The 60,948-nt window shown below is 46.9% G+C and overlaps 2 protein-coding genes across 3 annotated transcripts; one reads left to right on the top strand and one right to left on the bottom strand.

The window, feature by feature from the left end:
* The first annotated feature begins 588 nt into the window (after window positions 1-588).
* LOC133352290 (nephrocan-like) lies at window positions 589-20,633 on the top strand. Of its 2 annotated transcripts, none has more exons than XM_061567856.1 (4): window positions 589-724; window positions 9,247-9,558; window positions 13,010-13,920; window positions 18,235-20,633. In XM_061567856.1, exons 2-4 carry the CDS (start codon window positions 9,292-9,294, stop codon window positions 18,695-18,697), a joined length of 1,641 nt encoding a protein of 546 aa, XP_061423840.1. In that variant the 5' UTR covers window positions 589-724; window positions 9,247-9,291; the 3' UTR covers window positions 18,698-20,633. The 2 variants fall into 2 exon arrangements, with proteins under 2 accessions (XP_061423840.1, XP_061423847.1); XM_061567863.1 differs by having other exon boundaries at window positions 601-724; window positions 9,244-9,558.
* A 751-nt stretch (window positions 20,634-21,384) lies between these two features.
* MRAP2 (melanocortin 2 receptor accessory protein 2) lies at window positions 21,385-46,106 on the bottom strand. The gene is made up of 4 exons (XM_061567877.1): window positions 45,939-46,106; window positions 45,073-45,248; window positions 27,772-27,865; window positions 21,385-25,525 (listed from the first exon to the last, which is right to left on the bottom strand). The coding sequence occupies exons 2-4, from the start codon at window positions 45,233-45,235 to the stop codon at window positions 25,135-25,137; spliced, it is 648 nt and encodes a 215-aa protein (XP_061423861.1). The 5' UTR covers window positions 45,236-45,248; window positions 45,939-46,106; the 3' UTR covers window positions 21,385-25,134.
* Between the last annotated feature and the right edge of the window lie 14,842 nt (window positions 46,107-60,948).

Here is a 60,948-nt window from a genome sequence, read left to right as displayed (position 1 = left end):
TGGCTTATCCGTACAATATTTCTGCACAACCTGCAGGTAAAACCGTACACACATGTGCCCCCCCTCCCCCACGAAGCGGAATTACTGCAGGCTAACGTGCACGCAGACTGCGGCCACACACCAAGGTGCACCAATTCTAGATTTGAAGCTTTCGTGACTGCAAGGATTCATACTCTTAGTTTTTTCGGTAAAGTCACGTAGGTAAAAAATGAAATAAAAATTAATAAAAATAAATCAATAAAATCACGACGTTTCGGAGGCAACACATCTCTTGATACAGATATTTTGCTGTGACAGTTTCACCTGAAGACGGAAGCTTGTGTTGCTTCCGAAACGTCGTGATTTTATTGTTTTATTTTTTATTAATTTTTATTTCATTTTTTACCTACGTGACTTTACCGAAAGAACTAAGGTGCACCAACCCGAACTCCCACCACACACGCACACGCGCACATACACAGTTGGCAAACACCCGTAACATACACGCACACACACCCACAGCAAACACGTGCACACATCACCTCGCATCACACACACACGCACACACGAACACACCTCCAGACCTTGGCAAATAATTGCGCAGTGGCACTTACATATAAGGGCAAATATCTGGAAGCGCTCTTTTGTGTTATAATTGAGCGGGCGGCTGCATATAAACTTCCCATCGTGGCCAAAGTCTTGGATTTAGTGGAGGGAAACTCGTCGTCTGCGGGTTCTTTGCAAGGTATGTTGTGTGTGTGTGCGTGCGTGGGGAGCGGTGGCGGAGCGGTTAGCGCACTGCCCTGCAAACCCAGCGATCCGAGTTCGATTCCCGCTCACGGCCAACACCGGTGGCGGTTATCTGAACCGGTCCCGGGCCTCCCCTAGGTCGACTCAGCCTCAAATTAGTAGCTTGTGCGTTGTGTGTAGAACTTCGCCACTGGGGAGATAAAGGCGACCGGGCGTGGTGCTGGCCACCCACCCCCTCGTGGTGCCGTGCCGGCTTTCATAGGTGCTACTCGCTAACAGCACTTGCCCCAACAGTCTGTTATATTCTATACGGGGGATCTTTGTTTTGTGTTTACTACAAACGGAGCGGTGGTTTGCCAACCACAAGATGTGATAGTCATGACATTTTCGTAAATGTCAATACAGTGCGTCACAGGAGAGTCTGACCTTAACTCTAACGCTGTTCTTTTTTTCCCCGTTAACGAAGCTTCAAATTTGTGTCAGATATCACGAGATGCGCTGCCGAGGTTGATGTCTACAAAATGAACACGTGCTTCTCTGAGTTGTGTCCACATGTTAATCTGTCAAGATAATCTGTCACGATTATTATTCTGTGCTGGGTACAAATTTTTTTTCACGTTATGACTTAAAATGTTGGCAGCTTAAGTACACTGCCGAAATAAATAGCATTTGTTTTAACACTGCAAAGTTCATTCAACAAAAATAATAGACTTCCGATTCGTCGTGTGAAGAAGGTGAACTCAGAGTTTTGTTCACGAGACCACGAGGGCGGTCCGGGGTCCGATGTTTTCCAACACCACTGGTTTCAGAAGAATACTCTGCAAACTTTGCTTTTTCCTCGGAATATATAATTTCAGAACAACCATACGTGGGATAGTCTCGTTATTTTAGATTTTGTTTACTTGATACGGCGACACAAAACCTCATGCATTTTTTTAGTTTTCAAAGTTACCGCGCGTCAAATTGAATTCCAATAATTGAGAGTTTGTGTGCAAACTGGGCTAATCTCTTATGGACGTGCAGCTCTTGAAATTGGGTTGACTCTCGAAGCATTAGGGGATTAACAATAATCATCGACTTCATTTAAAATCCAGTTGAGGGAATCACACTTAAGCAATTGTAACGTTTGGAAAGGAGATCTTGGATACGAAGCAAACCCGAACAAATCCCGAAACAGTGCTATGAACTGGCCGTTTGAGCCTCCCACGTTGATATGAATCTTGCACGAAATGTGCTTAGTTTAATATCATACTCATGATATTCTACTAATTCACTGCGGATGTCGTCTGGAGGTCGATTTCGTGCAGGATCTGTCATGGTGATTCCCAGGCACCCGATGTGTTAATCAATGCGTATATACACGACGAGTGGTTATAATTACAAATATTAATGACAAAAGTAAAGCTATGGTTTGCCCTGCATTGTGATAGATCACAGTCCCCACGTGCCACTGTATATCTGGTGACATCTGACACTTATTAATATAGATATTTACAAAAAATGTTATTGTCGATAAAAAAAGAACGCACAGTTGTGGGTCATGGGAGATTTTTGACCATACTTCACCATTCTGAACAATGCGGGTTGATAAAGAGAGTGCACAGGATCGGTTTAAATATCATTCGCCCAGGCTGATTGTCAGTGGTGGGCAGGAATCAAACTGCAGCTTGGCAGATTCGTAGCGCATTAGGTATGCAAACCGTGGCACTGCTGTTTGCCCCCTACAAAAAGTAGCTAACACCAGATTATATTGTATTCACATTGTGTGCGCGCGTGTGTTTATATATGTATCATACATATTCAATTACTGCCGCTTCAGGCAAAACGAAACATGGAAATTCAATAGAAGATGCAAACATCAATCTTCTGAAATGGAGCGGAATATATTCATGTTTAACATCAGCGAGAGCTGTGGGCAAAAATAATCATCGCAATTACATTTACGTGTTAATGAAATGTAATTGAAGATTTATACGTCCACTAACAGGGTAGATAACGACCTATCGGCCAAACGAGATTATTTCCTTTTCGTGACTTTAAACAACCTCTGCGGTATGTAATTTCATTGACATGTTCTTCAGTGTATATATCACTACAGCAGGGCATTGAAGGTTCATTTAAAACTAGCTTATGTTTTTTTTATCATCCACAAACTGCATCTATTCTCAACATCAACCATGAACACATTATACTGTTACTATTCAGACACGTATTTTTCACTATGTGGTTGCAAATGTTATTTTTTCCAAAAGTATAATTACGTGACAATTCTTTAACATATAAAATACATCATTACAAAGCTCGTGTTGCGTTTAACGTCTTTCTATTCATTCAAATCACGACGTCTCAGATTTCCTTTGCAAAAGTGGCAATGTTGTTTAATGCGTTTCAAACCAGGTGATTTGACCGCCTGGTTAAATAAAATACACTGATTCGGGGGGGTGTGCATGCACCTCCAGGCAAGCAGCTGAGTTCGCCAACGTTACACAATACACATTCAACGATTCACAATAAAGGGATTTTTTAAATAGACTTTTGTATCATAGTATAAAAAGGGGCTTTACAGTTCACCATGTGGTTGGAACCGTTGGACCAAACGTTGGCTGAACGTTCCATGTTTACTGGGTTACTGTGAATGGATGATGTTTGCCACATGCATACGGTATGTACTGTATGTCAAAAAAACACACAGTTAAGAGAGAAAGCGTGTTTATCCCAGTAAAAATAATAGTGTAGTACGTCATCCTATTGGCGTTCTGTTGATGCAAGAAAACTCTCCGACACGCGTTGCGTGTCTGGGTGTCATCAGCAGTCATGTACGTGAAAGTAAATGGCACCGTGAGCAAATGTTGAAGACAGAGCGCTTCTCTTCAAATGTTGGGGCCTGTTCAGCACCGAAGATCAACATACACGCAAAACAGAAAAGCAACTGTACAAAAACTCACTATACGTTGACGCGAAAAACAAATAGTAACAATAGTTTACAGACTCACACAGAGACAAACAGAGAGAGACACACACAGTGAGTTTCTCTCTCTGCTTGTGTGTCTGTCTGTGTGTCTCCCTGTCTGTGTTTTGTCTCTCTCTCAAATTTAGCAATCTTTGGAAGAACGTAATCAACCAGGTAGGGTGTTGACTGTTGTGTTGGCCGACTCTCTGTGTTGTATTGCATTCTATTTCTAAGTTTACTATGTTTGTTTTCTCATTCATTTGTAACCTGATGATGGTTGCTTGTGTTGCAATCGAAACGTCGTATGCGATTATTATTTAATTTAATTTCTTTCTACGTGACTTTACCGAAAGAACCAAAGAGTAATCCCTGCAGTCACGAAAGCTTCGAACCTGTCCGATGAAGGCTTCCTCACGCGATCTAGATCGTGGTTGTCGTTTCACCATACGTTCACCATTTTGGTCAGAATTGGTTGGTGAAAGGGGTGATCAGGGCCATTTCAGGCGAACCGGGTTCGATTCCCGCTCACGGCCAACACCCAGTGACGGGCCTCCCCTAGGTCGACTCAGCCTCAAATGAGTACCTGTTGTAGTGTGTAAACATCGCCACCGGGGAGACAAAGGCGGTCGGGCGTGGTGCTGGCCACCCATCCCCTCCGTGTACCGTTCCGGCCTTCATCGGTGTTCGATAACAGCACTTGCCCCTAAAGTCAGTTGAGCCTATACGGGGGACCTTTGTCTGTGTGTGTGTGTGTCCGGGCATTGCCTGGTCGCGCTTCACGGATGAAAGGGTCAACGCTTTTGACGTCTCGGGCCCTGCACGAAATGGTCTTAATGGCAGGGTGAGGCGCGGCGTGGCCCCCATGCCGTGCTCATTAGGGACTGATTAGGAGGGAGGCACCCGGGGTCACTGCGTACTAATGCACGGACGCAACCTGCTCATGGACACACGACCTCATCGGGACGTACGTATGTATGTTGAACTTTTTTCCCACCGTACATAGCCAACCGTGCTAATCGGAGGTGCGGGGGAGGAGGAAAACACTGAACGCAAAAAGCACTTCTAAAGAAATGAGTTTCTTGAATTTCGATTTCAAAGTGCATAGCTCCCAGTGGATTTCTAATATCGAAAGGAAGAGCGTTCCAGACGGCCACCACGGTGAGGATGAGCGGAGTTCGCGTGATGGTTTATGCTCCTTGACGAAATCTTTATCTCCAACTGCCACGCCAAGCATACAAATATATCTATTGATTTCAAATACAATTTGAAGCATCTTTATCACTCCACTACTAGTTGAGGTCCTCACCATGCCGTGTTGGTTGTGGGTATTGTTGAACCACCATTGTGAATTTGGGGCGGTGAAGGAGAGGGCACACCACGGCTGGTTTAGATATGACACGAGGTCTTGGCTGCCGTTCTTTGCGCGAGAAGCTCTAAATTAACCATGTCACTGGCCACTGATGTTTATCGTATCTGGAAAGAGGCTTGGGTCACCCGATTCACCCCATATATATATACACACATATTTTGTGAAGGTTGGACAGCTAGCATACGCTGGATTTGCAAGGCTATAGAATTGCAATTGTTGTGCACGTGTGTTATCGGTTTCAGTGTCAGTATCCGAGCGTGATAAAAACTAACAAACATATCTTTTTTTTGCATTAGGGAAATGTGTGCAAGAAGGCAAATGGCATTTTTAAAAATATTAAACGTCAGAATTTAACGTCAGAAAACCACGCGCTGTCAGCAGAAATGTAGTGATTCCCCAAGTGAGCAATTAAAATATATTCTTATGCCACTATATATACGTAAAAGTTGTGCGTAAGAATCAACTATTTAGAATGTATGTAAATGATATGCTGATGTTACTCTCAGGCTAATGGAGCGAGACAGAACAAACGAGACTTAGCATACGAGATGAACAATGCAAGAGAGACGCAAAAAAAATATTTGAATAAAACCATGACCGTGAATTGTGACCAGGAATCGTGACAGCTTAATTATGGCAGAGGTGAATAGAGTACTAGTTAAATGGTCGTCTGTCACAGGATAGTGATGCAAAGCTCACATATGCATAAACAAAGGCTTACGTGTTCACACAGTTGCAGTTCCACAGCTATTGTTAGTGTCATCCAGGTTAGTCCCTTCAGAGGCTCATGTCATGAGCATTTAGCAAGAGGCTTTATGTATTTTCGTCTTCTTGAGTGTTCTGCCTAAAGACAGGTTCTTGGACCGAGTCTTCTGAATACAATTAATTGTTTTTACTCTATGGGAACCTCATTTGCCAGTAAAATATGATAATTGGTTTTTTACCCTTCTATTTGGCAACAAAACTGACACCTTTTTACAAGGAGTCATGTTTGCATAGACCGCAATACCTGCAGTCATAATACAAACAAAAGAACATAACTCTGAGTTATGTTTTTTTGTTTGCATTGACTTCAGGTATTGCGGTCTATGCAAACATGATTCCTTGTAAAAAGGTGTCCGTTTTGTTGCCAGATAGAAGGGTAAAAACCAATTATCATTATTGTTTTTAATTAAGTATTTTTTTTGGGTGCAAAGCAAGATCGGCCTGGGTTCGATTCCCAACTCGGGTGTGTTGAGCGTGCATGTTCTCCCCCTGTACTGCATGGGTTTCCAATGTGTTCTCTGGTTTCCTCTAAAAGTTCAAACACGTACAATGTAACCGGTATTGGCCAAACACCCCAATGCTGATGAAATTACCAGTAAATTACTCAATTGGGCTTACACATAGCAACATTTCCCTCTAAAACTTGGCAGGACCCTCCTGAAAAAAAACACAGTCTTGAGGCTTTCCTGCGTAATGATGTTCGGTGCCGTTAAGTTGACCATGAAGTGAAAGTTGCATTTTTTTCGTTTACGTTTCACTCGCGTGAGTTGTCAAAGTTCACTTGTCAACACTGCTCCAATTCTGCAATATTTTCTGTCCCAACCGTTGCTGACGTGTTGAAAATTAAGTGAAGCTTCAGCAATTAAAAAAAAAAGATTGTGAAGTCAGATGAAAGAAACAAACCTTTAGGATAGCGTCGTGTAAACCAACATTGTTGAGCTGATTGCAGAAATCAGTCCTGTGAATACAGTACTCTATGGAGCAGTGATTACAGGACGTTTTCAGACAGTGGGTAATCATGTAGGGTAGTGCTCTACCGTGAAAGCAGTTTGTTGAGAGATTCACATATAAATACTAGCCATTGTCTGTTTGGTAAGTTTGGATGTTGACCTTCTTGTCCAACATGCGTAGCAACCGCGAAAATCGGAGGTGCGGGGTTCAGGGGTATTTCACAGATATATTTAAATTGGACATCTCAGATATGCGATAACTTTTTTTGTAACACTTTTTATTTTATTTACCACCCTTTATCAATTCACTTCTGAATGGAGGCCTCGCCGTGTCTCTCGGTTACGGCGGCTGTTTGAATTTACATCAACACACTTGGTCATTGCGGGCTGGTGAAGTGGGGTAGTAGGTCCGTGTGGGTCCGGTTTCAGACATCACTTTTCCACTGGGCCTGGAATCAAGCTCAAGTCTCTGGGTTCAGGGTGCGGTGGTGGAAACCACTGCACCACAGTTCCCACCGGAAGAAACACGTGACAGGAGTCCACATTTGATCCTTATGGCGGTATCCCGGGGTACCAAATAATACTAAATGGCCGAGACAATTACATGTTTTATTCCTGGGACACTTTTTTCTCCCAGGGGTATACTTAACTCCACAACTGGGGTACCAATCAATCCAACATCAGTGCTAGTCCGCGATGTCGAAACGCAGCGAGTACGATTGCGCTGAGACCCTGAGCGCTCATACGCACTGTAGCGGTGCATCGTGTACAGCTCGTCGAGATGAGTCGATTGCCGCATCGCCGACCATCAACAGACTAAAAATGACTGCATCACGGACATCATGCGAGAGCCGGGGTAATATGGTACCCCGGGGAACCGCCATAAGGTGAATTTAATAACATTCACTGCCAGATAAACAAGATCGCATCCATTGATTCCTGTGAGACTGCCACACATTTTCGGTGGTATGTGATGCCTTAATAAGAGGATCGTATACAAACAATATTGCTGATTTTTATTTAAATCAGATATACGTATTGCTGTTTTTTTAGGACTCTCTTCAGATAGCCAATTTTGAAAGATCAGCACAAGCACTGGAATTTATAAGTGTAGGGAGAGGGTTGTTCAGCATACGACAAACAGCAACCGCAGGCCATGATGGCCTTACTATACTGAATAGGGAGAAAACCAGTATTGTTGTCTTAGCTCAGCCTAAAAGGCCAATCGCTCAACATACACGGTGCTGTCACCTTGGTGTGCAATGCACACTGAGACCTTTTTGTGTGTTACAGTCTCCATATCCACTTTCTGCTACCAACAGTAGTGCATGTTGTACTGTGCTATGATCCTACACGTGCCCCGGCTTCACCAACCCACGCTACCTGGCGTTGTGAGGTTTGGTGAAATGACTCCCACAACTTTCACGGCACGGGCAGGTCCTCACCCAGCAGCGTGTTGACAAAATGGCTCTCTCAACATTTGCACTCATATTCTTGGTTCTTTCGGTAAAGTCACGTAGAAGGGAAATAATAAAATAATAAAAATGAAACATAATAAAATAATTCTCACGACGTTTCGGCCACAACGCAAGCAGCCGTCCTCAGGTGAAGAACTGTCTTTACCGAAAAAACCAAGAAGATGAATCCCTGCAGTCACGAAAGATTTAAATCGAAATATAACTGGGTTTGGTCAATAATGGAGATAATCTCAACACGGTAACTCACGTAGAAGGGAAATAATAAAATAATAAAAAATAAAACAATAAAATACAACATAATGAAATACAAAAACACAATTGTATTTTATTATGTTTTATTTTTATTATTTTATTATTTCCCTTCTACGTGACTTTACCGAAAGAACCAAGAAGATGAATCTGCGCAGTCACGAAAGCTTGAAATCGAAATTTGCACTCATAAGTACGGGCCGTTACGTTTTCGGGGTTGTTGCTGTACAGCTGTCTGATGTGTTTTTTTGGGTCGGCGCATTGCCCGACGTTTCGCTCTGCGTGCCGGAAGGCTTCACCAGAAACGGCATCGCTCTCGTGCCGTTGACGTGAGCCGTGGCTGTGAATGAACCTTTGATCGCCTGGCTCACATTCAAGAGTTGCGAAGAGCTGGCGTGGACATTGATGACATCAACAAGCGAACGATATTGTCTCCTTCATATGGATATCTCTCCAAAAAAACTATTTTTTTAAACAACCCATCGGCCCAACAGCATTCAGGGAGTGCACAATTTCAGCAGCATTGAGTCAGTACAAGCAAACTCTGGCTCATTAGCAGTCAGGCTTGGTCGAATCAATCTGGTTAAAGTGTCAGATGTTACAGGCAAAATATGGGTCCTAGTTCGACTGGACATCTGTGAAAAAGAGCTCTATGTCTCATCGGATTCCTCCAGGATGAATCAATATCCATGTATGACACGGGCGATTTTTCCACGATAGGGCTGAACAAACTGGGTCACCTGTGCGTGCGAGGAGCGAGTGAACCGCAGGTGGACTGAGCGAACGCGGACTGCTCGCGACATGCGAGCAACGTGCACGCACCCAGAGCATCGCGCTCTGCTCCCGCTGCTGCCACCGCTGCTGCTGCCACCGCTGCTGCTGCTGGTGGTGGTGGCGGTGGCTCCGTGTGGGGCGAGCGCAGTGGAGGGATGCGCTCGAGGCTGCGCGTGCGAGGCGGGCGAGGCGGGCGCCAGCGCTCGGTGCTTCCGACTGAGCAGCGTCCCGAGCGAGCTACCCGCGGGCGTGCGGCGACTCGAGTTGCAGCACAACAGCATCCGTCGCTTGCAGGCAAGGAGCAGGGTGGACGGGTGGAGGGGGGGGGGTCTCTCCGATGGTGTTTTCCAGCAGTGCCTTGGAGGTGCCATTAATACCAAAGGCTCCAGCATCACCGACATCACCGTTAACCACTAACAAGAACAGCGTTAGTAGCAGCAGATGCTGCTGCGTTTGCACACGCAACAATGCCAGCACTATCATTAACGCGGCCGGTTCTAGCAGCACCATCATCATCATTGACACGGTTAACCACTAACTCTATAACAGGAGCATCGTTCACACACCCACCTGTGCCATCAACGTTATTAATACCACTGGCCACTTGCATTAACACCATCGTCATCATTAAAAATACCTCCAGCACCATTATTCACATCATCATAATGAAAACCTCTATCATGAATGTGCCCCAGCAGAACCAGTAGCAGCATTATCACCCATTTCACCAACCCGCTCTGACCAGTGTGGTGAAGTATGTTCAAACAGCCACTACGACCAAAAGTCCATAAATGACGTCACGCACCTAGGGGGGGGGGGGGGTCAGACATTTGTGACGATGTGTGACGAGGGGGGGGGGGGAGTTTGAGAAATGTGACGTCACATCAAAATGCGCAACTTTAAATAAATATAGACACAACACGTTCTACTTAATTAAATAGACTTTTTAATAAATGTTTTCTCCTACAACATCAGAAGCTATTATAGCTTTCACCTACCTTAGCTTTATTATGTTGGGAAGGGGTCAAGGAGGGTAACCCCGCACACGAGCATCCTTCGTTAGCGGATGATTGGTTCGCTAATGAAGACACAGAACCACAGGATGCAAGCACCTGAGTACCGCTGACAATGTGAGCGGAGACGCTGTCAAGACACATTCGTGCAGCGGCTGATTGATTTGTCCTTTGACTTGTTTGGCTCGGGACCGCCGGCAAACAATCGCCCACCCCCCCCCGCTCACCCCCATCATTGCGCAAGCGATTGGTGGGGCCGCCCAGGTGCAGGATGTTTACTGTGGAGCATTCCCTTCTACGGTCAGGGTGGGGGTGTGCAGAGCGGGGTGGGTCATGCGAGGTCACAGGGACCCCAGCCCCGCCCCCCTTCTTCACCCACCTCTGACACGACGAGCCAGCGACGTTCATTCTTTCGTCCGTGCCACTGAATTGTGACCGATTGGGTCTCGTTGGTCCCGCGTTCATTTGCAACACGTTTGAACGACGATGCGTGCTCGCGTTAACGACAGCTCATCATCGACTGGACCGTGTCTTCCCCCCCCCACCCAATCCTTTTGCGCGTGCATCGATCGCCTTGTGTTTATACGTTTGTTGAACACGTGGCGTCGCCTCCTTGTTAATCCGGCCGTTGACAACGGCCCGCTCGAAAATTGCCCCAGTTCAGGCCCCTAAGGGTTCCCAAGCAGACGGTTTCTGCAAAGGCGCCTGCATTGTGAGCAAAGTTGGTTTCATCTCGTGTCACCTCGTCTTAGTGTTTTAATCAAGAGTGCTGCATGTTGCTGGCCGCGTAGTGTTTTGGGGACCTTTGGGTTGATTGCATGCCAGCGTGTTTCTGTTTTTAATCTGTAACGGTGTGGAATGATTGCTGGGTAAGGATAAGGATTCTCACTTAAATGTCACAGTATTTCTAAAGCTCTATACCAGTGGTTCTTAACCTTATTGGAGGTACCGAACCCCACCAGTTTCATATGCGCATTCACCGAACCCTTATTAATTGGAAAAATAAATATGATTTTTTCAAATTCAAAACATAGGTGTATATGTTTTACTGGTGCACAATCATATGAGTCAGGTGTGTGTCTTAACCTCCGCCGAACCCCTGAGACTGACTCACCGAACCCCTGGGGTTCGATCGAACCCAGGTTAAGAACCACTGCTCTATACACATATAACCCACCCTCTTCGCCCACAAATTTCAAAAATGTATAAATTCACTAGGACAAAGGGAAAAGAGAGAGGTAAAAAATATAAAACGGAAAAAAAATATCTCACGGCCATTGCAGAAAGATAAACGATGACCCACACGGAAACGCCGCGACAATCACCAAAAAGCCATGCCCCAGCAAGTCTCTAAACAAAATGAGAAAGTCCGGCATGACAGAACAACAAGTATAACCCGTAAAAACAAAGTTTTTCACTATAAATCCTTTATATGCGTGGCGGCTAGAGTCCTCTCGTCCTCTGGCTTGAGATGGCTGCCACCTATGGGTCAGATGATTGCATTGCACCATTAAGCAATTGGTAATTAAATATAATATTTTTGTCCTAAAAAGTGTAAAATTTTGGGGAAAAAATTTCACGAACATTAATTGTCACGTACAACGAGTCTGTGTGCAAAATGTCAGCTCGATTGGATCACGGGAAGTGGGTTAAAAAACGACCGAAAGATTTGCACGGCCGTAAGCAAGCAAGCAAGCAAGTGAACTTAATATAAAGGATTTTAAAATAGCTGATCCAGTCCCTCATCCAGGCACCTCACGAAATCACCACCATCAACCTTCACCAAGCACCAATGCAGCACAGAAGTAATGCAGTTTAACACGTAGTATGCTTTCGCGAACCAATATCATCCATAATAGAGGTTTTTGGGTTAGATCACGTACATATATGAATGTGTCGTTAAAACCCGCCACCACCCGACACAGCCAACTAGTAAGGGCTGTCACGTAAACACAACATGCCAATTCGTCACTAGTACAACACTAGTGTATATTGTAGTGTATAGTGTAGTGTATAGTGTAGTTTACTAGTACAGCAACACCGGTGTGTTGGAAAGCCAAGCCCAAACATTTACAATGTGAGTACGACGTTTCGCCAGTAATTACAACTAGCTTCATTAGGCGACAGCCAGATGAAGTAATGTAGTCACGACAGGCAACCGGCCGCGAAAGACCCCACGCTGAAAGACTAACGGGGGCACATCTGTGGGTCAAGAAGCCAGGCGTGGGGGCCAGGAGACAGTGTGGAGACCAGGTCAGAGACAGGGCAAAACAAAAACCTCTCTAATATGCCGTGTCCTTTCTCGAACACGTCCGCTATCATATTTTCACCCGCGAAATTTCCTATTCCGGAACGTATCCCTCGCGAATAACGAGAAATGGTAGTATATCCCCTGTGAGGGCGTGTGTGTACGAGTATGTTGACCCCAGTGCCTCTCTACAAATCGGCTCTAATGAGCACGGCATGGGGGCCTTGCCGTTCCTTGCCTGCCCATTATGGCCATGTTGTGAGAGCTTGCTCGCAGGATCGCGAGAGATGGCAGCGGCTTCATCGGCCATGGCTCATGACGACGACGATGATGGGGAATTATTTATGTTATTGCTGTAAAAACAGCAGTATTCTTTGCCCGTCTTTCTCCCGTTAATCTCCCCCGCCTTTCTCCCCTGTCCATCTGCCCTGTTCCATCTCCCCCGTCTTTCTCCCCTTGCCGTTCATCTCCCCTGCGCACACAGCCGTCCGACTTCCGCTCGTTTCCCACACTCGAGTCGCTCTTCCTGTCGTCGTGCGGCATCGAGCTCGTGGAGGACGGCGCCTTCCTGCCGCTGCGCTCGCTGCGCACGCTCGACCTCGCCGGCAACCGCTTGCAGGCCGTGCCGCGCCGACTCCCGCCGGGCCTCGACACGCTGCGCCTGCACGACAACCGCATCGACGGGGTGCGGCCGCCCGATCTCGCGGGCCTGCGCTCCCTGCGAGTGCTCGAGCTGCACGGAAACCGCATCGGCGCGCTCGACCCGGCCGCGTTCGCGACGCTCGCGAGCCTCGCCTCGCTGCGCCTCGACGGCAACGCCATCGAGGCGCTCGGCTCGACGGCGCTGCCCTTGCCCCGGCTCGTCGCGCTCAAGCTCGACGGGAACCGGCTGGCGTCGCTGCCGGCGACGTTCTTCGGCGCGGCGCGGAGCCTCCGCTCCGTCGGCCTCGCGCACAACCGGCTGCGCAGGTTCCCCGCCGGCTTGCCGGCGAGCGCCGAGACGCTGGCGCTGGAGGGCAACCAGATCCGGGCGATCCGGCGCGCCGACGTCGCGCACCTCGTCCGCCTCCGGGAGCTGAACGTCGGCGAGAACCGGTTGTCGTCCATCGAGGACGGATCGTTCTCGGAGCTGCGCGCCCTCGTGTCGCTGGAGCTGCCGAGGAACCAGCTGCGAGCGCTGCCCGCGGGGCTGCCCCCGCAGCTGCAGAAGCTTGATTTCCGCTACAACGCGGCGACGAGCGTGTCGCGCGCCGACCTGTCGGCGCTGTCCGAGTTGCGGCACCTGCTGCTGGAGAACAACAACATCAGCGCGGTGGAGACGGACGCGCTCTACGGCTGCGGCAAGCTGTCGGACGTCGCCCTGGAGCAGAACCAGCTGACCTCCATTCCCGTCAGGTGACCCCAGCCTCGGCTGCCGACACCTCTCCCAGCGGATTGCGTATCCATGCGGTGCATCATCATCGTCATCGCCATCGTTATCATCAATTTATCATCATCAATCTACTGTGATCATCAGTCATCATTGTCAATATTAATTTTCAATCTATCATCATCATCTTGAGAACATGCATTTACAGCTGTGGGCTGCAGTGAAATATGCTGCTGACATCAGCACTACTGCTGCTACCACTGGGAATTGATTTTGGGTGCAGTAATGACCAAATCACCGAGAAATGCACCCGATCTCATCAGATCTCAGAAGCTAAGCAGAGTTGAGACTGGATTGTGCTTGGATGAGTGACCACCATGTTCAGCATAGGGCAGGTGAAAGCTAAATCCAATATTGTATTTACTTTTATCCTCCAACGCCTACGATTCCTGCCTTCATCAACCCACACTGACCAACGTGATAAAGTATGATCAAAGATTTCCTGCCATCCACCCAGTGGGCAGGCGCTCATCCAACGGTGGATGGACAAATTGAAGCTATAATGGGCGTCCTAATGGGCACATCATACCCACGTATGGGATTAAGGGCCGATGCTGTTGGGGTAAGGGATGTAGTGAGGCGACAGGTTAATTGCAGTGCTATAATCTGTGGCAGTATTTTGCATTGCATGGCCAGTTGTGAAAATAAACCCACAGCAAAAAGAGTGAGACCAAAAATGCTTGTTTAGAAGGGACTATTCTTTAAATATTCCTTGCTGAAGGTTAAATATAATAATAATGAAAAATCACCTGGTTGCATGTGATCATTTATGAAGCAACAATTCTCTGAAATACATTTTCTCAATTTCTTATTTAGCCAAGTGAAATCCCACAAACATGAATTATTTCCTGTGACAAAAAAATATTGGGGGCAAAAAAATAGGCTATTTGTGTAATTGAGCTGAAAGTGATGTTTACATTTAGAACGTGAGATTTGGTACTGCGACAGCGTTCCCTGCTTTTTCGAATGCCATCTCCCGGATTTCTAACTGTAAACCAAATAGAAAAGTGGCCTTGGAGCGAAATAGTATGCCCCATGTGTTGTCATACAAGTTATGATTGGGGCCAGGGTCAAGATTTGGGGTCAGTCATGTGTAAAGTGGCCAATAATTGGATGGCTTGAGAAAGCATGTTACGACCATTTAGCTCGCAGGCTATTAGTCACGAGGCTAGTATGCGCAGAAGGTTAATAGGCTGTAAAAAAAGGTCAAGGTGCAGCACTGAAATTGCTTGATCACGCCGCTGTTGGTGGAAGAGCTTCCACAAAGGGCAACTTGGCTTACTCTACCATGGTGGCCCCGATGTCCTGGAAGAGATGGGAGTATTCACATTTGTTTGTACGTACGTTGAACTTCATTCGCACCGTATGTAGCCAAACGTGCTAATTGGAGGTGCGGTGGAAGGACAACACTTTTACCCCATCACACGCTGCCTGCCGATTGGCTGTGGTGTACTCAATGATACTGCTGAGCAGATAAAGGCAGGCGGCAGTGGGGGAGGTGGGCGGTTGTGGCATTTAATAAACTCGGAACCTTTGTTTTGTGGCAGTGACCTCTGGACATCAAATTATTAGGTTTTTTCGGTAAAGTCACGTAGGTCAAAAATTAAAATTAATAAAAGTAAAATAAAAATCAAATAAAAATCACGACGTTTCGGATGCAACACAAGCTTCCGTCTTCAGATGGAACCGTCACAGCACGATAGCTGTATCACTTGTATCACTTGATACAGCTATCGTGCTGTGACGGTTCCACCTGAAGACGGAAGCTTGTGTTGCCTCCGAAACGTCATGATTTATTTTTTATTTTTATTTTATTTTACTTTTATTAATTTAAATTTTTTACCTACGTGACTTTACCGAAAAAACCTAAGAATATGAATTCTTGCAGTCACGAACGCTTCCAATCTAGAATCTAGACATCAAGTCCAGCGGGCTAGACCATCGTGCCACGGCAGCGTTGGCATTGCTGAAAAAACTCTGGTGCCATCAATTTGCCTGCTGCGGGAAATCGATCTCCCTGGGATAGCGCAGCAACAGTAGCACGTGAATCAAATTGCGATGTGCATAGATGTTTCAATAATGCATGGCCGCTGTTATGGCTCCTGTGATCAAATTGACTCACTTCACCACCGTATGTGACGTATCCAATTACTATATGGCTTAACACAAATCAATTTGGCCCAAAGCTACAACGCCTAAAAAAGCTGTTTGTACCATTAGATTACAAGTGCGTTTTGCCAGCACTTCTAAGCCCATCAAGTCAACGAGGAATAAAAATGTACGCGTACGCGCGGTGGATTCTGTAATGCGTGCGTCAGTCCTGGTGTTTTCATTTATTTTAAATGAACAAAAGTAATGAAGTCCACGTGCAATTATCACATTGGGTGCGTAGGCGTGTGCAGGGTGTGCACCATCATCGCATTTGGCCAAGAAGACTTCCATCATTAGTTTTTTTTTTCGCCAAGGTTTTCGGTATAGCCCTTAAAAACAACTTGCCCGTTTTTTTTCCAAAAGCAAATCCCTAAATATCAAATCAACACGACGCTAAATATTTCATTCGCAAAGGATTATCTTTACGCGAGTTATCAGGAGCCCCTGTTGGAGATGGATCGAGCTAAGCGCTAAGGCATAAGCACTTTAAAAACTCGCCAAAGAGCTTTAATAGCTACCCCTTTTGCAGAAAAGAGAGTTGGGCAATGCATCATAACTAGTTGTGAAAATTCCACATTCTCATGACGGGAGGAGTCTGTAAACACGTGACAACCGCCGTTTTTGTAGTGGATGTTGTTGTAACGTTCTTACCCACCCCGACTGGACATCTGTGAAAAAGAGCTTTATAGCTTATCTGATTCCTCCCGCAGTATAAATAAATAATTCTAATTTCCGATTCTGACTTCCCGCAAAGTGGTGCCTAGTTTAACCACCTTTGAGGTATGATGAGCCGGGTACACCCCTAACCCCCCTTCTGCATGCGTACCACACATTCTAACCATTGCACCGCCCAGTAGCGAGTGAAAACGTAAAATAAATTTGCAACTGAAAATTCTAACAGTGTCTTTCTAGCACATGCATTCCGAGGATGCAAACCACACAGCCTGTATGACCCCCCCCCCCGCCCCAAGCCGTAGTCTTTATTCATGAGACGCAAAGACTTATAGAGTGGACGTCGCTGCACGGCCACAGTATACTGTGCACGGGTGACATTACAGTCGCATCTTCGGAGTGCCGCAAGTGGTGCGCCCGATCATAACTTCAAAGTCTCTTTTGTTGTTGTCACGAACAAAGCTCTCGGCTCACGTCAGCACTCTGGGGTTACGTGGTGGGCAGCAGAGGATAGCGCGGAAAAATCCACTGTTGTCCCGTACTTCTATGCTCCCACGTCTGTGTTGCCCGCCTTCAACCGTCACAGGCCAGCGTAGTGGTCAAATCACCCCCCGAGACCTGCACAGCACAGGGAGGGATTGACAAAAGGGGCTGTATAATTACATATAAACTCATGACAGCCCACAACACACATCCACCAAGTTACCTCTTTTTCCACTGCACAACCAAGCTGTGCTGGAGCCGGACTGAGGCAGCCCGGTGTGGCTCAGGAGGCACCAGATTATTTTTGTTTCCAAAGCAGAACCAGAGGTGTGCTGCTGACATCACATTGCAATGTCAAAACAATGATTAATCGCACGCCCGAGCCTTGCTTGGGCCTCGATCCAAATTCAGGACATCTGTGAAAGAGAGCTGCATAGCTCATCGGATTCCTGCAGTGGAAATACATATTCCGATTCTTAGATTCAGGTGTCTTGCGAGTTCATTGTTTCTCGGTTCAGTTCTGGTGAACCACTTGTGTCGTGAGGGCTGCATGCCGGCTCAGCTCATCCGTGCCAGTGGCATTGCCTGTCAACCCCTTATCGGTGCCTACCTTCTACCTTATTACAGACCAATTCAGACATTATTGGTCACCCTGTGCCCTTATAAATCTCAACGTTCATCCTACAAAGTCCCATCACAAGGGAGAAACACAAACAAATAGACACCGTTTTTTGTTCTTTCCTGTATTGAAACAGTTGTATGCCGTATGGACCTTACAACTCAATTTCCCTGTACACTAATACGGAGTAAACCGCATGGGTTGACAGGTAAGCAGTGACAAAGTGGGGTGCGGGGGGGGGGGTATAAGCGCTACGTTATTTCTTGCGCCAACGCGCTTATAAACCCCACTCCACCCCGACCGAATTGGTGACCGTCTCCTCTCGGGCGCGCCGGACTTCACCCAACCCCCGCAGGCTGCCCGAGTCGGTGACCCGCCTTGACCTGAAGGGCAACTCCATCGCGAGCGTGCGCGCCTCCGAGCTGGCGCCGCTGCACCGCCTGCGCGTGCTCAACCTACGCGACAACCGCCTCTCGACGCTGCCCGCCGCCGCGCTCACGCCGGCGCTCAACCTGCGGCGCGTCTACCTCGACGGCAACCCGTGGCGCTGCGACTGCGCTCTCGCCGAGACGCGTCGCGCCCTCGTGCGCCGCCGCCGCGCCGAGGTGCGCGCCGGCGTCTGCCGGTCCCCGCCGGCGCAGGCTGGACGCAGCTGGCTCGACAGGGCGGCGGTGGCAGCGGCGGCGGAGGTGGGGGCACCCGGTGGGGCACCTGGTTGCGACGGCGGCGAAGAGGGCGGCGATGCGGAGGACGAGCAGTCGGCGGGGGCGCAAGACGGCGAGTACTACTACGACTACGACAACACGGACGAGTACTGAGGGGAGGCGCGGACACTCCGGGGGGTGGGGAGGGAGTTCGCTACCTCGTCCTGTTTCGCGAGATCGTTCATCTATATGAGGTGGCCATCTTGGGGAAAAGTCATCTTCTAGGTTCTTTCGGTAAAGTCACGTAGAATGGAAATAATAAAACAACAAAAATAAAACATAATTAAACAATTCTCACGACGTTTCGGCCACAACGCAAGCAGCCGTCCTCAGGTGAAGAACAGGTCTGTCGAGAAGACAGAGTCTGAATGACACACCCCAGGCTTGGAGCGTCTATTTAAGCTGTGACTTTACCGAAAGAACCAAGAAGATGAATCCCTGCAGTCACGAAAGCTTTAAATCGAAATTGGGGAAAAGTGTTAAGTCTTCCCGGGGCATTAAACATTTAACAATCGCGGTTTTTGTTGTATTCGTTGTGTGACAATACAACACTCAAGATAATCAGTTTCTGGTAATGTGAGACGTTCTTCTACCAATGATATGTCCCAGTTTTTTTTGACCTAAGAGGTGGCAAACCTCGCGTCCAACACTCCTGTGCGTTACGGCGATTATAGTCAGGGCATAATTCTAGCCATGGTCTTGTCCGAGGCGATGGCCTGGAAAATACTTCTGTGCCCAGGCAGAGCACATTCATCACAGCTCTGGCTGTGGCTACCCTACGGTCCGGTTTCTATGCCTATTCCAGTCAGTAGACCGGCGACCCGGAATGCACAGTGAGAAATGAAGCCCTGATAATTGTTTTTTTACCTTTCTATCTGGCAACAAAACTGACACCTTTTTTTACAAGGAGTCATAGACCACAATACCTGCAGCCATAATGCAAACAAAAAACATAACTCTGATAATATATGCACTGTCCTTGAAGTTGATTGGTCCACACCCGAGACAGCTTTCCTTAGAGCCTAGTCTCACATGGGTTGGACCAGGTGACGCCAAAAGGCACACAACTCAAAGACAATGCACCATCAGAGTATGAGAGATCGGGGAAGCATTTACACCATTGGAACCTCATTTGCCAGTAAAAAATATGATTGGTTTTTTACCCTTCTATCTGGCAACAAAACTGACACCTTATTATCAGAGTTATGTTTTTTGTTTGCATTATGGCTGCAGATATTGTGGTCTATGTAAACATGACTCATTGTAAAAAAAGGTGTCAGTTTTGTTGCCAGATAGAAGGGTATAAAAACCAATTATCATATTTTTTACTGGCAAATGAGGTTCCAATGGTGTAAATTAAGTCCCTGTTTATAGCGGTGGGCGCCTGAATATTGGGCAGTGTTCATTTTTTGGCCGACTTTATTGTGGGATCCAGAGGTTTTTTTGTATTAAAACACAAGGGGGCATACGAAGCTTTGCTAGCATCTGAGGGCCATTGTTGCCAAAGTTAGGAATAGTGAAACGTATGTGGATTGTTTTACAAATTAACACGGTGGGCACGCCGAATGTCAATGTTTAATCAAGCGGGGTGCCGGTAATTTTAGCTCAATTGGTTGCTGGGTTGATAATGTGCCTGCTGGGCCAAATAATTATTTGGCTTGATAATTGTCTGCGGGTGACTGAGCGCTCATCTGCGGATCTCAGACCAAATGTGCTTATATATTGAAGGTAGTTAGTAATTTTACACACGAAGCATTAATTATATTTCTGCAGTATTTTCTACGGTTGTTTTGTTTATACTAATAAACTTACGTTTTTACGTTAGTTAAGGGCATGTAACTCATCGCAGATTAGTACATGTTTTATTTAGCCTTAGTTAAACAAAATATCAGTAGTTATTTACCAATGCATACGTGAAGTACTTTGGCTGTTAGTGGTAAAGTTGACTTTGCCTTTTCGAAAATATCATCATTTGTAGAAGCATAATTGATCTTTCTACGATTTCTGTAAAGTTTGTATTTTTCATTAATAAAAGGAATCAAACGGAGAAAAAAAATAGTCTGTCTTTCAAACACCACCTGCGCTTTTGGTTTGCAACCAGGCTTCCTTTGTGCCATAAAACCCACGGTGTTTTAATCACACGGGGGAGGTCAAACCATTTTTGCTAATATAAATTGTAAAAAGCCTGCCTGCATGTCTAATGAGCTGAACGATAGATAAGCGGTGTAAGTTAAACAAAACGAGCCTTGCTTGTCACCCAGGGAAACGCACGGCCGCTCCTGGGAGATAACTCCCCGTCTGACGTCTGAGCAGCAAGAATATCGGCACTGGGCGCACACGACGGATGGGTAATGAGGGCAGGTTGGCATCATGAGGGGCAGCAACAAGAGAGCAAGATCTGCCACAATCACAACAAACAGCTGTTGATGAGCAGTGTCACGGAGCTGGGCTGCAATCAGCAGGAGTTAAACTGCTGAAGTAGTTCTAGATTTGAAGCTTTCGTGACTGCAAGGATTCATATTCTTAGGTTTTTTGGGTAAAGTCACGTAGGTTAAAAAATTCAAAATTAATAAAAGTAAATAAAAATAAAGTAATAAAATAAAATAAAATCACGACGTTTCGGATACAGCTATCGTGCTGTGACGGTTCCCCTTGAAGACGGAAGATTGTGTTGCCTCCGAAACGTCGTGATTTTTATTTTATTTTTTATTTTACTTTAATTAATTTTTATTTTCTTTACCTACGTGACTTTACCGAAAAAAACCTAAGAATATGCTGAAGTAGTGTTTACTAAGGTGCCATTTGGACGATTTTTACTTTAAGAGTTGTCTGGCCAATTCACCACTCGCTGGCCACAATGCTGGTGACTACAGATCAGGTGTCGGTGAAGAGATATTACAGAGAGGGCTGCTGGGAAGACGGAACGTCTTTGGCCCAGCCAGGTCAGAACCAGAGGTCACAAACGGGTTTTGATTCCTTACCCATATCCGTACCAGGCCTGCACCAGGGTCGCAAACGGGTACCCGTACCCGGCCGGGTATGGTTAGCCTTTAATCGGGTAGGGTACGGGTATCGGGTACCCGATTGCGACCTCTGGTCAGAACCAAACCGTGAAACCTTGGAGCCACGAGACATCTGAATCTGACTGCCGGGGTGAAGCACGGCCACAGGCGGGGTTAACGATCTCGCCGTACATGTCGCGCCACATGCGTTCCTCGCATTTGACGCCGGCGATACGGCTCGGCTTCTGCAGAGGGAAAACAAACCCGGCGTCTCATCACGAGGTGCGCCGGGATGACCCTGGCGTGGTTGTGCAGCGAAAAAGCGATAACGGGAGCCTTGCTCTGAACCAGTAAAAAAAAAAATCGCACTTTCACCGTGAACTTTTATTTGGCAAGGTTTAGACAGGGCAGCTGAAGCTGCATGTAGGTTGATACTATGGCGAGCCTGTTATTAATATCCACAATGGCTATACAAATATATACTGCACGTGTGTGTGTGTTTAGTGGCTCAAGGGGACTATAAATACATTATAACTTATTTACAAAAAGATCGTTGTCACATAGAGCCAGTCAATGTCATCCCACTTGCAAATGCCTTTAGTTTAACGCGACCGAGAGCCGTTCGAGATCCCTTTAATTCACTTCTCTGGAGAGCTGGGTATACACACCGATGCTGAGAGGTGGCTGGGTCGCTTGGCCCACTGGCACTACAGAGCCAGACCCCTGAACCGGCACCACTGACATCCTGGGTTTGAATCTGGCTTTCAGCCATAGGCGGAGTTTGAATTTTCTATTCGGGGCGAGGGGCAGGGGTTAACTTTGTCTTTCACAATAGGAATCGCGGGTGTAAATAATAAAAAATATTCTAAACTACTCAAAATAATAAAGATGTCAAGTTTTGGGGGGTTATTGCCCCCCTCCCCTCCCCCGCAAACTTCTGCCCATGCTTTCAGCCACCTGTGAATAAAACCGGCTTCTTGAAATATCTCTTTCGCCGAATTCCTCTTTTCCATTTCCACGAATTTCACATTTAGATTGTGTGAATGAGGGACCGGAACAATTCGCAGGGCATGCAAAATGCGTGCACTTAGCGTGCTTAAAGAGGTATATTGAAGCGGCTTCTTAAGTAGTCCTGCCACTTCATTTTCTAGGGGCCGTTCTCCAACACAGGATGATGCACTGAAAGGTCATCACACGGCACGATGTTGTCAGCTCAACCATTGCATATTTGGGGGTGGGGGGGGGGGGAGCCCCATAACTGTTGAAATGTAACATTTCAGCTATTTGGCTGTACAATATTTATCCTCACCCCAATATTTATCATCACTCTATGACAGTTAACAAGTTCGGGGATTCTTAATATTCAATCGGATTTCCAATGGCCGGCGTGCGCGACCATGAAAACCGATTCTACGAGAGGCTTAGAATATAAGTCGCCAAACCAATTCCACCGCGGACCGAACGCGTGTGTCCGTCCAAATTCCGCAGCGCCCATGACCGCCAGCGAAGTGGCCGAATTTCCACGGAGTTCGCCGTGCAAAAATCCTATTCCATCAAGCCGCACTCAGGAAAATGTAGGTCGATTCCACGCAAGGGAGTGCATTAACATGCAACGTGGCATCCTCTGCGCAGGCTCGATAACGTCTGACTGGGCCCCACGGGTTAATTTCCATTCATATAATACCAGCAGGGGGTGGCCGGGTGGCACAGAAAGTCAGCGCTGACTTTGTCCCACTGAGATCCAGACCGTGCAAAAACTCGTGAACGACTGCCCAGTCAGATCATTCAACGGCGATCTGAAACACATCCACGTCGCTGCTCTTGAAGAAATCCAATAGATATTAAATCTCGACATTGATGTATAATCTGAAAATGGGGTTTCCCCTTTATTCTGGTAACAAAACAGGTGTTCATACTCTTTGATGCTTTGGGTAAAGTCACGTAGTTAGAAATAAAATAAAATAAAAAATTATATATTTTTTTATTTTATTTTATTTCTAACTACGTGACTTTACCGAAAGAACCAAAGAGTATGGATTGCTGCAGTCACGAAAGCTTCAAATCAAAATAGGTGTTAAAATGTTAAAACACCAAACTGAAACCTTTTACAAGGAATCATGTCTGCATTAACCACAATACTTGTGGTCAGAATGCAAACAAAAAACATACTCTGATAATATATGCATTGTCTTTGAAACTGATTGGTCCACACCAGAGACACCTTTCCTTGGAGCCTAGTCTGAAAAGGAGTTATACCTTTTGGCGTCCTCTGGTCTAACACCAAGGAAAGCTGTCTCTGGTGTGGACCAATCAGTTTAAAAGACAATGCATATATTATCAGAGTATGTTTTTTGTTTGCATCCTGACCACAAGCATTGTGGTTAATGCAGACATGATTCCTTGTAAAAGGTTTCCGTTTGGTGTTTTAACATCTTAACATCTGTTTTGTTGCAAGAAAAAAGGGCAAGACCTATTCTGATATTTTGGTACTGGCAAAGGAGGTCCCATGATAATGTGTAATCTGTTGCAATCCCCAGAAATACTATTCGAAAGAAGACTGAGATCTAGGGTTCGAATATAAATATCAACCACCTGTGATTCAACCGGGTCCTCAAGCCCAGTGTGTATTAACAGCCTCATCCCTACACCACTGATTGCACAGGACACATCACGTTAATTTAGGGCTCCTTGTTAATTTGCCTACGGAGCAGCAGTATTGAGTTCAAACTATTTGATTTGACTGCCATGAGACAAACATTTCCCCGGGGCAGGGCATGCGGAAAAGTGCAGTGCCCCTAGTGTGTGGCTAAAAAAAGCCACTTTCAAGGGATCTCAGAAGAAGTTCTGTGAAATCTGCTTCCACGGAGCCACGCTCAGACACGTGGAGTCGCACTGCTCTTCCACAGCTCCAAACGGACCTCGTCTGATGACACGACGCCAGATTGCACAACTGGCTGGGCACTCCGATCCTTTGTCGGTGAAGCGTAATCGTAATGGTATCTGTATAGCAGCTCCCCAATGCGCTTCCGACTTGGGACCATTGATTGTTTGGCATCATGTGCATCGTTTTTCGCTCCAATTCAGTTCCTGAATTGGCATCCATTGTCTCCAGAAGAGCGAACAGCACAGCGGGTAGCACGCGCAACAAATACAAATCAAAGGGCTAAACTACGACCGCTTACTATTCTGCTCGACCGACAGAGGCTACTACAGCGTCCACACCACTCGCAGCAGTCGACGCCTCCGCAGCAGAGAGGCTGCCATCTCGATCTCGCACGGGGCAGCTGGACCGCTTCCAGTCACCGCTTGATCTCCCACTCGACGTGCCGACCCCGACGCAGCCCAGTGCGTGGGCTGCGTCAACCTCCCACCGTCCGTCTGACGATGGCCTCGCGGCGATAGTTGGCGCCGACGTGTCTGAGGCCGCGTAGTGAGCCATGAAGTCAAACCAGCAGATTCGAATGCACCATTGGCATCAAGTGGGGGCGCAGGACGGACAACTGCTGACACCTACACAGTAGGCATTGACATATCCGGCGTCAGTCGCCGCTAATCCGACAGGGAGGGCCTCACGTCGGCCGTCCCCGACGCGGCGTCCACCCGCGACTCGGAGATCAGGTTGGGGATGTCGAAGCTGTCCGAGTGGTAGATGATGGAGGTGGCGGTGGCGGCGGCGGTGGTGGTGGTGGTGGTGGCCATGGCGATGGCGGCAGGGCACTCCTGCTCATCGTGGAGGAGCGCGGCGCGGCCGGGCCTCAGCTCGCGGTGAATGCATGTCATCGCCGCCATCTCCTCCTCCTCATCAGCGTCGTCGTCGCCCCGCCTGTTGCCGAAACCCGGCTCGATCACGGAGCTCATTTCACCGGCCTTGGGACTCCGCGGCAGGGCGTGCGCTCTCCGCCGCACGCTCGGTCCCCTCGAGCTGCAACGACGCCGGTCACTGGATTTTCCAAGAACAAGTCACAGGGATGCTGCTCTCTCGCCTCTCAATGCACAGCTGTCACACAGATAAAGCCCCGCAATTACCTGTTCGCACCGCTGCTGGCAGAAGGGTCTCCCATCAGAGGGTGCGGGGAGGGGATGGACAAGAAACTAAACACAAACTGCTTTTTATGTTTAGTTTGTTGTCCTTCCCCTCCCCCTTCACTTACCTCCGATTAGAACGGTTGGCTACGTACGGTGCTAAAGAAGTTCAACGCACGTACAGAAAGGGAAGATCTAGAGAGTGTCTCAAGAGGCTGTTTCATGAGCTACAATGTCAGCCACTTGGCTTCCACAAACAAGTTCGGGGAGGTAGCTGATCTCAGCCCTCCCAAAAGCAACACTGCTGCCACATCGTTAAAATGTCCGGCTCAATATCTCAGGGTGCTGTTAGCAAGGGGTGTACTAGACGTGGCGTGCCGGTGATTTTTTTTTCTGTAGCTCAGCCCGAGACAGCTCCGCGTGAGTTGTATTTATTTTGTATTTATTTTGTAAAGCTTCAAACTCACGTTCGTCAGACTGGGTACAGCCGTAGTTGTGTGCCCAAAATGTCGGGGGCCATTTGTTTTTGGCTACGTCTTCATTTAAGTGGAGGTAAAGATGGGGACTGAATTCACGGCGAATGGAGTTATTGATTTAGAATGGTGCGAGAGCGAGCGAGCCATTGACTGGCTCCCTGAAGTGTGTGCAGGAGTCTCACATTTGAAGGTGACCCCGATGACGATAATGGCGATGAGTTATACTCGTGTGGCTGATGATGGTGATGCCAAATAATAATTATAATACGATATAAAGAACAAGCACACCAATAAAAACTAAATAATGATGGAGACAACTATAGTAATATTGACAGTGATGATAATCTGAAGACAACGGTCAACATCGGTGTGATGATGATTGTAGTGAATATGATGATTGTCATGGAGGTGATGGAAATGTGGATGGTGATGACAAGCAGCGGTGCACCACGTGGGGTGTTGGGGGGAGGGGGGGGGGAAGGAGGGTGGAGGGGCGGGGTGGGGATGAGGGGAGGGGCGGGTTGGGGGGAGGGGTGGGGGGAAGGGGCGGAGTGAGGGGAGGGGTGGGGGAAAGGAGGGGGAAGGGGCTGGGTGGGGGGAGGGGTAGCGGAGTGAGGGGAGGGGTGGGGTGGGGGAAAGGAGGGTGGAGGGGCGGGGTGAGGGGAGAGGGGCGGGGTGGGGGGAGGGGCAGGGCGGGGTGAGGGGAGGGGCGGGGCGGGTGGGGGGACCATTTCTCCCACCCCCCCAGAAATGTTTAAACAGCCATTTTTTAATCATCAATTTTTTTTGTATTTACATTAAAACTTGGAAATAAGTAAATATTAAATACAATTATAAATGTATGCATATTTAAATTAGCCTTATATTATACAGTGAAAAGCTAAAGTTAAATGCAATAAATTTCGTTTCCCCAAAAAACTATTGACTTGTTTGTATTACAATTTACCTGCACCGAATATTTGATCTGGGTGCGCCACTGGTGACATCACGCACGCACCTACAGTAAAGTTGGCTCTCAAGGTCAAAACGTTCTCATCACGAATATCTGCTGCTGAGAAGGAATCGTGTTCGCTCAATCGCGTCACGAATCATCACACCTGCTGGTCGCCAGATGATACAGACAATGACGCAAATTTTCTAACGAAAAAATCCGATCTTGACCAGTTTTATATTATTTATTTATGTCCCGTTTGCGCTTTTGGTGTCTTGTCAGGAGACAAATAACGCATTTGCATACCTGTCAACCCCTTATCAGTGCCTATCTTATTACAGACCAATTCAGACCTTATTGGTCACCGCGCGGCGTTATAAATCTCAACGTTCATCCTACAAAGTTCCATCGCAAGGGAGAAACACAGACTATTATTGTTGCTGCCCGTATTGAAACCGCTGTATGCCGCATGGACCTGAAAACTCAATTTCCCTGCACAAGAATACGGAGTAAACCGTGAAGGGGTTGACAGGTGAGCAATTGGAGCTCCACGCAGAGCAAGGTTCTCTTCACGAGAAAGAGAGCAGCCCAAGGAAATGAATATTATTGAGCTATTTCTAAGAACCCTTGAAGTGACCTCTGGTTTCACGCAGCAGGGAGCGGCGCATTGCTACCGAGCCCCAAAAGTTTCAACGTTTCCCGCAAACATCGCCTCCCGCGAGGCGAGCATTCGTGTCGGTGACAGGGTGGACTCACTCTGTCGTCCCGGACCGAACCAGCATGACGAGGATGAAGAACATGAAGAGGACAAACGAGGCGATGCCGACCCAGAATCCGATGACGATGGAGTCTGCAGCAGAGCCAGGGGCAGAAGGCAGCGGTGGCGTTAGGCTGATAGACGTCAAGCACAGGGCATTCAGCGTGACATCGCATCTCTCGTGGGCCAACGCGTTATTAGTCAGCGGTCGCGTTCGCAGAGGTCAGGTCACTAGATTTGAAGCTTTCGTGACTGCAAGGAGTCATACTCTTTGGTGTTTTCGGTAAAGTCACGTAGGTAAAAAATCAAATAAATGAAAAATAAATGAAAACAACTAGATTTAATTTTCGATTTAAAGCTTTCGTGACTGCAGGGATTCATCTTCTTGGTTCTTTCGGTAAAGTCACGTACAAGGGAAATAAAAAAAATAAACATAATAAAATACAATTCTCAATTTTCAATTGTATTTTATTATGTTTTATTTGTATTATTTAATAAAATACAATTGAGAATTGTGTTGAATGATGTTTATTATTTATTATTGTATTATTTCCCTTCTACGTGACTTTACCGAAAGAACCAAGAACTAGATTTAATTTAGTTGTTTCATTGATTTTTCATTTATTTTATTAGATTTTTTACCTACGTGACTTTACCGAAAAAAACACAGAATAGGTTAGGTCACTTTCTCCATCTTCCGTTGTTCTGGTGGCGTTTTAAAAAATAAATCGCACAATCCAGCGAGCTCCCGCTAATGTCCGGTTATGAAATCCGCGCGTGAATCGTCCATCACATTCGCCGCCTCTCTACCCGCAGATCCACGGCGCGAGGCCGGCACACGCGTCGTTTTGCTCCGTTGCCAATGACACATCAAACTTAACTTTGAGCGCGGAGTCATGCGGGCGACTGTTTGGTGTTTTTAATTGCTCGCCACGGCCCGAGCAACATCCAAGAGGCACTGGCAATCTGTGTGATCGTTTAAATCACTTGATACAGCAAATCTGGCTGTGACGGTCCCACCTGATGACGGAGACTTGTGTTGCCTCCGAAACGTCGTGATTTTTTTGTTATTTTATTTTTTTATTAATTTAATTTAATTTTTTACCTACGTGACTTTACCGAAAAACTAAGAGTATTTGAAAGCTAATTTCTCCAGAACTGCTTTTATGTGTTTCATTTGTTGTCCTTCCCCCGCACCTTCGATTATCACTGTTGGCTACATACGGTGTGAAAGAAGTTCAACATGCACACATACGTACTTTCTGACACACGTGCCGGAAAGCAAGCGACTGTACAGAGGAGATGTCTCGTTGCATCTCCACTCGGCACAAGTGTGACGCCCTCTGAGCTGACCTGCGGCCTCTGACCCCACACCCGATCAATGAGCATTGATCTTCTTGGTTCTTTCGGTAAAGTCACGTAGAAGGAAAGTAATAAAGTAATAAAAATAATAATAAAATACTTATTATTTATTAAATAATAAAAATAAAACATTCATAAATAATTATTATTTACTTTATTATGTTTTATTTTTATTATTTTATTACTTCCCTTCTACGTGACTTTACCGAAAGAACCAAGAAGATGAATCCCTGCAGTCACGAAAGCTTTAAATAGAAATTCAATGAGCATTGCTTTAGGTACTAGTTTTAAACCTTTCACTGTTTATACACCCACACTGTTGGAAAACGAATTATTTGGCGATGCTGCTGTGTTGGCAATGCCGCAACAAGCACAAATGACAAACAACAACACAACAACACGAAACATAAATTCAACACAATCGCCAGTAGCACCGCGCGTGGCCTCAACAATCACGATACGTAATCGGCCAACTTTTGGGCAACGGCTCTCTTATTCACGGCACACCGCACAGCCTTTATAGACAGCCAGACGGGTCCTTCCCGACGCCTTGACACGTCTACGCTCATCAGGCTGCCGCAGACGACGGCGCGGTGCTGCGTAAAGGGCGCGCTCGCTCGTTCATTCACCGCTTGATGTGGTCATTAATGCGGTCTCCCCTTTCTGTTTGTCGTTGTTGCCTGAGCGATGCCTGAGCGATGCCCGCAGGGGATGGGGCAACAGCGGCGGCGGTGGCGCGGGGGGCTGGGAAGAGGCTTGAGGAACTGCATGGCAAGAGATGCCCGAGGCAAATGGTAACACTTGGAGATGATGGGGATGAATTTCGATTGAAAGCTTTCGTGAATGCAGGGATTCATCTTCTTGGTTCTTTCGGTAAAGTCACGTAGAAGGGAAATAATAAAATAATAAAAATAAAACATAATAAAATAATTCTCACGACGTTTCGGCCACAACGCAAGCAGCCGTCCTCAGGTGAAGAACAGGTCTGTCAGACGCTGTCTTTCCGACAGACCTGTTCTTCACCTGAGGACGGCTGCTTGCGTTGTGGCCGAAACGTCGTGACAAATATTTTAGTATGTTTAATTTTTATTATTTTATTATTTCCCTTCTACGTGACTTTACCGAAAGAACCAAGGAGATGATGGGGGTTGGTTTGTTCTCTCCTGCAGCCCCACGGTGTCATGACGGAGGTGAACGGAGTTGCGGTGGCCTGCTCCTCCACCGTCAAACTCGAGCAAGTGGTGGAAAGTCTTCAACATTTCCCACCCCCCTCCTCGGCGGGATATAGCCTCTCCATGGGACATCCGTTGCTAATTTGCACATCACAGTCACAACAATTCCTGAGAGAGTGCTGGAAATGACACATTCCTACGGCAAGTCTATGCACTGGAAAATTGACCTCCCAGGAAGTGGTAATTCATTGTATCCATGCACGGGCATAATGACTTTAAACCCCTCGCCAAACCTCCTACGCATTTCACAAGTAGTACTAATCGCATATCTGCATTTCCCATAAATATGCTAAATTCCTCTTGATATGCAAATTATTTTGTCAAGGCGCTCTTCGCCCCTCCATCCCAGCTTAAATAGTCGCTCCAAGCCTGGGGCTTGTCATTCAGACTCTGTCTCCTCGACAGACATGTTCTCCACCTGAGGACGGCTACTTGCGTTGTGGCCGAAACGTCGTGAGAATTATTTTATTATGTTTTATTTTTATTATTTTATTACTTCCCTTCTACGTGACTTTACCGAAAGAACCAATAAGATCATTGTATCCACCCTGGGATTTGAATTCATGACCTTTTGAATCCAATCTGACAGTTGTGGGCGCTGCACCACCCAGCCTGAATTGGCGGTCCAATGCAACGCTTCATAAATGCCACCCAACAGGAATACAGAAAATCGATGGCAATTCTCGAGGAAGGAAACAGCGGCAGAGAGCAGAGGAAAGCGATGGACAGCTGGAGTGGAAGAGGCACTCGTACAGAGATGGATGACATGAAAATATCAGCAACAGATGGCATGTGATGATGACGAAAATTCCCAACAGTGGAAAACTGCTCCCAACGGTCTCAAAAAGAGGGGCGAAGAGAGGAAAAACGAGAGAGTGAGCTTCATGAATAAACGCGTTCCCCGATGCCCAGACACTCCCGTGTCACAGGATCAGCCCCCCGATCAATCGCAGCCGCTCGAAATCGATAGCGAAATGGTAACTGGGGTTTAGTGGCACTGATTGCTCTTGAACGAGGTGCACTCAACCTCATGCCTGGCAGACGTTGGCTCATTGTCGCTGCCAGGCACTTGGCAAGTGACGTTGACGCTCGCAGAAAGAAAGGAAACGCCCTCTGGGAAGGCTCCTCTTGGAAGCCACGATGTCCTTGATGCAATGAGATGAGAGGCCCACAGAGTTGTGTTATATTCTTTTCATGTAGAGAGATCGTGTTGAATATACTGTAATTACACATATATATGGCAAGATGTTAACTTCCTCGCCTGGTATACAGGAGGTTGTGAGTTCGATCGCGACCCTTACGAAGCCTGCTGTATATTTGGAGTTTGCATGTTCTCCACTGGTCGTGTGGATTTTTCTCCGGGTCCTCCGGGTTTTCCCTCCACATTCAGAATCAACATGCACTTAGAGTGTTTGGTTGCTATAAATTTCCACGCGATAAGCCACTTCGCCGAGCTATCATTTGTGGCCAGGTCGCTTCTGAAGAAGAGCTACATAGCTCAGTGGGTCTTACTTGGTATAAACATTTTTTTTTTACAGTTTATAGTTTTAGTCTAAAAATATTTTGCAGTTATACTGCATCGTTTTTACAACATGTGATGCACAGCTCCCCGATGTGTTGTCGGTTTGTACCACGTGTTGTTCAGCATGATGTCCGACGTTTCACTCCACGTGGCCAGGAGCTTCTATTCAGTTCTATTCAGTTCTAGTTAGTCTCTGAAGAAAAAATTACATTTACTTGGAAATTGGGTGCCTAGAGGAATCGCCTCACTCAATCTGCACCACCCAAAGTCTATCGGCATCATTTAATTTAATTGCACAGCAACATTTTCACATAACACCTTGACAAGGGGTCATCAAATTGCCTCGTCTGTCGTTTTTTATTTTCTTATTATCATAACCTTGCTTCATCAGAAACACAAACCACAGCGAGGAAGGCGACTTTAACTGTGCTTGACATTAATCTTAACTGCTCCATTTAGGGTTAAAATAACTAAGCAGATATTTTTAAGGCAGTACTATTCAATTATATATACACTAGCTGTACTACCCGGCTTCACCCGGGACTTGTATCCACCACGGCCGGCCGCCTTTGTCTCCCCAGTGGCGATGTTAATACGCCACACCAGTTACTCGTTTGAGGCTGAGTCGACCTAGGGGAGGTTCAAATAATCTTGACCGGTGGTGGCCATGAGCGGGAATCGAACTGGGTTCGCCGGGTTGGTAGCGCAGCGTAGCGTTAACCACTACACCCACCGCTCCTCACACACACAGACGCACAGACACACACACAGACACACGCAGAAACACACAGACAGATACAGACAGACACACAGACACACAGACAGCACGCTAACCACTACACTACCGCTCCCCACACACCACACACGCACACACACAGACACACACATAGAACACACACACAGACACACAGACAGACACACACACACAGACAGCACGCTAACCACTACACTACCGCTCCCCACACACCACACACGCACACACACAGACACACACACAGACACACACACAGACACACACACACAGACACACACACAGACACACACACAGGCAGCACGCTAAGCACTACACTACCGTTCCCCCTACACACCACACACGCACACACACAGACACACACACAGACACACACACACAGACACACACACACAGACACACACACAGACACACACACAGACACACACACACAGACACACACACAGACACACACACACAGACACACAGACACACACACAGGCAGCACGCTAAGCACTACACTACCGTTCCCCCTACACAACACACGCGCGCAAGTCCATAGGTACACATACACGCGCTTGCTGCAGACACACACATACACACACATACATACACGCACATACACACAAACACATACACACACATACACACACATGCATACACACAGACATACACATACATACAAACACAACACAACAACAACCGCCATTCGCCACTAAGTGGCGGTGACGTCACCACGATGCTTGTGCCAGGCCAAGTGCACCTTGAGGCCACGTGAAGTGTCGAAAGCCCGCTGGCAGGAGGTCACGGGGCAGACCCAGCAGGTGCCACGGGTCGACTGACCGAGATGACCGAGATGACTGGCTGATGCACCACCTGTGCCCCCTACTGTGCCAACTTGCTGTGCTTTAGCCACCCGGCGCTCCGCTCGTTGTTGTGAGCGTCGCTCCTCCGCCCTCCGTTGTTGTTGGAGGGCGACTGCCTCCAACTGCCCAGTAGCGTCCTTCACGAGCCTCCTCCACTGAGGCCGATCTTGACACCGCTGGTACCAGTCATCGGCAAGTCCACTCAGCTCCACGTCCTCCTGTACCACATCACTCCATCTCCTCTCCAGCCCGTGCCGCGCCCGTCTAGCCCCCTCGATCCGGCCGAACAAAAGCTGTTTAGGCATGCGGTGGCTGGGCATGCGGGCTACATGACCCAGCCAACGCAGCCTTGCCTGCCGGAGGAGCTCACTGATGGGACTTTGCCCAGATCTTTCAAGGATTTGTGAGCTCCTCACACAATCCAGCCTGGTTAAACCCAGGATGGATCGTAGGCAGGCCAGCCTAAATGTTTCCAACCGGCGAAGATGCCCCACCAGGGGGGTCCACGTCTCGCAAGCGTAGAGAAGGGAGGGAATGACCGTGGCCGAGAAGACCTGAAGCTTCGTGCGGAGCGACAGACCAGGTAGCTTCCACACAGCGTTACGCAACCGATGAAAAGATATTGCCGCTCGACTGATTCGGAGTGAGACCTCTGCTGATAGACTGGAGCCGGTCATAAGCACACTGCCCAGGTATGGGAAACTCTCCACTCTCTCCACAACTGCCCCATCACCAATTGGGAGTTGTGGGGGTGGAGTGTCCGATGGTACAAAATACCCAGGCAGGTGCTTAGTTTTGGTGGGGCTGATGGTAAGGCCCCACCTCTTAGTGGCACGCTCCAGTCTCAGCAGCAGCGTCTCCAACTCCTCCTCTGAGTGAGCAGCTATTACCAAATCATCGGCATACATAACGTGGTTGACCAATAGGGAGCCATCCCTTGATCGCACCCGGGCGTCGATCAGCCTCCCATTATATCTGTACCAAATGGAAATTCCCCCGGTACAGCTATTGAAGGCTTCACGAACTACGCGGTCAAAATAGATGTTAAATAATGTGGGAGCCAGAGGACATCCCTGTCGCACCCCAAGGTGTACAGGGAAAGGCTCCGACTCCCGGCCACGTAGTTTTACCCGGGCCCGCTCACCATCATGAAGGTCCTTAATGATCGTGAGCAGAGGGTCAGGGACTCCGAAAGCACGAAGAACAACCCAGAGCCCAGGCCTACTGATGGTATCATAGGCCTTGACCAGGTCAATAAAGCAGAGATGTAGGTCTTTTTGGAATACATACAAACACACACATACATACACACAAACACAATACACACACACATACATACAGACACACACATACATACACACAAACACATACAGACACATACATACACACATACATACAGACACACAGACATACACATAAACAAATACACACATAGTCATGACCCGGCTTTGCCCGGGACTTGTATCCACCACGCCCGGCCGCCTTTGTCTTCCCAGTGGCGATGTTAATACGCCACACCAGTTACTCGTTTTGAGGCTGAGTCCCTCCCTCGCCACTCTGCCTCCCTCGCCACTCTGTAGAGGACGTGAAATTTGTATGAATTTACCTCAGAGTGGCGTGTTGGGTGTCGAGGCCTAGCACCGTGCAGAGCCTCCCGCCTTGCCTGATTTTCCCACCCGGCGAACGCTGGGTACGGGTGCCGGTCCCCCCCCCCCCCCCGCGCTATTAAAAATGGCGTCCACCCCTCGGAGAAAAGTTGCTACTCGTTGCCAGGGGCAACCGCCATCCAATGAAAGCGGCGAAGGCGTGGCTAGCCGTTGCCAGGGGCAACCGCCGTCCAATGAAAGTGCGTATGGGCCGAAATACACAACAACAACAACAACCGCCATTCGCCACTAAGTGGCGGTGACGTCACCACGATGCTTGTGCCAGGCCAAGTGCACCCTGGCCGAAATACACACACACACAGACAGACATGAACGATTTTATATATATAGATGGAATGTGGTAATTTTTGGACAATATATATTTAATTACTGACAAAAGACGGTGTTAAGGCTTATTTTTTTTAAAGCCTTTATCCCCCCAATTATTTTTTCATTTGTGCCGCTATAACCTATTGGCATCATGCCCTGGTGAGATGAATTGTTCCATTGAGAACTCTTGCAGCTCGCGTCATCATTTCGTCAGAGAATGGCCCCCTGAATATGACGTCACCGAACGAGGTCTGAGGTCTCGGCAATAGGCCCACCTCGTCGTTCCTACTAAGGTCACACATTTCATGAGCCCTGAACAAAAAAGCATGTTTGTCACAGAGCTGGAATTTCGCGAAATTAAGTGCAAAACCAAATCAAATGCACTCATGCATCATGTTCACTGTGGGGGTCAGGTGATATACATATATATGACTGTAAATTCTAGGACACATTTCAACACGTGGGAGAGTTGCTCTGACTCATAAAGTCGCACTTAAACCACATTTTTTGTCGGATTCCCTTTTAATATTTGCTGCAATGTTTTACCCGTGACACACCAAGGGAGGGTAGGAAAGGGAGGACGGGCAGAAGGAATGACCGAGCCAAGATGTCGGGGATGAGAGGGTGATGATGCTGATGATGATAGGGGAGAGAGGGAGAAGAGAGAAGGAAGGAGCGAGCAGGAGTGAGCTGCGAGGAGGAGCGGCGTCTGTTTTCGCAGGGGGCGGCGGCCAGAGTGGAGGCTGGCCACGCTGAGGTCACGTGGTTTACAGGAGGCTTGAGCTGATGTTATAGATAGAGAGATGGACGAGGGAGTTAATATGATTGTTATTTTTTTTGCACGCAGTCCATTGGTGGGACTGTAAACTCGCGACACTCGACCGGATCACAACCCAGGATATCGGTGGTGTCTGCTGACACCTGTGACCCGCCCTCCTGGGCTACTCGGGCGGCTCCGAGTGTCAAGACGCCTTCATGAGAGCTCCTACCGCTCGAGTTCCAATTTGATGGGGGGTTTTTTATCACAGCATTTAAGACTTAATAAATGGCATCGTGCACGGATGTTCGCCTAGCTCAATGCGAGCTCATTAAATGTGGCCAACCGCAAACCGTACTCCAAACGGTCACGGTTGTGACAGCCTTCCCACATCATCTGTGGGTGGCTCATGCACTGATGGGATGGAAATATCATCATCTGTGGGTGGCTCATGCACTGATGGAAATATTTCATCAATCCAACACCCACTGGCATTTTTATAAAGAACAATACCCGTGGACATTGAGTAGAAACGCTCACCGGCTAGAGCATCGGGATACATATTTCCTCTGGCAATTATTCAGCACGGCTGCTTTCATTCCCGTTATCGTCGGCAAGTCGCAATTGCTAATGCTGTCAAATGCACAGCGATGGAGGTGTAGGCACATACAATGGCTAGGCTAGGGACAGAAAGGCATGGAAATGATCCAGATCACAATTATGTTTTAGTGAATGGGAAATCTCGAGCTGTGGATGAACCCTCTTGCGCAATGTCTTTTCATACAAAGGGACAGCAGTGTGACAGGACTGGGCGTTTGCCATTACGTCCAATAATCCCAATTTGTAATACCTTAATTATAGTGGTCGTTGTCTCACCCCGCCCTCAGTGCGTTAAAGGGGAAATAATAATCTTATTCAAATGCCTGATCGCGGCGACTATGACATGCACATCAAACTGCCGCATTGTAAAGCAAGCGCTGTCGTTTTTTTCTATTTTTTGCACAGAATGCTTTATATTCAGCAGAAATGAACGCTGCGCATCAAAGAAACATCACCTCCAACAACGCACACAAGGCTTATCGAGAGGTTTAAAAGTCGGATCGAGAACATATACGCGGTTTCAAATTGCTAGGTATTCTGCTGTATGATTACCGCCTGATGATAGCAATTGTGACTCTTTGGTGTCTGGTTCTTAAAAAATAATTGGACCCCTTACGCATAAACGGCACACACTGATCACGTGTTTATTTACACTGGCGTAGAGCAGTCACACTGCATGCTAACCCCGCTATCCCGTCAACCTGGCGACCTAGGTTTGAATCCCAGCCAAGGCCACTAACATCAGTGGCGCGTGATAGCCGTTGATGAAAAACACGTGACCAGCGTGGTGAAGTATGGCCAAACCACCACTGTGACCAACACGATGTGGCGGTGTTCCATCCGCAGTAGATTTACGTGCTACTCATTGACATGCTAATTTCTCTAACCCCTCCCTCTCTCTCCACCCCCGCCCCCCTCTCTCTATTTAAGGCCTCGACACAGAGGCGTGATTTCTCTGTGTGCCTATGTGTGTTCTCTCTCTATGTATCTCTGTGATATCTGTCTACTTATATGTCTGTCTATATGTCTCTGGTTCTGTGTTTTATCTCTCTCTCAAATTTAGCATTCTCAGGAAGAACGTAATCAACCAGGTAGGGTGTTGACTGTTATATTATCCGACTCTCTATTCTATTACATTACATTTCTAAGTATACTAGATTTGCGTTTCTATTTAATTTATACATGATGACGATTGCTTGTGTTGCAATCGAAACGTCGTATGCTAGTATTTAATTTAATTTATTATTTTATCTTTATACGTGACTTTACCGAAAGAACCAAATAATAAGAATAGATTTACAAATGGCTGTCAATTATTAACTATTAATTAAAATACAATTAATATTGCATATTCCATGCAAATTGCATCTCAATCGCGGATGATTTACAGACAAGCTGGGAGGCTGCCAGGCGGTGATCCAGCCACCAACAATTGCTCTGGAGATCAATCTTGATTTGAAGCTTTCGTGACTGCAGGAATCCATACTCTTTGGTTCTTTCGGTAAAGTCACGTAAGTAGTCTTAAGCCTCACCTTACCATATTAATAAAAGTATGCGGCCCTTACCCCACCACCTTCTCCAACCATTATATAAACGGAGTGGTAGCTTCTGCAATCTCTCATTTACTTGATACAGCTGTCGTGGCTGTGACGGTACCACCTGAAGACGGAAGCTTGTGTTGCCTCCGAAACGTCGTGATTTTTATTTTATTTTACTTTTTAATGTTTTTTACCTTCGTGACTTTACCGAAAAAACCCAAGAATATGAATTATTGCAGTCACGAAAGCTTCAAATCTAGAATTAAGTAGACATATTTCGTTTTATTTCTACTTAGGTGACTTACCGAAAGAACCAAAGAGTATGCTCTGCAGTTCTCTATCGAAAAACTTACGGACGATTAGTGGTGAGTGTTTTTACACACATGGGAGCAAATCCAGGGAACACGGAGAAAACCATCGCATACACAAGGGACAGATGACATCGCTCCACACTTTGCTGTACTGCATTCTGCTGGGGAGCCCACAATATCGCAGTCTTGCAACATTCTGGAATTCGTCCGATTCACTAAATACAAAGACCCCCCGTATAGTTTTAACAGACTGTTGAGGCAAGTGCTGTTAGCGAGCACCTATGAAGGCCGGCACGGCACGCGAGGGGGTGGGTGGCCAGCACCATGCCCGACCGCCTTCGTCTCCCCAGTGGCGATGTCTACACACCGCACCAGCTACTCATCTGAGGCTGAGTCGACCTAGACGAGGCCCAGGACCGGTTCAGATAATCGCCACTGGGTGTTGGCCGTGAGCGGGGAATCGAACTGGGGTGGCCGGGGTTCGTAGCGCTAACCGCTATACCACCGCTCCCCATCAACCTCCGACTCGGTCGCAGTGCTGGCTTACAGGCGTGCACAGCCACGGCCCGGCTGGGGTAAATGCTCCCGTGGTGCAACGATTCGGACACTGGGTGTCGCGAGCCAGAGGTCACCCGTTTGATCTCCCGCCACAGCGGGTGAAGCCAATTGCCCAGTTTCTCAAGAAAAAATCTCCCCCACCCCACCCCACCCCCGCGCCTCTTGTCCACCCGATCGGCATAAATAAGTTCGCCACATGTTCGTCAATTGGCAGGTCACGTGCGCAGTCGGGTATCGCGTGGGATACTCTGATCGATTTTAGAACGATCGGGCAGAGTGCAGGAAGGAGTGGGCCAAATTACCCTCGTAGAAGTGGGATTTCTTGAGAGCTCCTTCTCGTGCAGGCGCTGCCGTCAGCAGTGGCGTAAGGAATCAATTGCAGGGCTGCACCTTTATCCTTATTTTCTACCGCCGATTGCGGTGGAAAATTCAATCTCAACTGATCTGCACAAAGCTGAACAACACAATTTGTTGAAACTTCTCAGTTTCCACTGCAAGCCAGGCACAACGTAAATAAAGCCAGCTACATGCCGGACAAAGGCAGCCACCCCATTTGGTTGGGAAGCCACATCAGTCGGCTATAGCGAGGTCCATTGATTTAGCAAAAGCAATTATGGACCTCAGACCCGCGGAAGGGTCTGTGCCATCAGAAGAAGCGAGTATGCCTATCTCGGCAGATTTCAGCAATATGGAACCGCAGGACTCCTCAAGGGATCTCATTCATCAAGTAATTATTTGCAGAGCTCTTTGTCTACAGAAGTTATTATCCTGTCAAAATTAAACTGCGAGGGGGGGGGGGGGGCACAGCTCAGTCCGGCGTACACTCTGACGTGGATGTTTCTCCGGGGCGATGTACAAAATTCACCCGACGCTGCATTTTCTTAAGGCGCACTCCAGGGTAGGGTTCATCCACAAATAAACCACGATGCCTTGCTGACCTCGTCTTCACGGAGCACAGACCATTCAGACGCTGTCTTCCCGACAGACCTGTTCTCCACCTGAACACGGCTGCTTGCGTTGTGGCCGAAACGTCGTGAGAATTATTTTATTACGTTTTATTTTTATTATTTTATTATTTCTCTTCTACGTGACTTTACCGAAAGAACCAAGAAGATGAATCCCTGCAGTCACGAAAGCTTTAAGTAGAAATTTGGAGCACAGACCATCACGCAAACTTCCGGAGAGAGACGGGTTCCGCATCAAGCGCTTTCGGATGCGCTTCTGTGGCCACCTCGAACGATCTTGATTCCCATATTAGGAAGCCACTGAAGCTATGCACTTTCAAATAATCTAGATTGAGGCAAGCGCTGTTAGCGAGCACTTATGAAGGCCGGAACGGCACACGAGGGGGTGGGTGGCCAGTATCACGCCACCTTCCACAGATGCACATGCAATCCAATGATTAATCTTCTTGGTTCTTTCGGTAAAGTCACGTAGAAGGGAAGTAATAAAATAATAAAAATAAAACATAATAAAATTATTCTCACGACGTTTCGGCCACAACGCAAGCAGCCGTCCTCAGGTGAAAACCATGTCCGTCGAGGCGACAGCGTCTGAATGCAATGATTAATGTGAACACGTCACATCGTTTTTAATAATCCATGTATTGCGGTGGAGCGATGGAAAAAAGTGATTGATGTCCTCTGCAATGAACCCAATGAGCCGAGTTCGATTCCTCCTTCACCAACCTGCAATGACCGACATGGTAAAACAAACCCCAGTTGCCGATACAGCATTGAAGGTCCTTCATGTATGTACGTTCAAGTTCCAGCGATGGATGACAATTATAATTGCACTGGACACGTACGGCACATTTTCGATCCACTGCTGGATGAGGGCTCCCCCACTCTTTGCAGGCCATGAGGATGAGTCGACCCGTAACTTCAACCACGCTGGTCATTGCGGCTTGTTGACGATGGGAGAAGTGCAGGACACCAATGGATGTTTTCCCGCACTGCCCTCTGCTGCCCACAACACCGACCGCCCCGTCTGTCATGCACGGTGATCACCCGTCGCAGCAAAGGCCAGGCTCAACACTACAAAAAAAAATCCCTGCTTAGCTTTAGAGATTCTATTAAATAAGGTGCATTGTGGGTAATTGGGTGAGAGGTCAAATCTAATTAATCGGCTTCGTTTTTATTTGAACGTACGCATGGAATGCAAGGGGCTATAAAAGCACATTTTGTATATCACGTGTGGTCGGGTGGAGTGGTGGAAGTGACTCACTGGCAAGAGGAATCTTCAGGGGCTGAGGACCAAACAGTAACATTTCACGTACAGGGTTGAAAGAGAGCATGCACGTGTATATATATACAAGAGGCACGGTGTTTTCTCTTACAGTCAAAATGTAAATGAACCAATAGATCCCGCGCAGTCACGAAAGGGCAATACTTAATGAGGTTTGGGCAATGAATAATGAAATATATATCAAGGTCGAGGCAAGGAAAAAGCAGAAATACAGCGGTGTAAGATGAGAGAAATCACGTAATAGCCACGATCCCATGAAACAATGAGACAGGCAAGGGTATAAAGGCAGGTAGACCCATCAATCATAGGCAGGAGACGTGCATTTCCTGGGGGGGGGGGGGAATGACAGTGAAGGAAAAGAAGGTTTCGTAGACATGGGGACAGAAGAGAGTAGAGAGAGAGAGACCTCCAATCATGCGTATACCGATGACGGGAAGTGGAAACAGCAGGTGGCAGGGAGACTACGCCACTTCAGGATTTGCACACACAACGTCTGAAATTATTTTCACTTATAGCGAGGGATTGCAATACGATGCATTTAGCAGGTGTACGCCCTTAAACGTTCTAGACATGTGTGTGGTTTCGAGTCATCTGGATGCATTCACGCAGAAGCTACACTTACATATTAATGGGAATGCGTTCATTTTGCCGCTTCCAAGGTGTAATAGCCACAAGATTGGACGTGCAACCCTGAGCTCGCTGGTTCGATCTCCTGCTGACAGTTGAAACGAGGGTGCAGGTTTCTTAGATAAAGCCCAAATTATGGTGGTGGTAATTTGCGCAATTGCCGGGTGGCTGAGAGGTCAGAGTTACAGAAATGATCAGTCTGGTCACAAATGATTGCACAAAAACTACCCTATCATTAATTTGATTCCACACTGCCTTTGTCCAAATTCTACCTCTGACAATTTTTAGTGTCAGTTTCACTGTGTGGCAGAGATGATAGGAAAGTTCTGCCCCCTACGTTGTGTGACTGAGTTCACCTCGAGCGGCCTCAGAGGTAGTGTTGTGATATCCGGTTTTGTGGGCTGCCCTATAACATGATAGGGGGTTTCAATGCTCTGAGAGAGTTCCGAATTGACACTTCCTGGGTTTAATTTCAGCTGGGTCTGTCCTGGTCAGTGACATTGCAAATGTGTCCATGCCCAGCACACCACCGCTATCAATCAGGTCTGGCTATGACTCGTCACACATGCCTACATTAACCTAACAGTGACCGAGATTACTTTCAGTGAGAAATTATGCCCCTGGATACTATCTCGTGACACGATACTGATAGCCCAATTGAGATGAAAGTGTTCATATATATACACACACATATATATAAATATGTTGTAATTCTGTTACAGACGAATTGACCGTATGCAACACGGTATTCTGGTCACACACATAAACAAAAAATAACCACCAAAGTAACCTGCATAGGCTGCTGGGGCAAGTCAGAATCAAATATGTATTAAAGCTCTTTGCACAGATGTCCAGTAGAGGCGGGTGAGAACGTTACAACAACAAACAAAACAAAAACTCGATAGGACTGAAAAGTACAAGAAAGGTAAACAAATCACCCAGTCACATGCAAACACAACTTAACCATCCCCATCCTACCAGGCAAAGCCCACTGCAGTATTACATTATTATTACAAAGCGACCTGGCACAAATGATAACTCAACAAAGCGGCTTATCAATTTGGATATTTATAGCAGCAAAATCATCTAAATAGTCTAAAAAGCATGTTTCTACACGTGGAGGGAAAAACCGGAGGACGCGAAAAAAAAAATCCACGCGACCACGGGGAGGACACGCAAACTCCAAATACACAGCAGCAGGCGTCAGGTTCGGGATCGAACCCCCGACCTCCTGCATACCAGGTGAGGGAGATAACATCACACCACCGTGACACCCATGAAGGCCGGCATTGCTCGAGTGGTGTGTCCAGAACATTTCCTGACCCACCGTTCTCTCCCCAGTGCTCATATTTATCCCAGCCACTCATTTAAGATCGAGTCAACCTCGATAGAGCCCCTCCCCAGAACTGGTTCAAATCTACACCACCACAGTGCCGGACTAAGCTAGCGCGGGGTCTGTAGCATATGTTGTAAAGGGGCCCTAATATATAACTAAACACGTAAATATTAAAACACAATCTTTTTTTACTTGCATAGTAAAGTAATTGTATTTTTACATTTGCTATACAGCCAGATAATACGACACATCGCTAACCTTAAACACCCAGTCGTTCACAAAAGTTGAAGGCGGTATAGTACTATAGTAATAGAGCAAGTGCAGAATCACTGAACCGAAGCCACTAGGATGATCCGGCACTGCACCACCGACGATGTTTGTCGTGGCCGGGAATCGAACTCGGCTGGGCGCGCTTGCAGCGGCGTGCGATACGCACTCGCCTACCACTCTCCAAATACGAACACAGTCCGCAAAGACGCGACGATACACTGCATGGGCTGTGCGCCATATGACTCACGGACAATGCAGATACATAGTCCACGTTTCCGACAGGGGCAATTGATACCGTCTGGTACGCTGCTGCAACTGCCAAGGACAAGAGCAGACTGCAGCGTATCATCCGCACTGCTGAGAAGGTGATTGGCTGTAATCTACCAACCCTTGAGGACCTGCACACTTTGAGGACCCTGAAGCGAGCGAGGAAGATTGCGGACGATTCCTCGCACCCTGGATACTCTCTGTTCCAGCTACTCCCCTCCGGCAGAAGGCTGCGGTCCATCAAGACCAAAACCTCACGTCATAAAAACAGTTTTTTCCCATCTGCTGTTGGCCTCCTCAACAAGGCCAAGGGCTTAAAATGACTTTTACACTTAAAATGACTGTTACACTTACTATGACATTTTATCTACATAATTACACCTTCCATACTTACAACGTGTACTCTTATTTGTATTTTTGTATTTTAAGATTGCTTAATACGGCTAATTAACATTTTACATTCGCATTTTGTAAGGTCTACTTATTCATAATTTTAAAGATTTTAGCCCTTTGGTATTACTTATACTTTGTAACGTTAGTATAGTTAGAGTGTATACCTTTTATATAAGTTAAGATTCCTACTTGTTCAATGTATGCACCGTCCCGCCATAGTGAATTCCTTGTTTGTGCAAACTTACATGGCGATTAAAACCGTTTCTGATTCTGATTTCTGATCAACTTCTTGGTTCTTTCGGTAAAGTCACGTAGAAGGGAAGTAATAAAATAATAAAAATAAACATAATTATTTTTTTATTAATAAAAAAAACATAAGAATTATTTTATTATGTTTTATTTTTATTATTTTATTACTTCCCTTCTACGTGACTTTACCGAAAGAACCAAGAAGATGAATCCCTGCAGTCACGAAAGCTTTAAATCGAAAAGTATCAACTCTTTAGCGGCTCCCCCCCCCCCACGCCCTTCTTTTGTATACGGCCAAACCGCACTCGATGAACACGTGTACGTCGCTGCTAATAATCCGCGCGAAAGAATTGAAAGTTACGGCACCACAACTCAGAGAAGAAGTTCTGGGTGACGACAAACATCGCGGGTCGCCGCCTGCCGTGGGCTCGCGAAGGACCGAAGCAAGCTTCTACTCACAGCGGTGAGCGCGCAGTCCCTCGAACGAGATGGGCTCATAGTCGTAGTACTCAAAGTCCCAGTAGTACTCCTTGCTGCGGTTGCCTCCCGGGGTCCGAACGGACGTACGCTCGCTCCCGTTGAACGCAGCAGCAGCAGCATCGATCCGCTCTCCCGACGACATCGCTGGGAAATCCCTGCACGTACAAGCGCCCAACACTCGGTGTGTAGAATACAACACACGCACACACACAGCCCTTGCACCCCTACGCTTGACCTCCTACACCCAGCATCCTATCATGCGCACCGGGCAGCAAACACCCGGGATCTTATAACGCACGCACTCGAAGTCCCTTTATGCCCGATCCCTCCACGCTCAACACCCAGGACTCAACAGCATACGCCTGTCACGCAGGGATCAGCACTGAGTGCACACTCTATGCCCGGGTAACCTTTTCACACAGGCACATAATATCCCTCTTTTTTTGCTCCATGCGATAATCTGCGCGCGCCTATTTATAAGTGACCCTCGAAGTTTAAACCGTGCGCACGGGAACTCGTGCAGCGAAGCACCCTACACGCAGAATCCTAAACAAACCAGGCACCCTACAGGGCTGCCCTACACCCAAGAACCCAGACTTCTACACAGATCCACACATACAGCACCCTACAGCCTGGCACGCACTCCCTTACACACGAGCAGTTTCCTATCGGCGTTAACAAGCTACCCACGGAACCCCCCTTGCACCCAATAATCCCGCATCCACCGCCCTACAACAGGCACACTCCCTGCCCCCCCCTGCCCCTCCCGACACAACGCGGGGCCACATCCCCCGGTCCCCGTGCAAAGTCACCACCACCACTACCCCCTTCGAGCGTCAACGGACCCGAGTAAGTTGGCTGTCCGCGAAGCGCGGTGCGAAATTCGCGCAAAGCCCCGGCGACGCCGAGCGGGGAGGCTGAGCGAGGGGCTGGGAAGTCTCGGGGCCCCTCCTCCTCCTCCTCTTCGAGTCTCGGCGTCTCGAGGAGGGATGTGTGGCTGCGTGACGGTGGCGGTGGTGGTGGTGGAGGCGGAAAATGCGCGCGCGTCAGCGAAGAGTGAACGCATTCCGGAATGCCTGGGCTGGGCACGGTTTTCTGTGACACAACGCATGCACACTCACACACGCGCGCACGTGTGTGTCTCATGTACACACACACGCGTGTGTGCATCATGTACACACACACACGTGTGTCTCATGTACACACACACACACACGTGTGTCTCATGTACACACACACGCACACGTGTGTATCATGTACACACGCACACACGTGTGTATCATGTACACACACACACGTGTGTATCATGTACACACACACACACGCGTGTGTATCATGTACACACACACACACACGCGTGTGTATCATGTACACACACACACGCGTGTGTATCATGTACACACACACACGTGCGTATCATGTACACACACGTGTGCGCTTGTGTGTACATGAGACAAAGATTACCCCCCCCCCCCGCATATCGTCTTCGCCAGGCTGTGGTGGCAAGCGCTGTTGGCGAGCACTAATGAAAGTCGGCATGGCAGACGAGGTGGTGGGTGGCCAGCACCACGCCTGGCCACCCTTGTCTCCCCTGTGGCGATGTTTACACACTGCGCCAGGTACTCATTTGAGGCTGAGTCGACCTAGGGGAGGCACAGGACCGGTTCAGATAATTGTCACTGGTGTTGGTTGGCCGTGAGTGGGGTTCGAACTCGGGTCGCCGGGTTCGGAGTGCAGTGCGCTAAGCACCACGCTGCCGTTTGCCATGTGTGTGTGTGTCTATGTGCAAACGCAATGATCCTCTGTAGAGCCACGACAGATTATTGGGACAAGTGCTGTAAGCGATCACCTTTGAAGGCCAGAACGGCGCAAGAGGGGGGCCAACTACCATGCCCAGCCGCCTTTGTCTCCCCAGCGGCGATACCATACCCGGTACTGTACTCATCCGAGTCTGAGTCGGCCTAGGGGAGGCCCAGTACCGGTTCAAATGTTCTCAATTGTTACTCTACCCCGAGCTCTCAATACTCTGATGGTGCACTGTTTTTGAGTTGTACGCCTTTTGGCGTCATCTGGTCCAACACCAGTGGAGACTAGGCTCTAAGAAAAGCTGTCTCGGGTGTGGACCAATCAACTTCAAGGACAGTGCATATCATTATCAGAGTTGTTTCTTTTTGTTTGCATTTTGACTGCTTGTGTTGTGGTTATTGCAAACATGATGCCTTGTATATAAAGGTGTCAGCTTTGTACCAGTTGAAAGGGTAAAAAACTTACTACTACTGTTCTCAATTGTTATTAGTCATGAGCGAGAATCGAACCCTCGGGTCACCAGGTCCGTATCGCAGTGCCGCTAATCGTTATCCTACCACGAGATTCTATTCTCGAGCATGGCGATGTGTTCATGAGCTTGAATGCTCGATGTCGAGATCAACTCGTGCCTTCAGTGCATGAAAGAGGATATAGTTCAAAAAATTAACCCGTAAAAACTAAGCTTTTCACTATAAATCCTTTATATGCGTGGCGGCTAGAGTCCTCTCGTCCTCTGGCTTGAGACGGCTGCCACCTATGGGTCAGATGATTGCCTGCCACCATTAAGCAATTGGTAATTAAATATAATTTATTTTTTCCTAAAAAGTGTAAAATTTTGGAATTTTTTTTTCACGAAAAGAAATTGTCACGCACAACGAGTCTGTGTGCAAAATGTCAGCTCGATTGGATCGCGGGAAGTGGGTTAAAAAACGACCGAAAGATTTGCACGGTCGTAAGCGCGCAAGCAAGCAAGCAAGTGAACTTAATATAAAGGATTTAAAAAGATACACGACACGACAGACCGCACACCGCCTGACTGAGTTGTCATTGTGTGCTTGATTGTCAATTCTTCATTCAATGAGAGATACCGATTCCGCACTTTTCAAGAACGGATGTCGGACAGAGGTTTTAAGCGATTTTGGGATTATTATTATTATTATGCAGACCAGAGAAGCGGTCTCGTGGTTACTGTAGTTGTCAAACATTGTAAAATGTGTATCGTTCATTCGAGGCCGTTCGTAGTGGCGATTGACGATTAATTTCGTTCCCGTAGCGGAAACAAAACATTAAGTCAATTTTCAAGACAGTCTCGCTTGGGGAGGAAAATGTGACCAATTCCTCAGGGAGTATATGCACACAATTCACTGCAAGTGCATAATTAGAATGTTCTTCATTTGCATCTGAATGGAGATTGATAATGAGCTGCGAGGTATGAGCAAGCCATTTCTATCCGGAGATCAAAGCCTATTAAAACATCCCCGAGACTATAAAACATTCATGGCTATGCAAAACACACCCACGTACAAACATCAAAAGCGTCGTAGACAGGCTGATAAGTAATACATGCATTTAGAAAGGTGGCTTTCAAAGTCGGCCGGGCACATATGATGATGTGAAAGTTGGGCAGCTGAACACAACTGGCCAACTTTCGCAGTGGCAGCTGGTCTGTATCGGGTGTTTGGGCGGCATGCCACTTAATCATTAGCTTATCGCTATTTTATATAGGGGCAGCACGCTGGCGAGATATTAACTACCTCGTCTGGTATACAGGAGGTCGTGGGTTTTATTCTGACCCCTGGATATGTGAAGTTTGCATATTTGGAGTTGCGTGGATTATTTTGCAGGTCCACCGGTTTTCCCCTCCACATTTAGACACATGCGTTTAAAGTATTTGGTTGCTATCAACTTCCACATGATAATCCACTTCATTGAGCTTTTATTTGTGGCCAGGTCGCTTATTAAAATATCTATATAGCTCAGTAGGCTATATAAGCCTACTTAATAGATTGTATTTGGTCAGATATCCTAAGTTTAAAATAGTTTATATTTCTGCCCTCTTTAAAAGGTACGTAAAATCCCTTAAACTAGTGGATAGTGTAATTCACGTTGTTAATTTTTTGCCATTTAGAATCCATAAAAATAAAATACTGTCGATTAAAAAACTTAAATACGGGGGGCCTGGTTTGTCCGCCCCTCGTAAGATGGATTTTACATCTGCCGAGTGGCCGATTCAAACCACTCCCCATGGAGCTGGCGGCACCCATCGAACATTTGAAACGAAAGGGACACGAATATTTCCGCCCCCTCTGCAGAGCCACGGCTAGACGATTAACATTCGGTGTGGAGGGGGGGGGGGGCAAGTTGTCTTCGCCCCCCACTCCTCGCTTGCGATGAGATTGCAGCCCTCGTCCAATAATAAGCAGGTGCAATTTCCAAGGTCACTTAGCCCACCAGCCACCACTCCACCTTTGTTTCCTCGGTGGAGATGTTGGCCACACGACATCACGGGGAGCTCGTTTTCGTTAACAAATGGTTGGGAGACGCGGATTTCTGGCAAATTAATGGTGGCGATGGTTTTAATCACCGGCGAAACGTCGCACCAAATTGTTAAACGATGTGGATCGTATGTTTGTTCACGTGGCAACTTTATTAATTGGCTATGTCGGGTTGGGTGGGTGGGGGGGTTTATAACGCACATTTTATTATGATATCTGACCATATAAAATTCATTATACTGGTAGGAACCTCCTGGTTACACCAGCCCACAGGGGATTATTGTGTCCGTCCGTCCGTCGTGCAGGGAGGGGCTGGGTGGGGAGGGAGGGGCTGGGTGGGGAGGGAGGGGCTGGGTGGGGAGGGTGGGGAGGGGCTGGGTGAGAGGGTGGGGCTGGGTGGGTGGTGGGAGGGGTGGGGCTGGGTGGGGAGGGGCTGGTCACCCCGTGGTGCCCTTATAAAACTCAACGTTTGACCTACTCACGCCGGCTTGTGCCCGCCCTCACAGTCGGGCATATTTGCGGAATACACCACTCCGCCGTTGACCCTGGCCATTGACCGAGCAACCCAACGTTCCTACCAGCTCCCTCCGCAGGAATGTGTTGTAGGCGTAGACCCGGTTTAGATACCAATGATCAGGCATCATGATATGCATCGTGGTCAATAATTGAACCCGGGTTGCTGAGATCTCTGTGTACACACACATACATCACCCCTGTGCAACGTTTACAGAATGATATTGATGACTGGTCGTGGCTGTGAGGGAGAATCCAACTTGGGTCGTCGAATTCATAGTGCGGTGCGCTAACCACTGCGCCACCGCTCCCTGCCACACTCCCGTCTCACCACCACACTCTACACCACACTCTACCGCTACAAAGACAAAGACCCCCTGTATAGCTTTCATCAGACTAGTGGGGCAAGTGCTGTTAGCGAACACCTATGAAGGTCGGCACGGCACACGAGGGGGTGGGTGGCCAGCACCACGCCCGGCCGCCTTTGTATTCCTAGTGGCTATATTTATTATACACCGCACTAGGTATTCATTTGAGGCTGAGTCGACCTGGGGAGGCCCAGGACCGGTTCAGATAATCATCACCTGTGGTGGCCATGAGCGGCAATCAAACCAGAGTCGCCCGGGATTCTTAGCGCAGCGCGCTAACCACTGCGCCACCGTTCCCCGCTACCCACACATACACGCGTGCACATGTTCGAGTATATAAACATACACAGTACAATATCATCTACACTGGCGCTTAAAGGTTAGATCACATCTCAGCAGGCGTTCAGGTCACCTCTGACTGGGCGTGATCATTCTAAATCCACACATTTAATTACATCCCCTTCTCTTCCCATCCCGTTTAACAGCGACAACACACACACCTTGGCCACCCGTGGCTTCATTGACCCGCCTACCAGTTACGGGGCTGTCCTGGAATGCACCAGGACCGATTACACACGGAGGAACCAGGGGGGGGGGGGGTGAGGGGGCGTGTTGGGGGCTTGATGGGAACGGTTCCTGCTTTTCTGGAAGAAATTGAATAGTAAATGGTGGGTGGTGCAGGTGCCCTCATGCTCCTGTGTGTGTGTGTGGCTCATCCGGAACCGTCATTGTCCAACAAGTAGACATATTGGCAGTACACCAATACCGCATTACCCACCGGTCCTCATAACACTGGTCTAAAATCAACATGTTAAATGACATTCGTAATCCAACTGCTTCGACATCAACGAGGAATGATGTTGATGCAACCACCACGCAAGGTTTTCTGAAAATTGCTGGGGAAAAAATAATATCGCGATTTTTTTTGTTTATACCGTGCACCGGTGTACCGCCAATACGTTCATTAGTATGCGTTGCGATTACGCGGGCGTTTACAGCGGTGTGCAACTATTTACACCAACACACAACATTATTTAGCCATGTACTGTGTGTGGCTGGCTGAGCTCAGAAACGCCACAATTCCATACCGCCGTGCAAAATTCACCGCAGGCTCACCATATCTCTCCTAAGGTTCATACAAATGCAACTGCAGAAGCGCGTGAAATGATCATGTCGTATATCTCTGGTGGCTCAGCAAGCCACTGCTACGCCGATATTAAGGGCAGTGGGTCAGCACTGCCGAGCAGTCTGGGTTCGAATCCAGGCTCACAATGTGCGTTTGTTGAACTTCTTTCGCACCGTGCGTAAGGGTAAGCACACCAGCCAGTGGCTTTGGTCACAAATGTCAGAGCCTGCACCGTGACCATTTTTAACATTTGCAGTGTGTCGCTGGTCTCAGGCCCGGTCACAAATAGACCATCGTGTTTATTTGCTTTTGAATGTTATTCGATCCAGCCAGGCTCTAAAGTAGTTCAGCAATCTTATAACTTGATTAATGTACTTATTTTTGACTTATTTATCCAGTAAAAGCCTCTTTTTTTATGAGTGTCCTGCATTGTTTTTTTAAAGATGCTTTCAGCCGTATTTTAATGTTTTTACACACGTGCAAAGAAACTGGAGCATCCGGAGAAATTCGAGGGGGCAACACTCTATCCCAGTAGAGACGGCAATATATGGCGATGAATCAACTTGCTGTACTGCCTTATCCTGGTGTGCCAGGGTTATGGCACCTCGACATCTGCAGGAATGGAATTTCACAACGTTTGTGCGATCCACCACCACTCACCTTCACTGTGCTAGATTTGAAGCTTTCGTGACTGCAAGGATTCATATTCTTAGGTTTTTCGGTAAAGTCACGTAGGTAAAACATTAAAATTAATAAAAGTAAAATAACATAAAAATCACGACGTTTCGGAGGCAACACAAGCTTCAAGTAATTTTTTTTTTACTTAATACAGCTGTCGGGCTGTGAAGGTTCCACCTGAAGACGGAAGCTTGTGTTGCCTCCGAAACGTCGTGATTTTTATTTTATTTTACTTTTATTAATTTTAATGTTTTACCTACGTGACTTTACCGAAAAAACCTAAGAATACTCACCTCCACTGTGCTAGATTACAGGCACTGGCGAAGCCAGTGGGGGGTGGTGCCACGCGCCCCCCCAATGATCCGATCGAAATCCCTAATTTTGATCGGATCATTGGGGTTTATTAGAAATAAATCGGCATTTTGCGACCTCCACTGCCACCCTGTAGCATGTTATTACGCGCCAGGGACTCTATGAGATGAAAGGGCAATAGTCTGAGTCCATAATTGGCAATAAGTAACGGCAAAGCGGCTATAAGTGACTCAGAATTGTGCGCAGCTGCGTATACAGTCCACACGACTTCCCTGAAGGCATTCACCTCAGCGAGCGCGATGCCGATCACACCACGCGGTTCGAATTCGACCCTTTGATCGATGGCTGCGCCATCGCCGCACACGCGTCGAATACAAAGCAAGGGACAAGTCCTTACTTACTAACAACTCCTATCATTTTTCATTGCTGGAGGGGTTGCCCCCCACCCCTACCTGAAAATCCTGGCTCCGCCATAGATTACAGGACATACGCCACCATCGCCCGGATAGAATAAGGGCAATATTTTCCAGGATGAACAATTTATAGATACCCCGCTTAATTTATAATGACCATCTTTCCGTACGGTCAAAGGGTGTTTGAACGCTGGATTGAGGAAGGGATGTATCTGTATCGTGCACGTGCACAGAGAAGGCACGTATGAAGAGATTGTGAAGAGATTTGAATATGTGCATTGAAATTTCGTGGACAGGCAGAAGCTTTCAAAGAAAATACCGTCGTCCCTATAATTTATCCGGATGATATTAGAGTAGAATATTTATAAACGCATCACCCTGGAGATACTGCAAGAGCTCACCGTCTATTAGTTCTGAAGAACAGCTGACAGCAGGGTATGTTGGGTGTCAATCAACAGCTGCGAGTTATGCAAATTTACCAGCTTGTGGAAAAAAAAGGTTGCCTACATTAAAAGCATTATCGCTTGACTTATTGAAGATGCTCCACGAAGACGCGTCTTCTGGAAGAGGGAGAAACGGACTTCATGCATACTCCTAGAAGAAAAGGCAAAAATATTTTTTTACATTTTTAAAGAGATGAAGTAAAAAGGAGGAAGTTACATTCGAAACGAAGGGCTGTTGTGGAGCTAACTTTCACATTTGATCAAATCCACCTCACATCTTTCCGACGACGAAACGGAAAATCAATTGGGAGATACAGTATACAACTTCTGAAGGAATGACAGTTCTGGAGGTATTCTCCACATGTTTCATTGATCCGGCTTAAGTCTGCCAGAGGGGGGTGGGGGGTGAGAGGCGGGAGACACGGGGTAGAGATAAAGATTGGTTATCCCACCACAGTGGAAAAGCAGGAAACCCACAACCACCAGCCGTGTCTGCAATGCCCAATCTTTTTCGTCGATCAATTTGCGTTGCACTCTCTTGGGGCTAATATATTGCAGTGTGGCGACGTGAAGATTGTAGGTTATTTATTTATTTGGCGATTACAAAGTCCCTAAGCCAAGCGGTATCTTCCGGTGAGTAAGGCCTCCGCTGAGCCATGTGGATTGGGCAAAGTTATGTGATGTGGTGCATGGGTTTGCTCCACTCCCACAGGCACATAGCGGGGCTTGCTCTTATGTCCCATCGGTGGAGGTCGGCGAGGCATGAGAGGCCGTCCATAAATGACGTCACGCACCTAGGAGGGGAGGGAGGTCAGACATTTGTGACGATGTGTGACGAGGGGGGGAGGGGTTTGAGAAATGTGACGTCACATAAAAATGCGCAACTTTAAATAAATATTAATTAAATAACATTGTTATAACAACGCTAATTTGGATTAATTTTCATGATTAACTATTTCATTATTTATAATTACTAAGGTAACCTTTTATTTATTCTATGAAGGAGCATTTTGCTTCTCCATGGGAGAATGGAGAAGCGTAAATTTTGTACAATTTTTTAAATGATTTTTTAAAACATTTTGATTCTAATGATTCTACCAAGGCTTTTCGTTCCGTGAAATGAATATCTGATTGTTATAATTGAACTCTCCATTTTGCTTCGTTCTACTACATAGTTTCAAGTATTCTTTATAGTTATAATTACGTTTAATATTTAATAATTGTAAGAGAATTTAAATATAATATTCTGAACATCTGCAGTTTTAGTTAGACGTTGAATATTTGAAAGTAAATTTTATGCTAAATTTCAACTTTCCAACGCCTCCTTTTTAAGACGTGTTTTCTCCTACAACATCAGATTACGCATTACAATGACAATAGTTTAAAGTGATTTTAAGCACGTTTCATTTTCAAAATGGAAATATGGTTTTGGGGGGGGGGGGCAGAGCTTTGTGACGTCATATTTGAGGGGGGGGGGGGTCTGACTTTTTGTGACACCGTGTGACGAGGGGGGGTCAAAAATCGGCCAAAATCGCGTGACGTCATTTATGGACGGCCCCTCAACCGTGACCAGTCCTGAACCTGTTGAGAGCGGACCACTCCTTCCTGGGGAGCTTGAATCCAGGGGGCTGCTGTTGTGTGTGGAGGTAGTGATGAGGTTGGTAGTACAGCAACATAGAAGCCACGAACTAAGATGGTCGTAAACAAGTATAACCCGTAAAAACAAAGTTTTTCACTATACATCCTTTATATGCGTGGCGGCTAGAGTCCTCTCGTCCTCTGGCTTGAGATGGCTGCCACCTATGGGTCAGATGATTGCATTGCACCATTAAGCAATTAGTAATTAAATATAATATTTTTGTCCTAAAGAGTGTAACATTTTGGAAATATTATTTTCACGAATATTAATTGTCACGCACAACGAGTCTGTGTGGAAAATGTCAGCTCGATTGGATCACGGGAAGTGGGTTAAAAAACGACCGAAAGATGTGCACGGTCGTAAGCAAGCAAGCGAACTTAATATAAAGGATTTAAAAAACGAGGTCGGCGAATATATTTTTTGCAGGCCCAGTGATTGCTCCTCCTGCCATCGACTTTTAAAAATAGAACTTGCCAGCCCTGGCCGCACCCGGGGAATTGTGTTTAATGGCTTTTTTTGTGCAACGAAGGTTGATAACGCTTAATGCATTTGCTCTGTCTGTCACGATAACTCCCGCAAAGATGTTCCGATATAAAACAACTACAACTTTGCTGTTAGGGACTCACCCTCCAAATAGACAGTCAAATTTATCAAACAGTTGCCCAAACATTTGCATACAAAAACAGCACAAATAAGAAATCTTTGAAATACTTAAAGATGTTTTCACCTGGCAGTTGCCCGTCAGCTTCCGTACTTATAAAAATACATCCGAGGACAATCACGCGTTGTTGGAAAGCGTTTCCATGCATATCCATTAATGTTCTTCCTTGTTAAATTAATCCTTAACACATGTATTTTTTTTTACACATTTCGTATTCTGACATATTTTAAAAAATTCGTATGAGCAGTTTACGTAATTTACACTATGAGACCTCCTTTACCAGTGACAAGTTGGGTTTCTATTGGACGTGAATTTGTCTTCTGCAATTAATACTTGTTGATTTTTTGCATTTTACACCACACATCCCCTGCAATTGCGCTCTGATATCCTTTGTTATCTCAGAGGGCTCTAACATGTTTATAAATGAAGGCTTCAGTCAAGCACACACACAACTTAGGAGGTTACTCGTTCTCCGCTGCTGCCCCTGCCATCTGGAACATCCTCTCTCACCAGCTATTGATTCCCTGCCTCTGTACAAATCCAGGCTCAAGAGCTCTGCTCCTTTGTCTCCGCGATTGTCTCCACTCCCCCTTAGCGAAGAAAACTACAGCGTCCTTTTTTGTTCTCGTCTTTGAAGCACGTGTACCACTGTTTCCGACCAGCGCCTTGAGATGATGCGGTTGCACTTAAGATGCTATTGAAGTAAAAGTTGCCATGCGTTGCCCTCTTGTCTACCCATACGAATTTAGTGATCCCATGGAAGGCATTGGGCTTGAGGCGGGCCGGTTACACATGCCCGGGTTTCAGACTCCCTTGCGGGGTGGATTTGTTGGGCTCGCACAGAATCCTTCATCGATCAGCACTTGATGCGTGAACAAAAAAATATCCTCCAAGCAAGAAATGAACAACAATCAGATGCACTGCTACGATAATCCATCGGCCACCACCGATGATGCCTGAGACACACTGCGAAGAAGCACGAATATTAACATTCCCACCGCATAGACCCATGGACTTCATTAAACCATTCATTAATTAGATTAATTATGGATACGTTTCATTTGGGGGGGGGGGGAGGGGTACATTTTCAAACTGGCAATTATACACAACGCGCCCTTTTCCTGCAATCGTCCAGGTTGAAAAAAAAGTGGGTTTGTGAACTGTGGACATGCGTGTAGAAGAGAGGAGGGCTGGTTACAGAGAGAGGCATTGGAGTGACACTCCGAGGTTGTCGACCTTCGGCCAATATATATTAAGCCGGACGGTGGTGGTGGTGATGATGACGCTGTCAGAGTAGCAGCAGACCTTGGGAGGTCAGGTGTCGACTTCACAGCAACCACGGGATCCAGGGGAAGAAAGTAAGGGCAATCTGCGGTGGCATTAAAAGCACCGGTCGTGATGGATTCGATCTCACATTGAATGCACTTTAGCCTCCGCAAAACGGCAGTCGATAACAGATGTGATCGCGGTCCGTTAGATGGCAGCGGCTCCAATGATTAATAAACAGTAAACAAAACCTCGGAGCAGACGGCGAAGCAAAGTAGATGGACATTTGGCACGACGGGGTAGCGAATGATATCCGACAGCGGAGAAGACGGCCAAAGGTCGGGAAGGAGCTGAAAGAAACTCATATCAACAACACGTGCAGAAGCGCACAATTCCACCTGATGATGATGATGAAATGAACAATGAAATCAGCCAGAAATTACTGAGCATTTAGTTTTAATAACACTGGTCTACAATGTTTTAGACGTCGTCTGCTTCAGAGACGAAATGTGCTGCTTATTATGGATTTTGATGTGCTGAATTCCAATGTGACAATTCAAACAACTGATTGGCTACTGTTCCCAATATATTTAAGTTTTTACATTTTACGTCTATGTGTAGTGACATCGCGGGATGTCACTGTGCAGTGCCGGCCCTAGAGAGGCACGGCGTGCGGTGTAACGACATCGCGGACACCTACGATGATGTGGGTGTAGTACCGACCCTAGAGGGGCCCGGTGAGCGCTGATTGATAGCGCTGGATGGCACCACGCTTGGCGTGCAGTGACGGTCATGGAACATGGAAACCCTAACATCACCTGCCAGGAGATTCCACTGCTGCTGTCTGGAGCTCATCAGCTCTGCCTTACTCTTTGGTAGTTCCAAATCCCTGACAAGGTCTTTCAGTTCACCTTGTGTTATGAGGTGTGGTTCAGAGGATGAGGATGGGCGAAATCTGGGTCATGTGACCTTGATGATTCAGGACCAGAAGTTTCATCCTCTTCCTCGTCTGACTCAAGTGAGAATGACTCTGGTGCATCAGGAAGCGGCAGTCCTTCTCCATGGGGTACTGGGTATATCGCTGATGGAATGTTTGGATAATGCACAGTCCACTTTTTTTTCTTTGACACACCTTTCCCAACTGGAGGCGCCATGCAGAAGTAACAATTGCTGATATGATCTGTTGGCTCTCTCCAAATCATTGGCACTGCAAAAGGCGTAGATTTCCTTTTCCTGTTCAACCACTGCTGAAGATGTGTTGCACACGTGTTGCCGCATATGTGTGGGGCCCACATCTTGTCCTGATCTCCAATTTTGCAGCCAAAATAAAAGTGATAGGCTTTCTTAATCATAGTGGCTATACTGCGCTTTTGTGATGCAAAAGTCACTTAATCGCAAACATAGCAGAAGTTATCAGCTTTGTTCACACAAGTACGAGGCATCTCTGCTCACTTTGGCTCAACAGAAACGTGTCCCTTTGCACAATCAAACACTGACAAATAAGAAAGCACGACACTACATGATTTCTAGAGCTGATAATGGGCAATTTGTTCAGCAGAGGGATGTAAGCCTAGTGATGATTGCATCATCCATGACTTCGAGGAATAACATGATGCAATTCATATCATGTATGACACAACACCAGGTTAAGATTGCATCATCCATTGTTTTGCTCAAGAAACAAGTACTGTTCAAACCCAGTCATAGATGTGTTCATATATCCAGTAAAATATATATTTTAGTCATTTATGTTCTAAATTGAGATCCCTTCCCTTGATAACTCACTTATCTTCCGCCATTCCCAAGTCAAGGGTCGTGTATACTGACCCAGCAGCATATCTTGAAAACTCGAGCCAATCAGCAATTTTAAGCATCATTTTCATTCTCAGTGACCCAGAATGAGTAAAGTTGGGCTACATTTATTGCGGAAGCATGTTGTCAATATCCTAATTATCATGAGTATAGTTCACAATCACCATTCTGCTTCTTTACCCGCACTGCTCCGACCTGGGAATTCTCTCCAGTTGTCTCTTTTTCCCAAAGTTATTATAACCCTGCGCAAAAAAATAAAGTTATTGCCTATTACACCATCAGTTGTGATGTTTATTGCACGCCACTTGATGTTTGGGGCCTTTGGGCATGTGGCTCAGCCACCGCGATTAAAATATAAGTATAATAATTTTGCAGCAGCTTGCATGTAAGTGTGTGCGTGTGTGTATGCGTGCGCTGCGTCAGAACGCCGCGTTCTTAGACATTCGGTTGAATATATGAATTTATGAACGTTATTCAGAGGCGAGGAAACCCAAGGCAGAGAATGAAGCCTGCTGCACCAAAGGCTCTCTGGAGTCCACACAGAAGCGGTTAATGTTAATTGCATTAAAGGATCTCTGCCCCTTACCGACCTGGAGGCTTTGAGATAATACCGGGTCCCATAGACTCCTCCGTTTGGTCATGTTCTACAACAAATATACCACACGATTGAAGCTTGGTGGTTATGTGTGAATTCCTGGAGGTCTCTTAGATTGCTTAGACAGAGACCTTGATAGCTTGACAATGTGCCACTGAGATCGGAAGCCTGTCGCTTTTCTAGGAAGATATGTTTTGATGCATACAGATTCGTAACAAATGATGTGTAAAAAAACAATCCAATGCAAATAGCAACTTAAAAATGTACAAGACTTTTCGATGTAAAGCTTTCGTGACTGCAGGGATTCATCTTCTTGGTTCTTTCGGTAAAGTCACGTAGAAGGGAAATAATACAATGATAAAAATAAAACATTATAATCGCATTTTATTTTATTATCGCATTTTATTGTATTATTATCGCATTTAATTTTATCATGTTTTATTTTTATTATTTTATTATTTCCCTTCTACGCGACTTTACCGAAAGAACCAAGAAAATGTACAACACATTTCAGAATATTATAAATTATCCAATAATAATAATAATTTGCAGATCTGACCGACTAGCCATGGGGAAGCCTTTATCCAGCAGTGGATTTACAAATGACTTTTGCTTTCAATGGTAATCATCATTAGCCCGGGCACAGCAACTGTGTGTTTAGCCGTCACACAGAATCCATTCTGCAAGGTCAACAACGTGCCGACTTTTGACACCATTCCGTCAATATTTGCCAAAGCCACAAATCTGTGCCTGAAGTGAATACATTAATTGAAAAAGCCTTCCCTCTGCTAGGGGTGATCATCCAGAGATTCTGACATCTGCACGTCTTCATCTCATTGGTCGGAGGAAAGGCTTTATAGCCCATCGCATTGCTCCAGGATAAATAAATGTTCAGATTTTACCACCACGCCATGCATGCCCGATGCCAAACACTCCACTGTTATTCACTGTGGCTTATTCAGATCGAGTTTTAAAAAAATTCTTCTATGAATTAAATGTGATCTATGAATTGTAAAAAAATGAACGTTTGACACACAGATCCTATTAATACACAATGGTCTAGCCAAGGTGCTAAATACTAAACTGATCTACAGAATTGACCACAGTGCTGCAGTACTGTATTGCGTTCCGGTATGAAGCGCTATATATATTTTTTTTTGGAGCCGTGGCCACTGGAAACCCAAGATGCGTCCCCTAACGCCAGACCCGACCCTTAACCTGGCTCTACTCACTAGATGTGTGATGTGCAAGTGCAGTGCCCAGAGTCAATGATTAAATGCGCAGGTTTGGCTGAATGGAAATCGGCAGCCTGTTCGAGGTCGTTTGCAAGGGTCTATGAAACTTTCTCGTAAGTACTCTTAGTTTTTTCGGTAAAGTCACGTAGGTAAAAAATGAAATTTAAATTAATAAAAGCAATAATAAAAGTAAAATAAAAAAAAATAAAAAAAATCACGACGTTTCGGAGGCAACAGAAGTCTCCGTCATCAGGTGGGACCGTCACAGCCAGATTTGCTGCATCAAGTGAGGCAGGGATTCCAAGATGCAAGTTCTTAAATACAAGTTAAGGGGGAGGAGGGGGGGGGGGCTTATCAGAATGTGGTAGCCAATGAATGGAACGTATTGGGAGGTGGGGGGGCTAAAAGAGAGCACGAGGTGCACGTGGACGTGTTTGTGCGCAAGCCCCTGTTGGTGCACATGATAACGTATTGGAAGGGGGGGGGTTAAAGA

This window comes from Lethenteron reissneri, chromosome 5 (genome assembly GCF_015708825.2).
Source record: "Lethenteron reissneri isolate LAM-NWPU_2019-01 chromosome 5, ASM1570882v1, whole genome shotgun sequence".
Lineage (NCBI taxonomy): Eukaryota > Metazoa > Chordata > Hyperoartia > Petromyzontiformes > Petromyzontidae > Lethenteron > Lethenteron reissneri.
This window is presented reverse-complemented; position numbering and strand designations above follow the sequence as displayed.

Coding starts and splice junctions, on each gene's coding strand:
- LOC133352290 (XM_061567856.1), top strand. CDS start 9,292: ATGCGAGCAACGTGCACGCACCCAGAGCATCGCGCTCTGCTCCCGCTG. Junction 9,559..13,009: donor ACAGCATCCGTCGCTTGCAG/GCAAGGAGCAGG, acceptor CTGCGCACACAG/CCGTCCGACTTCCGCTCGTT. Junction 13,921..18,234: donor CTGACCTCCATTCCCGTCAG/GTGACCCCAGCC, acceptor CAACCCCCGCAG/GCTGCCCGAGTCGGTGACCC.
- MRAP2 (XM_061567877.1), bottom strand. CDS start 45,235: ATGTCGTCGGGAGAGCGGATCGATGCTGCTGCTGCTGCGTTCAACGGG. Junction 27,866..45,072: donor GGGACTGCGCGCTCACCGCT/GTGAGTAGAAGC, acceptor GCTCTGCTGCAG/ACTCCATCGTCATCGGATTC. Junction 25,526..27,771: donor GTTCGGTCCGGGACGACAGA/GTGAGTCCACCC, acceptor TGGAAAATCCAG/TGACCGGCGTCGTTGCAGCT.